Below are 70841 nucleotides of genomic sequence, written 5' to 3'. Positions count from 1 at the left end.
TTGGTTCCCATCATATACCACCCCCTCTTTCCCTGTCTATGTAACTCAGCAAGCCGTTGCCGCACACGCAGACACACACATATACACACATGCACACACAGCCCATTAGCTGGAGTAGCATCTGCTTTTAATTGAACCCATCTGAGCACTGGCATAGTCTCCACATCCATGAATCGGCCAGCGCTAATTGTGGCGCCGCATGTCCTTTTGATGCCTGCTGCCACGCTGAGGTATGATAAAGGAGAGAACTTTACAGTGTGACTTTGTGTTCGTCATTACCTCCCCTGCCCTGAAAACTTTGAGTTTATGGCCTAGCGATCATATATGCACATGTAGTCATTATTGACAATAAAAGGTTCATACGTCGTTTCAGTACTAATGCCTGAACTGAGTGTGCGTGAGTGAGCGTCTGAGAAGGGCAACTCGTGGCTCCAGAAGAGAATCGATGCATCATCCTAAAACATACTCCATCATTTGGTGCTGTAGTTATGATAATGGGGAGTGCTGGGTTGGAATTTGAACACCGTAGCATTCAGTGACCCCTTGTGCCCCTATGGATGAAGGCCAAAAGAGTCCTAGAAGAGACCCCTCCCATAAGGATGGAAATTTCGTCATAGGATGAAGGCGATCATTCAGGACAGCTTTGTATTGATTTGCAATGACCCTTCCATCTAACGGGACAAGTGGAGCTGAACCATGACAGCAAAAACACTGGATCCCCTTAGTGTACAGGTCAAATATTCAGACTTATATCTTTCCCAGGGTGTTTGCCACACATCTAGTCACCCATTTGTTGAAAATATCATGACCATATCCCTTGTTATGCACTGCAACCCTGCTATAATATCCTTTTCTCTGTTGTCAGACTGTTCTTGCTGACAGTCTGATTCCATCCTACACTGACAGAATTGTTCTTCTTCTACCGTGTCATCAAATGTGTGCTGTTGTCCACAATTTTCAACCCCATTTACTGATTTCTTCCCCTTCAAGCTGAGCGCAGATGTCACTTTAACCACTGTTCCTATTGACTGAAGCTCCTGCCATCTGTGCCCCAACACTGAGCCCTCTTTCAAACTCACTTAGAGCTTTTCCACTTGTCATCTTCATCCACAATCAGAATCAACTAGGTGTCCTCAGCATGCCTGAATGTTGCTGCATCTGCATTCATTGTGTTTCTCTGCTCATTTATCCAGGTTTTGTCTTTAATGTGTCATCCGTCTGTGTATTCCGTGTTGCAATGCGTGGTTATGATAGATATAGTTGGAGTTAAGCTGATCTCTCACCCTTATCTGAGGCTCTTCTGTCACTTGAACTCGGAAAATGTGATACTTTCCCATTTAAGGTTATTAATAAGATTTATCGGCTTTCTTGCATCTTTAAACAAAGTTTGCAATTTAAAAAAAATTATTGTTTAAATGCATGTTTCTCATAGTTCAAAAGTATTTTGCAAAGTTTTGTGGTTAATTTCTAATGAGTAATATATATTGAGTAATTAAGAATGAATCATCAGTTGTTGCATTAGTTGTAGAAAGAAAAAAATGTTTTAATGATGCAGAAATGCATGGAAAAAAGGCACTTCATTATGCACAAACACCACTGTGAGTCCATTTGTGCAGCATGCTTGAGTGTCTATGTGTGTTTTCATTATGAATAATAATCAGAATGAGACACAATTTTACAGGTTATTAGCCAGGCTCACCCTGGCCTGATATTTGCTGAGTGTAATTGTTTTTGATGTATTAAATTCAGCCGCTGCTCGCTTTTCTTTTGTTTTGCTCGCTGCCTTGTGAGCAAAGCAACGGAGAGGCAACATAAGGACTGGAGCTGAATCGACATAATGAAAGCAGGAAGTGGCTCCTCTGGGGGAAATATCCCGATGATCGACATCTCAACGACATCACGAGCGACATCATTATTCCAGATGGATGACGTTGGGCGTAAAGCAGTAGTTTGCTTGTGATGTGTGCAACACTGGAAGTTTCCAGCATTATTAGATTAGGTGATTAGAAACGTTAATGGTCCCTGTGGGGAAACTGGCCCGGGATAAGAATTAAACAGAAAGTACTGGAGATAATAGTACGTGCAATTTGTAAGAGAGAGCGTAATGGCTAACAGATGAGCTTGTAGCTAGTTCATTAAAAAGACTGGTGATGGGAGATAATAAAAAAAGTTGGGGTACTGCAGGAGGGCGCACCTGACGGGAGTTAAAGCTTAAATCTGCACCGGTCTGTACATTTTTACATAAGCAAAGGGTCACCCAAGTCTTTATTTCCACCATATCGACAAGTCGACCGAGAATTATCAGCCAGCTTTGCAGTTGGGCTCATTTCCTATAAAACCTTTTAATCTCTTTCAGTTCATTAATTTTGTTTTAAGGCCTCCGACTTTCCTGTTTAGTTCAGTCTCTTTGCTGCGTCTTCATTCAACAAAAAAGTAACTAATTACCAGCAGCAGCAGCAGCAGCAAGCAGCTGGTTTTAAAAGAAAAAAAGCTAATTGTGTTACAGCAAATGGCTCCTAGACAAAGTGAGACCCTAACTAAAGCAAAGCTGAAGCAAAAGAGTATGAAAATTGGGCTTATATTCATTAAATGGCCGGAAACATGAATCTAAATGAGCGCTAATGTTGTTGCTGGCTGTATCAATTAGGCAACTGTTACGAACATGTTGGTACAATTGGTAGGAATACATTATGAGATGGAACTTCTAGTTTGAAATAGATTTTCAAACTGCACACTGCATATATATGTCTCATGACGTAGCTGGAAATGATTCACTGCCATGCTGTTTCTGGATAAATGTGTTTTTTAATGCGACTTCTTTTCCTGTTGTTGCCATCGTTGTCGTGCTGACGTTAACTACAGGGAAGACGGTCGCTGCTGTTTTCAAGCATTAACGTTTCACCAGAGGAGCTGCTATCAGTTGCTAAATGACACATGCAGAGAGTGATTTCTCCAACTACTGTAAATGTAAGAATATGTTGGAGTCAGACATAAATAAACTGCCTGAGCTGCTTCATGCTGGTCCAGTCACAAAAGATGTGACTTTGTGTTGTAATCATGATTTCAGGGTTCACAATAAATACACTGATTACCGGCTAATAGTTTCTCCCACTAGGCTCAGGTATGTTTAGTATATATTACTTTGGACAAAAGCATCTCCTAAATGAAACTGTAGAACTTTTAGTGGACAATACAAATTTTCTAAAGCTACAGGGCATAACTGGGGGTAAGTTTTTCCAATTTTCTTGCATTTTTCAATGCGGCAGAAAATATTTTTTCTGTAACTCAACTAGAGCAGCTCTTTAAAATAGCTGACGAGGGTAACGAAGGCCATGAAACTTTATTTTGCCAGGAGAAGAGTTTGAGAAGACCTACTGGCTGTGCTTTACCAAACAGCAGCAGCCTCAAGCAAATTCATAACAGCTTTTATAAAATGCTAACAATTTATAGTCAAACTAAAGAACAAAATAAAGATTAACCAAAAAAGCCCAACAAAATATACAGCAACACGTCACAGACTGTGTGATCTGTACCTGAAAGTGCTTTTAAGGCAAAAATAAGTGGGATAAAAACCTGAGAAACTGATTCATCACTTAACCATTCTGTTTTAAAATCACCAATTCCTGCCTCCTGGTTATTTGTATTAGCATAGAATTTTTACTTTCTTCTGTTAAAATAAAAGTCAAAGCCCCTCACACCCTTCTGTCCTCAGAATTGAGTGCAACTCTGAAAAAAATACTTCTAAAATAAATGTCTGCCTTCTAAGCCAAACTTGGCAAAAGGTAATTATGTCTTTTTTTTTTTTGCAATTATAGATAACAGCAGTAAAAAAAAAAAATAGTCTCAGTGTGAAAGCTGCATACAGATTAACTTGATAGTTAAGACAGTCTGTGGGTTTCCTGTTTTTAAGGTTTAGTAAAAAGAAAATGAGGGCAAAATAAACAATGTTTCTCCAGAGTAAAACATGTGCATGCAGCCATTAAAAATGAACCAGGGGAGTGTTGTTTTGGATGTGTTTGTATTGCACGCTGGGACTGAGATATAAATGTAGAAAAATAAGACTGATTAGGCGAGTTGAGCAGCGCAGGATTAAACCAAAAGAGACTTTGCTTCAATTTCCATCTTCCAATCTTCAGCTTCTGTCCAGGTAAATCCCTAATGAGACCAGAATTACAAAAAAACAGAAATCACTCGTGAAGTGTCGATACCACCGTTTACATTCCTTACTGATAACTCTCATCAGACTGCTGAACAGCGAGGCTTAACCTCCAATAACCAGGCCTCCTTCCTCCGTCCATATCAGATGCCTCCAAAAGCCAACAGAGGAGCCAAGCCACCCTCCTCCTCTTAATTAACTTCTCTGATGGCATTCAGGCTGGGTGGGGAGCCCATTTTAGCCAACGCTCGCCTCGTTAGAATACTAAAAGCTTCATAATGTTGAATTTACGGCGTACAAGCATCCATCTCTCCCCCGCCTAACTCTCTGCCTTGAATTTAGCTCCTGGCAACTGCCCGTCCATCAGCGCGGTGGCATGGAAACTCAAGTGTTGCTGCAGAAAAGCAAGCATTCAGAAGGGGACTCATTAGAGGTGCGAAATCGGAGCGGTGGAGCCGGATGATGGGAGGAATAAACAAGGTGAACGAGATGGATGACCTGAGTCACACGTGTAACTGGTGGGTGGCAGCTCCTTTGACAGTCGTTCCTATTTTTACAATGTCCCTCCTTTAAGCAACGGCGGTGGAAATGCTGAGGACAAATGGAGGTGAAACTCAAACAGCAAATTGCGATGTTTGATCACGAGCAAGTAAATCAAGAACAGCTTCGAGGCTCACATTTTCCCTAATAAGGTGTAAAACTTAACCAAATATCATTAAAAAAAACGAGTCTAAAGGTTAAGATGCAGATGTCACCTGTGGCACCATCTTCATTTAGCGTGTTTTGGCATTTAGCTGGAAACACTAAGTCATCAGATTTGCTCATCAGCTAAAGTACACATTTAAAAGTTGGCCCACAGGATGAAAACTCAGGAGGTCCCAAAGGTGAGTAAAGCCAAATTTAGGAGAGAGAAAAGCCCAATAATAAAGCTGTCTGTTGTTTCAGCACCATGGACAGCGCCATCAATTCATCAGAACACAGTACAGTGAGGTTTAGGGACAGTTCTGAGCTGAAAATGGTCCAGAGAATCAAGCAGACTAAAGTATAAAAATGAAAAATAAGATAAAATAAAATAGTATCAAATAAAATACATGTATTAATTAACTGTAAACTGTAAAAAAAAATGCATAAAATCTGTATAAAACACTAAAAATGAGAGGGAATATGCATAAAACAGTGATTTTTAGTTCATTTAAACACAGTAAAACTAATTTGAAAACACTTTAAAAAGGGAAAAATTTCTATTAAAGTGCAAAAAGTATAAAAACGCTGAAAATAATTTAAAGTATTAAAAACCAATTGTTCTTAGTTTATTTATATACAGCAAAAACACTGAAAAATACACTTAAAAAGAACAAATTGCCACAAAATGCAGATTTTTTTTAACCTAAACATCATGTAGTTTTGCCTGTTTGTTTTTTTACAGCTGAAATGTAAATTAACACAGTCAAGAAAGGATTTTTTGGTGCCTCCGACATACTTTTTATTCTCAAATAACAGCAAAATATCTATAAAATAATTCAATTTTTTTTGCTAATTTAGATATATCCAGAAAAAATAGCGTCATTTTATAGTTAAACGTGAAAGAAGGAATTACAATTTGTAAAAATATAGATTTTTGACGCAAGGTTATTTACAGACATGTAAATTAATTAATTTTTCTGTGATACTAGTAGTGATATGCAATCTGTTCAAACTGAGAAAATCTATGAAAGAGCAGCAAATTGAGGTCAGATGTTCCACCGTCTTTATGAAAAGGAGTTATATAAGCGGCCCTCCACACAGTTCCAGCTGAAAGCTTAAAAAAATGTGAATTTGTGCATGTTGCATTTATCCTTGTGTGGTAATGCAGTTCCAGAGCTGGCAGGGTTAGAAAGGCTGCATTGCATTGTCCCTTCTAAATAATGTAACTCTAACAAAAATCACTGCAGGCTTCATGTTGTCTGTGATGGATTACACAACTGACAGAAACGAACGGAAAAGAATCACTGCCTGAAACAAGGGGGAAAGTAAAGTAAATGAGATTTGGGCTTATACATAAAATCTTCAGGTCGGTTGTTTTAGTACTACTGAAACAGCAATAGTCTGTCTTCTTGATAGTGCGTTTGAAATGGCTTTTTTTTTTTTATCTGTGAGGTAATTTGATGTAATAGTGTATTATTATGGCAGCAGGACAGCAGAGGACAGCTGGAAGTGTTGGTGTGAGCTGATTCCAACTGTAGTGAATCTGTGATGTAGAAAATGATGCCGAGGCAGTTTAAGCTCGTAAAGCAACAGGATCAAGTCACCTGCTGGAGACGTAAAGACCTGGCTGCTGACCAGACGAAGCCCCCAGCAGGAGTCAGTCACTGATCGCTGGTTTTACCGATGGAAAAATGATACACGGCATTACAGGATGCTTTTCTGCAGGTTTCAGGAGGTCATTGAAAGTACAGAGGATAATCATGCTGTTAGGAGGATCTTCAGGCTTTTAATACTAAAACTTAAAGTACTGCAGCAGGTGGAAGTGGAGGAATATGAGATACAGGAATCTCTGCTTGTATCTGTGATGTTAAGAAGAAGGGAGTGGGCAGCTTCTTGTGTGGTTTCTGGTATATAATAAGGTGCCGATTTTGCACTAACTGGAGCAAAAACAATGTTCAGTTAATCTGTAATTATTGCTGTACATATTAGACTTGTAATCTGTAGTTGTGTCATTTACTAAAAAGTGGTCTATTCTGTCATTTTTAGAGTAAATTCAATACCTGCATGCATAGATGATTGAAAATGGTTCATTTTGTCACAACTACATGCTATACTATAGCTTTTTCCTTCAGGAAGAAAGCTATCTCTGCATCAGTGTTTGACAGCACAGAGAAAAAAATCAGACTGAGACTTTCAAAGGCTTCTAATTTTCTCTCTGAGCGATCATTTTGCATTGAAATATTGCAGAATTTAGCACAGCAGTTGGTTTTCACTTCCGTATACGGTGAGTTTGTCAAAAATGTTATGTTTGTAAAACTACAGCTCTGACATTCCTGCTAGTTAGCATGTAGTTGAGCTGAGTTTTAGCCATTATTTTATACTCTTTCCTTTGTCTGATGATATAAATGTAAATCAGACCATCTTTTGGGGGAATTTGGCTGCATTAAATTTCCTTTATGTGAGCACAGGGTGTCGGAGAGAAGCAAAAACATGTAAACACCAGCTGAGTTTAGGTTGCATTGAGACACAACAAGAAAAATGAACAGCAACTTGCCTAGTCCTTGTTCATTGGCTTCAAAATGCTCCACCATCTTTGATTGTCCTACAACATTACAGTTATCACAAAATCTGAACTGAACGCACACAGTTAAAGCTAATAGTAATGTTAGCATGTTAGCCACATTAGCCGCATAATGCACTCTAGAGTTCCCTATTGTTGCAGTGATGTTAAAATAAAAGTTCCTCACTCTTGCAGCCAACAACAGAACATTTGACTTGCTTTGCTGATTGCTGAGACAGTTTTGTGTTAGCAGAAGCAGCTCTAAAAAGTAAATAAACTTGAATAGCTCACCTGAAAGCAGCCACAAAACACAATAAAAAACTTTAACAAATGAAGGTGCAGCCTTGTGACTAAATCTAAAAAACACAGTGGTCTGTCTTCTGATATTTAGCTGTGGCTCTCAGCTCCAAGTGTGTACCGAATATGTTGCCTTCTGAAATAGCTGGGCATTGTAGTCTTTTATTAAAAACAACTCAAACAGGAGAAAATACCGCACTTGTTGGAGACTATTTTGGGCCGCTATTAACACACGGTTATTGTGCCAGATAATATTTTCAGCAGCAGGACAGTGTACTGTATATAGGAGTGATTCAAACAGGGCCGGTGTTGGTGGTAAATAAAGAACATGTCACCCAGGGGAACCGTGCAGCTTATTTAGGAGTTGATAATAGTTTTTGGATAACAATTGAGCCTGATGGCACTGAGGAATAAGATATTTCAGGATATGACTGCAAAGCCAATACTTGTTAGCAGAACAAATGGGTGTAAGCGTCGCATTTTCCTAATGAAACTTCATTCTCCCTCAGAGCTCAGGGTTTTGTGATAACCAGGAGGGCTGGTACCGATTAAACACAACTTGATCTGACATGAGAGTAAATGAAAGCCTTCCGTTTGAATTCTATTATGTTCTCAGTGCAGAAAAGAGAGGAGAGAGAGGGGGAAGGCGTAGAAAATGCACTTATTCCCTGCGATGAAACCAACTATTGCCTCGCTTGTAACCAAGTTTCCCCAGCTAGGATATTTTTTTGGCCTAATTGCTGCCGGTGGCTAAATCCTATCCATTTGCATCGATCTCCTTTGAAGAGAGATGCAGATGAGGTTAACGAGTGCGCTAATTATGCTCGCTCGGAGTGGGGAGCCTGCTGCAAGTGCAACTTTGAGCGTGTGTGTGTGTGTGTGTGGCTATGGATATTTGAGATTTCAGACTTGTGCATGACTGTTTGTTTTGTGTGTGTGTGTGTAAAACGGACAAACCTGACATTAAGAAGCGTGGCTGTGTTCTGATTGCAACAACCTGCAACACCACCAACCAGACAGGAAAATGAACTATTTTGCCACGGAACAATATTTCCTGTGTTTGCATGGAATAGTGTTGTGAGTGTTTGTGTGTACCTGAGGCTGTTTCAGTCCAGGGTATATGTGTGTGTGTGTCACTCTGCCAGCCCGTGTAATGGCAGTGACTGGTGCTGTCTCCCCCAGCACACAATAGCCCGGACAACCAGACAAAATGTCACTCGACAGGCCTGTCTCTTCTATCTCTCTTAGCCTCCCCCTTCCTCCCCCCCCTCCATTCTTTCCTCTTTGCTGAAAGGGATGAAATGACATGGACGAGTGACAGAGCCAGAGCATGAAAAGCTGTGACACCGGGCCACAATATGGACATTTGCGAATGAACATCTTGCAGACATGAAAGCGCCCCAACAGATAGATAATTGGCCGCGGTTGCAGCGTCTCAAAGCGAACTGAAGACAGCGAAGGCCGGCAACCATCAAAACACATCAAGGTTAATGGAGAATTTCAGAAACGTTGGGTTCTTTCTAAATCTCCGTATTAGGGGTGGGGGTAGGGAGAAAGCACGCCACTCAGCAGGCGAAGCTTTCAGCTCCAAAAAAAAGAAGATTTCTTTGCTTGCAGGGGCAGCTGGGCTGTTTTTGAGAAACTCATGTGACAGTGGAGGATGACACTAGCGACATTTCAAACAGCATTATGACGCAGAGAGCATCATTCAGAGTTATTTCTTGGAATAATCTTTGGGGTCTCGCCTCCACCTGCAACCAGCAAAAACAAAGCAAGATATTTGTTTTTATGTTGACGAGACAGCCTGCCTTCCACTTCATTTGCCTTGAATTCTTTGGAGAGTAAAGATGCATTACCGCCAGATATATCTCGCTAACAAGAAACACAAAATTGGATTTTCAAAACAACCCACGGCAGTACATTAAGCTGAGTGGAACGAGAGATTCCAGGTGTTTTTAAATGTGGAAATGGATGGCACATTATTGTGGCAATTCTTGTTTTCTTTCTGGATGAAAGAATCCTTCTTTGTTATTGTCATGCAACTGCAAAAAAGGGTTGCACTACTGTCATCTAAATGTGTAGGCTGCATTTTGGAGTAAGTGGCCTCTCAGTTTCCCTGTAAAGCAAATAATGTTCTGCTTGACTGTTTGTGGTCGTTGTGAGGGCTGGATGTGTCCTCGAACAGGAGTTCCATCACGACAAGACAGCCCAGGGGCGACCAATCTAAGGAGATCAGACACATACATGCACACACTTCTGCTCAAACACTGCGAGGATTGGCGAAGACTGAAGCGGTCACCGGAGAGCAGAGGAGAGGACAGGCAGGCGGGTCGGCCGAAGTGAGATGGATGTTGGCTCTTGGAGGAACCTCACAGAGCCGTGCTGCTGGGACTTAGAGATAATTTGCTGCTTGTCTGCGGGAACAAGATGTAAAGCCATACTTTATTGTTGTCCTTGCCGCTCCTCCTACCACGGGCCAGAATGGAAATGACCTGTGTGTGATTGGATTGTGTGCAAAGTAAGCAAACATCCTTCCGCATACATGCAGGCGGCGCTGCAAATCATACCAACAGGAAGTCCAAGTGTGCATGAGCGTATGTGACGGATCGCGGAGGCCTGCACAGGTTCAGTTCACAGTTGATGATGACAGCTTTTGACTTGTAAGGTCTATTTTTAATTAGCTACATGGTCATTAAAATGTGTTAATTGTATGCATTGTGTTAATGCTGTGTCAAAGTCAGCTAAGGACGAGGCTCAGCGGAAACTGTGGTTTAGCGACTCCAGTAATGCAGTGTGACCCTGTGTAATTTCAAAATGATAATTGGAAGAAGTCCCCCTGCCCCCTCTGTGCGCACACACACACACACACACACACACACACACACACACACACACACACACATGCACACACTTCATCCATCCACAAACTTTGGCACATGAGAAAGCAATACAGCTCCCCCTTTTGGCGGGATCTCTACAGGGATTAGTGTGTTTTCATCAAAGGGTAACATCAGAATTAGTGCACAACACATTCATCAGGCAGGAAAACACATCAAACATAACGGGTAATTCTCCAAAGCGTGGAAATTCACCGGCGTTTCCAAAAATATGAAGATAAATTACAAAGCGCTGCACAGAAATGCACCCTCCGCACCCTTGAGGTTATCGTTCGGTGCAATGTGGCAGTTTGGTGATTCTGAAAAAGAGGCAGCATAAACTCCTCTCTAAAGCTAAGCAACCCCTCTGTGGAGAAAATTAATTATTCATATAAAAGCATCACAATAATATAACTCAGCCCTGCCTTGAATAATGCATTTTAGATGGGAGGTCCTCAACTAAGCAAGATGTAAAACATAAGAATGTTCAATTTTCTTTGCATTTTGCACAGTGAAGGTCAATGTGCATCAAGTATAGCTACAACAGGATCAGATTTAGCAACCAAAAAAACTGCTTTCAAATGTTTCCTCTTCAATTCTGCTCTGCAATTCTACGTAAAAGCTGTGAAAGTCAACAGTGGCCAGCAATAGGAGCATGAAATGCCTACGCTCACATGCACGACCTCAGACAGGAAACCTAAAGGCATAACAATGACTGCTCAAGTGTCATGTCAGTGTCAGATTTGTTTGGTGGAGTTCTGAAATTTGCCCCGTGGGGCTGAAACTGTGGCACGACAGTCGCCATTTTGGTTCAAGTCTCCCAAACGGATGTGCCCGGAACCTGGAAGCCCTGGAATGAACGGGGCTCCGTCATAAACTGTATATACTTTATATACATATAGACTTTATACATATATATATATATATATATATATATATATATATATATATATATATATATATATATATATATATATATATTCTCACAGTCTATGGGCTCCGTACAACCGAGGTGCGGCGTTCATGACCTCACAGGAATGTCGTAAATATAAGAACACACGGAGCTGTCACACATGTAGCCAAGAAGCGGGACTTTTGTCGAAACTCAAATTAATGCAAAGCGAAGTCGTCATATTAGTTTAATTAATTGTTTAATATCCTTTGTTAGCATGATAGAAAATGTGTTCTGTTTTAATCTTGTTGTTGTTACTTTATAATGCTGTGCTAACTCATAGGTAGCTAATAGTCCGTGACAAGCGATTTCAGCGCACCGAAGGTATAAAAAGACAGTGAATGCAACACACGGTTACGCGTCTTCCGGTTGTTTGGTAAACGCAGCTGCACAACATGAACGCTTCTGTTGTGGTCCGAAGGTTAGCGGCTCTGTCCGGGGCCTCGGCGGTGGCAGCTGGGGCGTACGGAGCTCACGGTAGGCACTAGCTTAATCTCCGTATCTTTCTAATTCAGCGAAATAGTGAAAGGAGTCAGGGAGAACTAGCAAGCTAGCACTTATCTTCTCCAGACTCCATATCAAAATATGGCGATTTAAAGTTCGGCTCCTTATCACGCGGCTCCATAAAGCTAAAATACCGACTCAGGACTGTTGCTAATCTTCAACAGGCTAATATTTAATTCGGCTTCCTAACTAACTAACAGGCATCGCGTTATTTCACTAAAATACACAATTTCGTAATGAAGGTGACCCGCCTCCTCAGAGTGTCATGATGGGTGAATGGGCAACATACAGATCTTGAAACGTTATTTCCATATTTCACTCTGATAAGTACAAAGGTACTAAATTAATCCAATACTAAGGTAATTCTACTTCCACATTAATATCACATTGTGTACTGTCTAGCTAGGCCAATAGTTTTCCAGTTGTTTGCTTTTTAATCAGTCTTATCAGTGTTGATTTACAGCTGTAATCATGTGTCTGTGTGTGATTTGGAAATTGAATTCTTCATACATGATCCGCCTTGTGGCAACAGCACTTGACAATCACTGAGCTACACTGGAGTCGCCAGTTTAGGCTACCAGCTGGATTGAGATCGGTGCATCGAATAAGTTTATGTGATGGTAATTTGGATGATCGACCATTTAAGTAGTAGAGTAGGAGACTAAAATGCCACAGTGCAATCCCTCAAATATACAATAAATTTGCTGTCTGTGTTGCTGATCAAGCAACACCAAAATCCCTCTTCATGTTTGGTCTAATGACAGCTTATCTACAAAGAGATAACTCTTTCCTCTGCATCCTCTATCTCATAGTTTTCATCTTTTTTCTATTTAAAAAAACTTAACATCCACGTCCTTCAAGCTTTGCCTTGAATTAGTCAGCCAGCTACCATCAGATGCCGACAATGATGAGCCCTGTAACGACTGAAAATGTTGGCGTGCCAAGTAGATGTGCTGCTTCAATAATGCACAGAAAAAACAAAATATAGGCTGTCAGTGATATCGTCTTGTTTTTAAAATTTACATAAGGTGAAAGAATCAGGACTGAATAAGAGCTGGGCCAATCTATTGCTATAATCTTGTAGAAGCATTATGCTGGTTTTCACAAGAACTACTGGACGCCTCGTGGCTTCAGAGGATTTATGATCCACAAAGAAATAATTATTAAAATGATGTGTGCAGCACTCATGGGAAGTCATTAAACTTATCATCACCCTGTGTCATGTTCAGTTCATATGTGATTATGTGTAACATTTCATTTCCATACTGCACCATTTCATTTTTTCTGTTCCATGTTTCTCATTTTAGGTTTCAAAAACAGTGACCCTGATGACTACCAGAGAGTGGTATGTAAATAGAACTGTTAAGAAATTCTGCTGAAAATTTTCTGATGCTGTTTCAATATTAAGAAACTCTTTGTACATTGATATCGGCTGTCTGACTCCCCAAACCATTTACATTAAATGTGGAGATAACTATAAAATGACTCCCCCAAAGTCTTGCAGGTTACATTTTAAGATGAACCTAGAAGAATATATTTACACAGGAAAGCATCGTTCTAGGTTTTGTGTCAGGTTGGTGACCCGAATACAACTAAAATTATGAAAGAATAAAAAAATTAAGAGAAATTAAATTAAAGTAAATACTGTGGAGATACATGTACGACTGCTGCTTTAGATTGTGTTTTGCTTTACCAGTTTGTTGTATGATTCTGGAAACTGTCGAAGGTTTAGCACCAAAGTGCTGCACATAAATGTATTTTTCAGGTTCGACAGCGTGCAGGAGTCTGTTTACAACTTTTGGCACATCGCTAAAAACACTTTCTGCTTGAGTGAACCCGCTGCTGATCATCATCTTGATTTACAGTCACTGTAGCAACACTTATTCACTCACAGCAAGCTAAAAAGTTGCCAAAAGATCATTTTTCCTCACTTGTTGAATTGCACTATTGATCTGAAAACTTTCTTGGCCTCAAAAACTGGTAAAAGGTTTCTTTTTCAGAGTAAGATCTGTCCCTTATGTGATTAGAGAACTTGCCCTAATTGATGAAAATGGTGTAATAGGTGTCTGATGGCAGCCCTTCTACATTAGTGGCTCATTACGTATCCTCTTATAATCCATTTACACTCCATAATACTAGCCCTTTTCAGGCCTTTCCAGAAAATGTTTGATTGACTGAACTGAAGACTGATTGGAGAGAGCTGGATACTTCTGAAAGCTCTGTCTTTTGTGTATGTGCCTTTCCAGCTATTTGAAACTGCCAACAAGTACCATTTTTACCACAGCCTGGCCCTGCTGGGAGCTGCCCACTCTGGCAAACCTGCTGTGGTGAGTATGGACGCCTGCTACCATCTCACAGGGATGGAGGTACTTAAGTATGCCTTGAAATGGAACCAGTGTGTTAGTGTCACTCTGGTCTTTTCTGTCTGTCTTCGCTTACAGAATCAGTATTCCTATGGACTGTAATTACAGAAGATGCTGTTTTGAATGAACTCTGCCTTATAAACAGCGATGGAAACTTTTAAAAACTTGCGCCTGTACCAGGAGTGCTTAAAACAAATGTTTAATGTTAAAAGAGACTGTCAAGGAGATTCTGTGTCATCCATAACTTTAGAATTCATCACTAAACGGAGTCGTAATCGAAATAGTCAGTGCGAGACTTTGGAAGGACTTGGATTTGTGCATGCCTTCTAGAAGTGGAGCCCAAACACAGTAGGGAAGTTCTAAATTCTCCAGAAATCCTCTGTAAGCCTGAAAAATAACCCGGTGTGTTTTTCTGTGCCCAGTGTGAGGAGCTATGTGGCTGAGGGGGCCCCACTGTAGTATAAAGAAAGTACCGTATGTCTGCTTATCAGCCTGAGCACATGGATGTAGGAAATCATGAATTGGCACAGAAGATCTGCAGGTCTTTCTGTCTTCTAATGCACTTGTCTAAATGAACTTTGAATGTAGCATTATTCCTATTTAACCTACCCTACAAAATGCATCGCGAGGCCAAGTTTGGAGCTGTGGGAAACCACGAAACAGACCACTGTTATCGGGTCACGATTACTTTATCTAGTTCTGTGTTTCTAGTGGACTTTCACACAACTCTGCTGTGAAGAATGAAGGATGCTGTAGTAAGACGACAAAAACAGAGAGTCTTTATTTCTCTTCTGTGGCAACAGACACAGCAACCCTATGAAACAGATCTAGAGATTGCTACTTTACACTCCACCTTCTGTATTTCCTAAGAAACCGCTATTCTCACATCCTCTGGCACATCTTAATTTGTATTTTCAGCCCCCATATTGGCACACCTCCCCTGTTTTCTACTGTTATTTTAGGCTGTCCAGTAGTAGGAGAAAATTGGATATGTGCAGAGATGGTGGAGTAGATTAATTTGAAATTTGTTACAGAGAAAAATCGATGCACAAATAGGGTTGTAAATTGGTGTAAGCCTGATGTCTATTATATTAAGTGATGAACATGACCTGTTGCAGTTGAAAATGTATGAAAGCTTGTTAGCAAGCAAGCAAAGAGATCAAAAAGGTCTGTTTTTAAAACAGCAGAAACAGAAGTGAATGGAGAACAGAGTGCTGGTAAATGGTTAAATTGCCCAGTTTCCTGACACGGCAAGCGGCAGCAGTTTGAATGTGAATTTCACCAAATGCACTGAAAACGTACTGGCAGTTTCAGAATCGCACCGTGCATGGACATTTTTTTAAACAGTGTTAAATAACATCCAATTTGAAATAATTTTCAAAAATCCTTGGAAAATGGCGAGAGGTGGCATTGAAGGTTCACTTCAGCTTTTCTGACAGCGCTGTGGAGGCTGAAAAGGTTGCCGTGCTCCAAAGTGAATGAAATATGGTGCATTGTCAGAGTTAAAAGGATGCTTTGAAACCAGAGTGGAGGCAAACATTTGGCCTTGACTGCTGGAAGGTTTGGACAGGCTGATTCACCATCCCCGGCTCACTTTGCATCTTTTCTGCGGCGTTGTGTGACTGGAGGCAGGCTGCATATTTTCACTTCACATCCACAGATTTATGTGTATGTCTTGATTTGGGGAACTTTTTTATGCACTTCCAACGCAAGTCTGAAAGCGTCTTTGTACAGATGTAACCTCACTGATTAAAAATGCTGTTTCCCAACAGGCCGGTACCATCCTGATCGCAGGCATGGGGATGTTCTGTGGCGCCTTGTACCACCAGGCTCTGACAGGGGACCCCGGCCTCCGCAAAGTGGCTCCCATGGGGGGCGTCGCTATGATCGCCGGCTGGCTGGCCATGATTCTCTGAACTGTGACAGCTCACGTCTTCTCCAAGGGGCCACTATGTGACACTAAACTGTCAGACTGCTAATGGATGAACTGGAGAGCTTGTAAGAGTTTGGCTGAGGGGCAGCGCTGAGTTGTAATGTCACCCGTCCAACCACCGCCTGCCTTGGGTTGTGGGTGTCACCAGGAGATAAGGTCACAACAGGATTATCACTTTTCGACCGTTGCTTTCTGTTTCTGACTGAGGCCCTTTGATGAGTTAAACTGGAGAAGAAGAAGAATTTATTGCTTAAAACGAAGAAATTGCTGTGGGATGTTTTTATCTAATCACCAATAAGCTAACATACATTTCAGTAATCAAGTCCAGTCTTGTAATTATTCTATTTTTACTGTGTTTCCCCCTACAGCAGTAAATACAGTGTAGGTGACTAAATAGAGTAAAAATATAAAAATGAATGTGAAGGCTTTAAATTCAAATAAATATTTTTCATTACACCAATTTTGTGCAGCTGATCATTGCAGCCGGAGGGTGAATCTTAGTGGGTTTACTATTTGCTTTACTTTAGCTTCAATGAGGTGAAAAGTTGTGGCTTTGTTATGAGACAACACAACAACTCCTGCATGAGTTGTCATACAATTTAGCACGTAATATTTATGGTCTACAGACCACAAATCCAATACTGATCCACCAGTGTTTCTGCTACTGGCACAGGAGGTTTTAATTTATCTAGTGCTTTCATTTGTGGCTACAAATTACAACTACTATTAGTCTTATCGGGTCATTTTTTGTGGAAAGATTTCATACTTGCGTCTTTTTCAAGTTTGTAATTTACTCTTACACCATGTAATCTTTTTTTTTTACATAAAATTATAGCTCTCTACTGTGTAGGCTAACAATTTGAATTCATTTCCAAACCTTTGGTAGCCATGAATCCCTTCTTAGAGTACAGGTTTTCAGTACTCTTTTTACCACTGCATATATGGATCAATGCAAGCTTGATGGAGTTACAGCTTGTTATAGTCCTCAAAGGCCAACTGATCACAATGGACTTCCACCAGTGCTACTTCAGCTGGCTTCCTCTGAGTGGTTTTCAGCAAAGGGTGGATAAATCCATAGGATTCACCACCTATGGCAGCTGAAGGAAGTCATCTCTCTTGCAGTGCTGAATGTCTTCATAGCCTCAAGCATTTGATTCTCTAAGTGGCTGAGCACAAAGGAGTTCATTACCAATGGCCTCCCCTCAGCCGGGACCATGTTCCAACCACTCCGCATTCAAATTGAAAGTGAAATCCATTGAAACACTAATTCTCCTTCCTGACTGTAGGCCCACGAATGGGGACCTTTAGAAAATAGCTGTATAAATCTCCGGGTCAATTTGCTGGGGTCGGCACATAAGCCGAGGCTCTGCTCAGAAGAGAAGGCACTATTGACCGAACACATTGCCAACGAGCTCTTGATCACGACTCATAAAGCCCTCATTAGAATTATGTAGCTGCTGGGAAGTCGTCTGCTGTTCCAGGACCAAGCAATCACACATAGAGAAAAGCTCTGACACCCAGTCACACATCCCCGACTCCCAGCTTTCACGTTTACAGAAGACACCTGACTGAAAGCTACAGGGTGTTCCACTCTGTTTGATGCATATTTGAAGCGCTGTCATCAAATTTTCAGTCACTTATTAAATACTTGAGTGGGAAGTCGCATGATTCTCTGACAAGATGTGAGCAGTCTTATTTTATTGCTACTTTTTTCTTCGTCTCTGTAGCTGACATTCATGTGTGGATCCTGTTGCTGCCAGCACAGCACCTCAGTGTTAAAATCCATTAACTGGATCACAGCGTTCTGCTCTGGCAGGCCACATTTAATGTGTGAGCGCATGAGAGGGCGAGAAATGGAAAGTGAGATAAAGAGAGACCCTTGTGTTTGGGCCTTAATCTCCTTTACCATAACTTCCAGCGTGATTCAGACAAAGCTGATTGGTTCTTTCACAGTGAATAAGAGGAGCGCTTGTCATTTCTTTACATTGTTTTTCTACAGCACTCAGCTTACAATGCCGTTGAATGAACACCCCATTCTTGAAATGTATCAGCAGGAGAAGAAAATGGATTTCTGCAAAGTGATGCACTTGATTACACATATTAAATACAGGTTTCCATACGTAAATCAGCATCTTAACTTTTATTCACCATCTACCCTCACGTGAATCACTTGATTTACCTAATTCTGGCCTCTCAAAAATCTGCACCACACATACAATATGTACTAAAATCATCACATTAGCATCAAGGTTCATTCTGGAAAAAGCTATTGACTTCTCCTTACAATAGATCCATTGCCATGACAACTCCACCAACTGGACTCCGTACACTTTGCTCACCAATTATTCCACTGTACGCTTATCGACCACAGCATTAAAACCACTGAGAGGTGAAGTGAATAACATTGATTATCTCGTTACACTGACACCTGTCAAGAGGTGGGCAAGTCGATGCGTTGGAAGTCAGAAAAATGGGATCTGAGGGCTGAATTGTAACGGATAGACGCCCGGGTCAGAGCATCTACAGAATGATAAGTCTTGTTGGGTGTTGCTGGTATGCAGTGGTTGGTACCTACCTTCAAGAAAGGTGACCTGGTGAACTGAAAATGGGCACCTAAGACTGAAGGCTGTCCAAAAAATGCTCAAAAACTTCACTGCTAGCTGTGATAGAAAGATATCAGAACAGTATCAGTGCATTGCAGTTAGCTGTTCCTGTACCTATAATGAGCATGCAAGCATTAGAACTGGACTATGGAGCAATGGAAGAAGGTGGCACAAGGGAAAAGATAGCAACAAGATGCATGAAGTGAAGGAGGCAAGCTAGTGGAGGTAGTGTGATGCTTTTGGCAATGTTCTGCTGGGTCAGCTTGAGTCCTGGCATTGGATTGGACGCCACTTTGACACCTACTAAGCATTAGGTGACTTTCAGCTGCAGGAACTTGGGGCATGAATGTTTACTAGAGCTGCCTTATAGTCGGTCCTTTCAGGCATTCTGTTTCCAGTGATTGCAAGTCAAGTTTAAAAAATGGTAGTTACTGGACCTAACTCCAGTTATATGAGGAAATAGAACAATGAAGGTGATGATGTTGGAGAAAACAGCATGAAGACGGTGCAAAATTGAACCGTGATGTCCTCTCTGAGTTTATCCAATCAGCTTTGAGACCCACACAGTAGAAGTGCATAGAGGCGGTACTTTTTTCTAGCCAAACATGATCATGGAAGATGTTCTACAGGGAAAACTCTTGTGGATTGGCGATGCACAAAAGTTGAGGCTGCCTTAAAGGTCTCAGCTCTCAAGTTCCTGCATCGGAAAACAGCCTGTTGTTGCAAAACCACATACACCACTTTATGGCAGCAGCATTCTGTTATGGCAGTCGATTTTCTTAGCAAGATAATGCGCCCTGGCAAACTGCAAAAATTGTACAGGAAAAAGTTTGAGGACCATGAGAAAGTGTTGAAGTGTTTTGCCTCCACAGTCCCCAGATCTCAATCCAACAAAGCATCTGTGGGACGTGCCATTGAAGCCCCACTGCACAAATTCATCCAATGTCTCCACACCTTTAGAATTCTGGTGGAGTCCACGCCTCAGGGCTATGTTGGATGACTGAGCGAGGACAATACAATATTAGGCAGGTGGTTGTAATGTTGTTTCTGAAATCAGTGTGAAACAGTTTCCTGTGCAGAAAAGCATTTTAGGTTTATGAGGCGACTCTAAGATCCCAATGCCAAATCAGAAAATTAAATTGCCTACAGCCTGTCTCTCGGTTTGGAGACACATGCATCGATCGTGCTGTTGTGAGACGGACACAGTTATTTAATAAAGTCAAAGAACAGCTTGAGACAGCGCCTGAATGTGGATGTTTCAAAGTGTGAGAGGGATGTGATTTGGATGTCAGGATGAAGAGCTCAGCTCTGCTGGGCACCGGCCCAGTTTAACTGCCGCTTACTCCTTGCATGGTCACTCAGTTTTACTGCACTTGCCAGATTCTTTCTGTGTCTGAAAGGAAAAGTTTGACATTTGGGGAAATATACTCATTAACTTTCTGGCAGAGAGTCGGATTAAAGATCAATACCATGTTCATGAAATAACAGCAAGTTTTTGAGCTAGCCTAACATAAAGACCAGAAACATTTTGGGAGAGCTAGCCTGGCACCGTCTAATGCTCCCAAATCAGCCTATCAGATCTTCTGAAGCTTATTAATTAGTAGGAATTAATTAACCGTATATTTAGTTTGTTTAATACGTACAAAAACTAAAGTGTAAAAATCACAATTCACCATTTCACGGGGATTTTGTGCCAGACTGTTTCTTGGCCAGACGCAGTAATCTCCTGGAGTCTCTGCTGGTCATCTGGCAACTGCTCAGAGCCAAGAAATACTTGGAAAGAGCCACGCTAGCTGTTTACCCATTTCCAGTCTTTATTCTAAGCTCATCAGCTGCTCGCTGGAGCTTCATATTTAACAGATATGACAGAGGTATCAAAGTTCTCATTGAACTCTGCCAGGAAAGTGAATAAGCATATTTCACGAACTGTCAAACTGCTCCGATGACTGATTCGACTGCTCCGCGTAGCAGGAAAAGCACAGTTGCTACTAATAGCATCATTGACAGCTCATTCAAGAGTCCCAGTCAGTCATGACGGTGTGACAGCGAACCAGCATGTACAACACCAGGACTCTGAAAATGAGGCAGCTTTTCCGACTGTGATGTATTAAAGTGTTTGTTTGTGGGTGCGTTTGGGATGATTTACATGCATCCTGCTAAAATGAGCGATCAGGAAAAAAAGACTTTAAATCGGCTGTGATTCAGAGCTGTGAAACAATAAAACATGAAAATTGGCAAGAATACTTTCTCTGGCATTGTGTGCTGCAATCCACAGACCTAAATAAGCAGGACGGTCTACACCCACTGATGGAAAGTCTGTCTGGTTTTTGCCTCAGTCTGTACTGTTGTGAGCATCAGAGAAAAAAGAAGCACAGACAGAAATGGTAGATATTGTTAATTATACCTCCAGGGACCCTCCCCTGCACTTCACAAGCGTTCCTCTGCTTTATTTCTCCACTAAAGAATATATTATTTAGTTAAAAAAAAACGCCCCCCTCTCCTTTCCCTGTCTCGCCCTTTTCTCGTCTTACCCTGCAGACGAATTTAATTACATCAGCTCCTTCTGTTTGGGGGAAAGGGCTCCTTGTTTCATTGATTTCATGCTCCTGTTTTGGTCAGAAATGAAGAGAGCGGTTGTGTGCGAGAGTCATCGGTCATGAATAGTAAGGTGATAGAGAGCTTAAAGGAGCTGATGTGGACGGATGTGCACTCTTCAGATCCTCAATCTAAAGACCTGAAAGAAACTCTTTGCCCAGGCCATCTTCCTTGATTACCCCGAGCTTCCTCTCTTTCATTCACAGGGACTGGTGGGACACACAGATACCTGACAACAGACACACACGGGCAATATATTAAAGTGCATGCTTTATAATACACACCACAGCGGTGCCAAATCCTCTCTCCAAGGCATCAATCAGGCTGAGGCGGATCGCACAGTGAAGCGGAATGACTGTAATGGCCATCCCACATCCCGCTTCCCCCCTCTGACCTTTTCAAGCCACTTAAATGATGGTCAGCGCTATCGCGCCCTCAGATGGATGACCGCCCTCACTTCAATGGACACCGAGGCCTCATCACTACAGCCCCCTTTTTCACGGCTTTAAACCCAATCATTTCACTTCAATCCGCAAGCACAGGTCTGACGGCGGTGCATCAGAGGAACTAAAGCGACGGCACCGGGGGGAGCAGTCATTGTTGCCGTATCGCCATAACCACAATCAAGCAGCAGTCGTCTAACAGAGTAATGGGAATTATTATTAGCCAGCTGGGAGATGCTATAGAGGGGGGATTATGTTGTGTAAATGATATTACATAAAGAGTCTTTTAATGACACTGTGAAGGTTTACAACTGGGAATAAATGTAATAAATAAGCGTTTCTCCTGCAAGTGATCATAACACGGCGGCGCAGTTATTAGACCACAGTTTTCTTAGTTTTGCCTAATGAAGTGAGGCAATCAAGACGTGATTTAAGTGGAGGCTTTCAGCTTTAATTCGAAGGGTTTAACAAAAATACTGCAGCAACCATTTAAGAATTATACAGCTCTCCATTTTCACAAACTTAACCAGACAATCAATTTAACGCTCAACTTGGTATTTCATGATTTATTAAGGAAATAAAAGTTCTTGAATGCAGGGAATTCTCAATATCAGGTCAAAAGAGGTGTCGATGAACTCTCACTGACCTGACAGTAGTAGTGCCTGGAGGGAAAAAAAATGAAATAAATGAATTTGTGTTTGGTTGCCTAGTTGATCCCTTCCTGTTTGGCAAACGACCATAGCTTAGGATCTGACTGTGAGCATAAAGATTGAAAATACAACCGTGCAATAAATAACCACAACAGGGAGCAGCCAGATGCTTCCAGATAAACATCCTCCCTGCACCGTCCACGCTTGGTTTATGTACATTTTGTAGGGGGCACATTTATACCACTTTTGCAATGATCTGTGAGAAAGTCCCTCAGGAAAGTCTGCAGACATTCAGGCTCCCGGAGAGGGCGCCTGGGGTCGAGAAGCCTGCATCAGAGCCCTCATGCATTAAATGGTTCTGACAGTGGGACAGCCCTGGAACGGGGAACTGGGAATGTGCCTCAGAGTGCTTGAGTGTGAAGATTGGGATTGAGCCAGAGAGATAGCAGAAACTAGGAGCGGCCAAATAAGCAATTTGGTATGTTCTTTAAGAGGAGGAATGGTCTGGTGAGCTCAGAAATACCAAAAACCCTCAGAGGATCTAGTAAAAAGTGGATGATTGCAGATTTTTTTCCTCGGTGAGGGGAGACAGTCACAACATCTCACCAGGTAAAGAACTACCTCGGGTTTATTTCAAGATGCAAACCACTGCTGAAACTGATTAGATTTTACAAGAAAGCATCTGCACATTTCTGGAAAAAGATTCTCAAACCAGTTGAACTTTTACCGGGGAAGTGAAGAGTGTGGACAAGGAGAGGAAGCGCATCAGATCATCTGTCAAACACAGAGACAGCACTATGGCATGGGCATGTATAGTTGCCAGTGAAAGTGGGTCACTGGTGTTTACTGATGATGTGACTGCCGATAGAAGTAGCAGAATAAATCCTGAAGTGTATGGAGCTGCACTTTCTGCTCAGACTCACTCAGATGCTTCAAAAACGAGGACGGAGCTTCACGGTGCAGACGGATAATGACCTAGAACATACAGGGAAGGCAGCTCAGACGGGCAAAGTAATGGAATGCTCTTAAGTGGCCGAGCCAGTCACCTGATCTGAACCCGACTGAGCTGCTTTTCACTGACTGAAGACAAATCTGAAGGCAGAAAGACCGAAAAACAAGCTGCAGCTGCATTAAACGTTTGCAAAGCATGTCAAGGGATGAAACGCAGTAGCTGGAGATGTCCATGGAATCCAAATATTACAAATAATTCTCAGATTTCTAACTGTATCAGCTTGTTCAAGTATTTTTGAGCCTCTGAAAATGGAAGGACTATGTAAAAAATGTAATTCTTAATCTTTCAATGCAAAAGTTTAGTTAAAGCCCTTGAATTATAGCTGACGGTCTGTCACATCGCGTTCCTCAAGTCAGAGCCAGTGTGGCGGCAGATAGAAGCAAAATGATAAAAAATGTCAACTTACAAAAGGCCTTTGGATCTGATGGTATTAGCTCATTAGCACTAATTGTCAGAAAAGACACTTTTTGTAAAATTTTGTGGCACTTTGCTCGACTATTTTCATTCTTACCTCCATGCATACGTGCCATTAGGACTTACTGTACTTCATACCACCACATGTATTTCACAAGTGCGTTTTACATAATGTAGATTTTACATAAAGGTTTCCATTTTTTTGGGCTCATAATCCCTTTGTGACCAAAAAAAAAAAAATACAATTCCTATTTCATTGCAGCTTGCTTCATCTTCCTGGCCCCATTTATCATATCACAGGTGTCAGATCTATTTAGTTTTCTGTTTTCTTTATTTGCATTTTACATACCAGCAAAACAGAAAACACACAACATGAAACACACAACACAAATCATCCCGTCAGTTTTCATATGACTTCAGATGACCTCAGAACCACTGAATTTGGGTTTTAGTTGAAAACACAATCAATATTATTATTGTTAATCTTATCATTATTAATATTATTGATCATTATAATAATGATAATGTAGAATATCTAGTAACAACATAATAAAAATCCTAATAAAAAATATAATGCATAATTCAAACACTGTCAAGGAAAGAAAGGAATGCTGGATTATCAAAGTTATTAATTGAAATAAAAACTTTATTTATATAGCATTTGTATTAGTGCTCAGTGAAACAAACGTTAGAAATAGATAACATGCAATGAATAAAACTAAAAGAGAAACACACCTGACGATAATTTTAAGTAGTTTACTCCACCTAGAACTTCAAATAACACAACAACATACAGACTGCGTCAGTATTAAAAATACTGTTAATGTTATGATAATATAGATTTTTTTCTGCTATATTACTGTGTTCACATGTGATCATTTAAATACATCCTCCAGTAATTTCAGCTGCAGAGATTGTACTTGTAACGGATTATTTTTTACATTGTTTCCGTTGTATTTTATAGGATATAAAAACCTCCAGCACTGACCTGATTAAAATGTCCGACAGTTGTTCACAGGGTTAAGCTTACTTGGAAAATGGAAACCTTTACCTTGGGATTACCTTGGAGAGCAAAACAATTTAACTTCATCTGTCTCAGTGTAGTCAAATTCAGTGTAGCGGTTATAACTCGTGACAGGAATCTAATAGGCTCTGTTAAATTTAAATCAAACAAAGCCAAAAACCTAATGGTTTTCAAAACACATATCAACAATTCAGGGACGTCTCAGGGTGAACTGGGCTGAACTGCAGGCTGTGTTTACACTGAGCAGACAGGAAGAGAGACTGAGAGGAAAATCAAACAACTTGATCGATAAAATAAATGTACCAAGGATGAAAAAGGGCATACAGTACAGCGAGCAGGTTGTCAGCAAAATGTTGGAAGATACATTCAGCAGATATCTTTCTAGAGTTCAAGAGCACAGTACCGTGAAAAACACCGAGTTTGTAGAGCTTGTAAAGATGTAAGTAAATCTCTGTGATCTGTGGAGACACTATGTTTACTACCTGCATTGGTTCTACATATTCATTCCAGGATTTATCAGCTTTTGTAACTTTATGTTTCAGTGAAAAATGAGCCCACAGTAAAGAAAGTATGATGTGTGAATGCTTATGATGACGGACACTGGTTGGAAGTCATTAATCGTCACAGGAGTCTCAGTCACGGTGTCCATTTGTTTGCTAAATTTGAACGCTTTTCACATCAACACAAACTGGAAACCACATATATATGAAATGAAACAAATATACAGGCAAGAAGAACACAAAACACAAGTAAAATTAAAAGGTTAGAACAAGGTAAATGTTCTGTTTAATTTGAATAACAATGTTTTTTGCATTTACAGTGACAAAAATAGCTGCAAATTCACTTTTTCACTTAAAAAAATAACATTTATTTTTTTCCCCGATCAACTAATAGCTGTCTAATTGTTTCAGCTTGACTTCTTGTGTTTCTAATCGAGAAATCATTAATTTCATTGGGTTTCATTTGTCCTTTAAAAAAGAAATCACTTAGTTTTTCTCTGAGAATCAGATGAATGTGAAGTCAAAGACGCATGTTTTGTCCATAAGTGTCAAAAGGTGTAAAAAGGTTTGGAAAAATGAGGTTTGGATTTTTATTTTCTTGAAAAATATCCCAATTCAAATACTAATTGATGGCTGATGAAACATTTATTAAAAGTTCATATGTCACTTATCTTGAATATGGACATTTTTCTTCTATTTTAAAACGCTAACATTAGCCAGCTTCAAAAATGGAGATCTATTTTGTCAGCTATTTATGTGCATGACATTTCCTTCCAGCAGCTCCTCTATCCTATTTCCCATTTCCCCTTTCCCTCCATAATGCCACTTTTCTGCCCTGCCTTTCACTCTTTTATCACTTTTGCTGAACAAGCACTGACTTGGTGCCAGACAGTGAATCTCTGAAAATCACACCAACACTTGACCTGAAACGTTGCCACCACATGACTGCAATTTCATCCTGATCTGACTTGCAAAGAGGAGTATTTTTAAGGTGCCGCCACCTCCAGACAGCGGTGATATATAGTGAGGTGTGAAGAGAGGTGGGCATGTTTCTCCGGTCCTTCGCTCCTGGGTTTAAGAAAAAGTCAAGGAAAGTTAAAAGCAGAGAGTTTAAGAGACATTTTTTGAAGTGTCTCACTCTGTCTGCTGAAGGCCAGGGATGTCTCTTACCCCTCATTTGGCAAATAGCTCGTGTCACCCCCTCCACTCGCTCATTAAGTGGTGTTTGACAGCATTATCTTGATAAATGTTCCACTTACGCCACGGGAAAGGCTGATGAATCCGACTCCGTACGGTCAGTCGGTGTGATTGCAGTCCACGAGGTTGGTAATGATCCATCGACAGGCTAAGAGAGAGGTCTGACAGGTTATTCCAGACGCCATCAATCCAGGGGAAATTTCGCAGTGATGCAGGAAATGAATAACTTGGGGTGCAATCAAGGAGGTTTATGCACACATATTAAACAGTAAATGCTTCCCAAAAGACAAAACTTTCATTATACAGAAAGAAATTTCAGCAGTGATATGATCAAAAAATGGAAAACAACACAAATTTTTTTAGTATTCATTTCCACCTAAACTGAAGATTTTTTTAAAAAAAGCTGAGATTTTGAGAAGTTTTTCCTTAAAAAAAAAAAAAACTATTTTACACACAAATATCAATTTTCCCACCATAAGAAGTAAAAAGTACTATTCACTCTGAGTCTTTGATGTAATCTATACAGATTTTTCTATTTTTTGATCTTGCTTGTGATCCAATAATTATTGATATCATCCTGTGAGTTAATAGTAATCAATATTTCACAAGAAAGATGAGGAGTTTGGAGAAAAGTTATAATTTGGTGTGTCTTGTGAGTCTCCTGAAGTTAGGAAAATGCTGGAAACTCCTTTCAAATTAAGATATTTTTGGTTCTCTGTGGATAAGATTAAATGAATATTTGATTAAAGTTATTTTTGTAGAGTTTGGTTGATTAGAAGGATTTTTTTGGGAATATGTCAACTGTAAATTTACAAACTATAGTCAAAGATATCCATACTGAGCGGACATTTGGATACAGCACTGGTTATATACATAGAATTTAGCGTAAACATATCTGAGTTGATCTAATGTAATCAAATCTAATATAATTTAAAAAAAAAATACCCAAGTACATTCGAATAAAAAATATGCATATGTTTAAACCCAAAGGAGAAAACTAATCACACACAAAATGAGCAAAAATGTCATCATATCCCATAAGTCTCATAAGTAAGGAGGCTTCTAAAGCACAAATTATTTCATTTTTCAACCTTTTTTCTTTAGATTTTAGTAACTTTTAATTAAATATTGTGATACTCCAACTTGGGCCCTCAGTGGAAGCTGGATTTCTGTATTTGTACTCACATTGTCTGAATACACAGAACAATAAGTTTAATTTATTCAATTCTCCTCGAATTTTTAACAGAGAAAACACATTTAGAACTTTGTTACACTGAATCATCACACATATTACATTTCTGTTTGTACATGAACATAATTGCAGTGTCTTCATGTAAAGCGTTTGCTATTAATCGAGCCACCACTTTCACTGAGATATGTAGAACTAGAACACAGACATAGGAAGCTCAAAATCAAATCTGATGAACGTATTTTAGTGTTACCAAACAATACCAAACACCAAAATTAAAAGATTTTACTTAAATCTGGAGGCATATCTAGTTCATTTTAGTTTATTTTGTATGACAAACACTGATTGCTCTCCTCTCTATTATCCTTCTGTTTCTGCATTATTTTACCTTTTATCCAGTTGTTTTTACCAGTTAAAATTACTTTTAAAGATCATTTTACGTCATATAATGCCGTTTTTCACCGGCCAAAAAGTGACTACAGCACTGACATGGTGACTGAATTGTTGACATAACTTGCTTTCATTATATTATTTGGTATAGAACCCACCAAAATGCTATTTACTGTCTAAACATGGATATTAAGTGGTCTGAATGTCAGAAATAATGCTTAAGTTCGTCTGATTGTGCCGTAAACTGCAGATTTTGTTTATTTTTTGTGAGTCTGATCAGTTTTTGACACTGGACATCAACTATCCAATAACAGTGCAATGCAAATATGTTTTTTGTGGCATTGATTTTTAATGTGTGCAATAAATCATCATGAATAAGCACTTAGGAGTATGCACTGACCACTAAAACCACTTCCAACACTGTATGCAAACGCTTCAACGGTTATTACTAACAGCATCACTCTATAATACATTGATTAATGCCAGATGTGATCATAAGTATGTAGTTTTCCCACCTCAGACCACAGGTATTACTCACACAGAGCCATGGGGAGGGGAGGATGTAGAATCAGAGCCCATTTCCAGCTGCAGCAGGCTGCTCCTCTGGTCTCTGCTGGACTTACATGGAGCTGCTGCTGCATCCAAACCCAGCCGCCCTGCTAGCCTACTACCAAACCCGAGCTCTGCTGTTTGTGTTTTTTTTTTTCTTTATCTCTTTAGTGAGGACACGGCCACAATTTTAATCATAAACCTGACCTCGCAAATCCGTCCGCGGCTCCGTGATGTGGCTTGTGCGTGCCACAAATACTACTAATCCCTGGATCCTCTGAGTAGGACCATGATTTCTGGGACGGTGTTGCCAGGGGGAAGGTGGTGCCCGGGACCTGTTGGAAATGACAGCTGAGGAAGGCGGATGGAAGCACGGGGATCACACAAACACTAAACGCAGAAGATAGCGAAGAAAGTCCCTCTCGTCGCCGCGTAAAGGGTGTGTGTTTGTGTATGTGTCCTGTGTTTGGCAGCTTTAGCCCCGGTGGCTAATCATTCCTCTGTGATCCGCTGCTCGTAAGCTAGCCGAGCTGAGTGCATGTGTGTTTGTGTGTGTATCTATTGATTTTTACTGTGTGCGTGTGTGTGTGTGTGTGTGTGGGTTTGTTTGTATGCGAGGATGTAGGGCGCCGCGCTCGTCTTCACCGACCCCATCTGTCACGTTAGCTAGCGAGCTATTTTGATGCGGCTAGTTGGCTAATATTAGCTAATAAAAGAAATTAGCTGAGTCTGGGCGAGGCACAGAGCCGACCTTGTTACCGCAAGTCTACCGAGATGGTGCTAACACAACAGCATGCTTCTCTTGTGAATCGACATGAGGGCTAATTTGTGGTCATTTATGAATTATCTAATTAGCTAGTGTTAACATATGAGACGGCAGGCTGGCTAATTTCCTCGGCTATTAGCTTAGTAGCTAGAAGCCGGGGAGCTGGTCGGCTAATTGACCCAGTTTGATGGGGCAGAGGCCATGTTGGCATTCCTCTCGACTGAGTTTTGTTTACATTACAACTTTTTGGCATGCTACTCCCAGAGCACGCTATTTTACACACAGTTCAACACGCTGAGCAAATATCCACTCGTTCTGTTGTGTATTTGTAGCTGTGTAGCTCACTACTAACTTACTAAGCCTTTGAAAAGTGTTTTCTTGCTATGCAAATGTTAGCACTGTAGCTACAGTACATGCTAACCTGTTGACTCCACCAGGATACAAGGTGGGATAGAAGTCTGTCATGTGACATAAAAAAAAAAACTAGCCTAAGTTGTTTTAAGCGACCTACATTGTTTGCAGGTTTATTTTTGAGACACATGGAGAAGTAGCTGTGGAAAAACTAACCTACTTTACTATAAGGAGTGTTTGCAACAGTAGTCATTACCACCTAAATGTCATCTCACAGTAATTTAATTATTTCCAAGGTAAAAATTAGGGAGCTTGGTCTTATGTCAAATTGGATCTAACAGTTTAGATGCAGTATATTGAAAATGCAGCCTAGAAAATCAGTGCAACAGCACCCAATAAACTTTGTTTTTGATGTCAAATTCAATCCTCCCCACCATTGATAACACCAACGTTGCACACATTTGGAGAGATGTTCTACCTTTCTTCAGAAAGCCTGTTTTTCTTTAGCTGCTCTTTGCTTGAGGTGTTGATTTGTTGTCTTTTTAAAACACCCCAAAGGTGTTCTATTGGATTCAAGTGAGGAGACACTCTTGGCCAGGTCATGGTTTTCGCTTTGTTTCCTCTTCAGACACTCTTGTGTGATTTTGGCAGTGTGTTTTGGATCGTTATCGTGCTGGAATACTCTTCTTCTGCCAAGCTACTGCAGGTTAGGAGTCATCTTGTCAGCCAGTGTTTTGGTATATCCACAGGCGTTCACTGTGCCATCTCGAAATGTCAAGTTCCCCAGCACCTTTTGCACTCGTTTAGCCATCGAGGCTGACATTATACAGTGTGTTTCTCACTGTGTGAGCTCTCACAGAAAGTCTGATTTCCGCTGATAATCCCTGCGCCAAGCCCAAAGCACTTGCAGGTCTGTTTTTAGAGCTAGATTGTGCAAGTAGCACAGCATCATTTTAGGACGACTGCTGCAGCTCTGATTAGTCATAATGTGGCTCATTCTGTACCTGCCGACTGCTGCATCTGTGTTTCCTCTGACGGTCTCTCCCATCTTTCTGTTTGCTTTTCCCTATTTGTGAAGCATCACGATCAGATTTTTCAGTTTATCTGACGGTTCTTTTTGAGCTGCGATGCAGACAAGTCTAAAACACAGCTCATTTAAAACCATGTTCATGCAGGTAGGCTGATTGAAAATGACATTCTTGCAAAATTTTCTTTCAGGGATCACTGATGTATTCACTTTAGCTGTATTGAAATTCTTTTTGGGCTTGCCTTATTAATATGGTCTCTCTGAAGTATTTGTTTTTGATCATACATAAGAGATAATACTCTGCTTATCAATTTAGAAGCAATGCAATTATTTAGAGGTGACTTCTGTTGTATATTGTATGTTATTCAAAGCATCAGTTTCTCTGCAAATGCTCCATAAAGTCTCATGTTTCATCACAAGGCTACTGAAAACAAGGCAGGCATTATTCAGGAGTGAAAACATGAAAGCTCAGCAGCAGCAAATCACTCTCTCAAGATACAGTCTGCCGGAAGACACATCCTGAAAACAGATCAAATGCAGCCCTGTATTTTCTGCTAGGGTGCTACAGGAGCCTTCAGAACCAATAAACATTACTGGCACTGTGACAGCATAATTCATCACTCAGGGGAGCCATTGCCACAGCCATGACAATAGGGCTGTTGTGTTATTACAACCCAGAACATAGACACGGGCCAACCTAAAGTAATTTCTCTTTCCGTTTCCTCGCTCCGCAGGGTTGTGGAGATGGAATCCCTGATGAGTGCGGTGGCTCCGCGCTCCCCGGCCCCCGCCAAGAAGCTGTCGGAGGTGGACTTCCGGTCAGGGGCCACCCTGGAGCAGCTGTCGGCACAGGTGTCCGAGCTGGTCGTCCTGGAGCAGGGCGAATTTGGAGACCAGACCGCCTTAGAGGTCCACACTGCCAAGGACTTCATTTTCAATATGCTCGGTAAAAACGCCATTTTATTAACCCCCAGTGTGAGGGCTGTTGGAGGAAGCGTGGGGAGAAAGTAGGATACTTATCACAGAAAAAGGGTTTGAATGTTTTTTACTTTACCCAGGCTTCACTTTGTGTTCTTATTCACAATAAAATGTTAGTGTGATAAAGAATGCAAAATGTGTATTTTGAGTGTTTGAAGCTAAATATATGTTGAAGTATATAATATTTTTCATTCTAATTTCAACTTGGCGGAAATTTTAATGCAACATGAGCCTCGGGGTGGTAATTATTTATTGCCTGGAGTTAAAGTTACTATGAATTAACTATTAATATACTTAAAGTGGTTGCACAGAAGGTGGAGTTGCATGATTTGAACTCTTGATAGGCAGCTTTACAAACACATTTTTGTTCACATTTTGCTACAAGCACGCAAGCAAGTCTACATGTTATTTTATTTACACAGGGCTTCATGACGGACAGTGCATTGAGCAATTTCTTTTTTTCCAGGAACGCCCTGCCCCACATTCGCATGCTATGAGACACATTGTCACCCGAACTCTGCCCAGTACAATCACAGTCTGATCTGTCGGCTTAGCATGCAGTGAGCTGTGCTGGCGCAACGTTTCATGTGACATGACGATTAAAGCCAGTTTCATACCGATGCTGGCGTATTTCTCTATTGTCATGCTGTTTGTATCAGCTATGTGATCAGTGGGGAGACTTCAGTGCACATTAGTTTATATCAGGAGGCCTTTGGAGGATAATGACACGAGTGAAATGTATGGAAGGAGATTGCTTGATGCACATAGATGCCAAAAGTGAGCCAACATTTGAAGCTGCAGATCTGAAATAGAAGACATCTTTTATGCGCATAACCTCCTCATGGATGCTTGCATCTGCTGTCTCTTTCCCTTTCCTTTTGCCCACACACGCTACATCAGTACAAATGGACATGTCGCAGGATGCTTTGCAAAAGTAGCATTGATTTTTCTTTTATTTCTTGTGTATTTTGCACAAGAGCAGCCTACGCACTTTGTCCGGAGTCACGATAAGTTGCAGCGTTTTGTTCGGCAAAGTTAGAGAATTACAAATATCTAAATTATTTATGCTGAAAAAAGTTGTTTTAGTTGGAGAAAGATTTTAATGTTTACCAATTTCAGAGGCGCACTGCTCTTTTTCATCTATCACCTCCAGCTTTTCCAAAAAACTTCAGGCGCTTTTCCTCACGGCGAAACCTCGTTCGTGCGGATACAGTCGGAGTGCTTTCAGATGCTGCAGCCATTTGGGGTCTGTCATTTTAGGTTTCATCCTACTCTTGAAACTTAATTCTGCAGCTTTGGAGAGGGCATTTTTAATTTGTCACTTCCTGTTAGTAGTGAAATTTAAATTAGGCCAAAGCACGAGATAAATGGGGTGGTTTAATTGGAATGGGACATGGTCGTCTTTTGCAGGGCCCCGTTTTATGACTCCGGTTGGGAGACGGTGACAAAAACAATTAACACTAAAGATGCAGGCTGCGCTGAAGTGATGGACCAGGGAGGAAACGTTTAATTTAATCCAGTAATAGGCACATTATCTCCAGAGATTGATGCTTTGTGACAGTTCATGTGCAGATTTGTTTCTAAATGACACATCGATGCTGTCTTTCGTCTATATGTACTGACTTCCTTGCACAAACTGATCAAATCTTGTTTATTATTGTAAGTTAAAAGTGAAGTTTGTTTGTTTGCCCAATAGGTGGCACTCTCCCCCCTCCCACTGTCCTCTGTCGTCCTCTCGTGTCACTCTCAGCTTGTCCCTGGAAAACGAGCATGCTTAGCCACTGTCTTGAAACCTTTAGGCTGTTCATTCGTCTGTCTTTCTCAATTGATATTTATAAATCTTTGGTTTGTCTTGGCCCTTTCTCTCCCAGAATATGGTACCACCAAGTTTTAGTATTCCTGTCAAATCAGTACCATTTCATTGGCTGACAGGCAGCTCCTCTGAGTTTCAAGGCTTCTCCTCTTCTGCTTTAGCTGAAATAGCTTCACCGAGGGAGAAATCACACAAATCAAAATGGAATCCGAGCCTTCTTCTCTCATTTTATCGTGCCACCACCACATACAGACAGATATTCTTTTCTCTGTCTGAATTTTTATTTTTTTTATAATGTAGCTATTTTTCTGCCTCTTCCTTTCTTCAGGTTTCATTTTTCATGATTCCGGCGCAGAGCCTTCTGCATTCCTCTCTGCTCCCACTCTCTCTTGGTTGAGAACCTCTCAGTAACTTTTTTTTTTTTTATTGAGGCTGCTTTTGCCTGCATAATCACCAATGGTTTGCTGGTATTTTCATACCCCGTGCCTCACCGCCTGCTGTGACAGCTCCAACTATGTGGAAAGGAGAAAAAAGTTTGGCACTTTTAACAGAGGGAGACAGTTTGTGTTCGAGGAATGTAAAGTTAAGTATGAGGTGGTAGCCATGTTAGCGGCTCTACGCCTCTCAAGGCCCTGCAGGCGGATGAAAGGCGGCACTGAAAAGCAAATGTCATCCACAGAGAGGCCTTGTTACAGCATGCTAGAATGCTGCTGCATAGGTGTAGCTGTGCATGTGTGTGGATGCTGAACACGAGTGCCAGCGCCTCTGTTTTTGCCAGGCTTTTATAAAGTTTGCAGAAGGATCCCCACTAGGCTACGCACGCTGTCAGGGAAAAAGGGAAGAGAAAAGAGATTAAACCCGCACCCAGTCCACCCAGTGATTTTCTTCACCGCCTGACAGATCTGAGAAGAGGCGCTTATTTACCCTGCGTTTGAGTAAACACTGTGGCTTGCCTTCAGGCGAGTGCAGTGGGGGCTACTGTATATGTCTTTTGAAAAACAAAAGTCTGATGAAGGCAGAAACGCGTCCACACTGCCGGTGCTTAGGCGTACCCTCAACCTAACTTTTTAGATCTTTAAAGTTTCTCAGACAGCTTGAGAGAGTTTAGTTCAGAGTTCATCTTCCCTCCTGATGCCAGTGAAAATAAATACTTTTGATCCGAGTCTTGAGTGTGCTTCTGCCTCGGCCCAGATTTTGACATTTTTATCAGAAAAAGAACCTGTTGCTCGCTGCGTTTTTTGAAGAATTGCACTACATTTGAGAAAATGAAAAGACGTCATACACCAAATCTTCACTTTTTCCTGCAGTGACCTTCGCTTCTTGCCTTTCCACGGGGCGCCGTTACATCAGCCTCCCTTGTTTGCGGCTATTTTTCACACTTAGATCACTTGACTGCGGGCGCATTTAGCCTTGAATGGTGATAAGTGGAGGTGGTTAGACGGAGAAGGGTGATCAGCACATGAGTTGGTTTTCTTCCACGTCAGAGGAAGAACGACTCAAAAGTTAGCCTTGGGGCTGTGATGAAAAGTGGATGAAATAATCCAAAAATAAATAAAAAGAGAGGAGCTTAATTTTACAGCACTCTCAGTGAGCATTAGCGAGGACACACAAACTTATGGGGCTTTCACAATATAGGCAAAGATGTTCTTCTATATGGAATAATTCTTCTATCTGTAATGTTTTTATTGGGATGCATGGATGACAAAAGGAGTATGTGTTGTCAATGATCTTTCTAAAGACTGTACATTTACATCATTTGAGGACCTTAAACAGCAATTTAATTTAGACGATAAAGGGGATTTCTGGAAGTATTTGCATCTCAGGAGTAGTGTGAAATAGATTTTTAAACCAGAAAGGATAGAGGTAGAGGAGAATGAGGTCCACAAATTTCTACTGACGGTTCTAAACTCATATCCATTTAATTCAATTTACTGCAAGCATCTACTCATATTTGACAATCTGAAACAATTGTATTTTTTATTTTGATGAGCATTATTATCTGACTAATATGCTGCCAGTAGACCAGTCAACAGATAATGCAGTAAACTACATGTCTGAATCATCAAGTTCCTTAATTGCACTCGTATAAAACCCTAAAGCAGCACTTATTGTTTTGGAACATTGCAGCAGTGTCCTGACACAGCCAGAGATATTAAAGCTATAGCTAACTTGGGATAAATGGTTTGAAAAAAATCAGTTTTCCATTGTCTCGTGGTTTGACCCAGTCGGTAAAGGGCTTGCAGTGATTAAGAAAATATGCCCCCTTTTGACCATTTTTCCGCTGTAATTATACAGGAATTACAATAAAAGTACACAAGCTTTGCAAGTGAAAATGCACAAAATTCTGCCATATTTTCTTATCTTTGCTTTTCCCTTTTCTACAGTCGGGCAGCAGCGTCAAAACATCCACAACTCAGTCAAAAAAGGGCATGTTTTTTTTTTTCCCTCTGTGCACTGCATGCTTTAATATCAGGTTCATTTATGTGGTAGTAAATTTCTCCTCCCACACTCATCCGACCTTCCTAAGGCTTCACAAACTTTCACATAATGTGATGCATATTTTGTTTTGGGAGGGAAAAATGAATCCCTCTTGGTTTAAATTCAACCGTCTGAATAGCAGCTTCATCCCCCTGGGAGAGCGTCTCACTCGGCCAGACTCGCTGGATCGATGCTGGGGCTGGCCGGCTTCTCGCTCCAGCCTGTTAACGCTGGTGGGCTTCTGTGTGTCTGAATCACAGCTGGATACTGTTTCCACTGCTGCGAGCTCCTGCCTTAGTGGAGTTCGATGCTCTGATGCTCCAGCTGCAGATTTTTTTTTTTTTTGCAGACGGCTCTGTCTGACTAATTCTCTGCTAATTCCATTTTGGATTTTGGAGCGCCGTCTTCGTCTGGCAGCCAGGCAAGAATCATGGCACTGCAGGCGCAGAGGATGAGTGAAATATTTGTATTTGATTAGTCCGCCTTTTGTTTCTGCTCAGTTTTCATCAGCTCACACACGTCGGAGCCAAACAGCACAGCGCTTTAACAGCCATAAATGATGGTCATTGTTGTTCGCTGACACCTTTTTTTTTTGACGCGGTGCAGCATTAAAATCTCAATAAAGGTGTCAGGGAAAGCGACATCAAAACACAATTCTTTTGATGTGACTTTACCGTAATTCTCAACCTCCGTCATCAGCCGTTTCCTGCCTGTGATTTGAACACGGTAGCGTGTCCTGTGCTGCAGACATCACATCGTATCACTCATTAGGCGTCTTTCATGATCTAATGTGACTTGTTGTGTTCGTCACGTTAACTAAAGAGTGTTTTGACATCGCATGACATTATCTGCCATCCTGCTCATTTTAATAACCCAGGCTGGCATTGTCATTTTTGCTTCCTCATAATCGTGCTTTAAAATATTCCTGAGGCAAAGAGGGAGGAATAATTTCAGTAATGGCTGACAGCTGATAACAATATCTTCTGAGCAGTGAGCAGCTTTCTGAGTAGTTGGAAATCTCTAAAAAGTGTATGTTTGCCTCGCTGTCATTCACAGACAGCACTTTTTAATGCTTACAATGTTGCTCAGAACATTAGAAAACACTGATAATTCTCTATTTATTTCCCATAATTGTGAGCATACTGTTCATATCATCCCCAGATTACTGCTTTCATTAATTTTTACCCTCATTAAAGATTCTGTGTGTATTTAGAAACGGCAGATGTTGCTAGAGCACCAGTATCTCAGACCAAATGGCTCATATTGTAATGTTATCCTTTCAAAGTCAGACATTCGGGCGTTTCCAAATACTGAACTGCATCATGGACAGAGTGGTGAAGTCTACATAAAAAATTCAGATACCATCTCCGTCAGTCAGTGGGTGCAAGATTGAGCAATGCACTGAACTCATTTAGTCCATACCTGTGACGACACGCCATCAGAGACTGCAGGAGGGTGTTAAACTCAAAAAGTATTACATAGAAATCCATGCAAATGTGATCCAAGTAGGCATGTCTGCGCTTTAACTTGATTTTGTGCTTGTTTTAAACTGTAAAATGTGTGTTAATAAGCTTGTAGTGTTCGATTCCTTCGTCTAAGTCAGGCGTGTGACTCTCATTTTAGTTCAGGGGCCACATCCAGCCCAATTTGATCTCAAGTGGACCGAATCAGTAGAATCACAGCATAATAGGCTATAAATAACCACAAATCCTAGTACTTCCTTTGTTTTTGTGCAAAAAAAGGTCAGTTCTGAAAATGTTTACATTTAAAGAATTATCTTTCTCCAAAATATCATGAACAACCTGACATTTCTTAAAGTTCAATTTCAGCAGCGTTATGATTCAGTTTATCATTTGCACATTACAACTTACAGATCACAGAGTGTCTACAAAGACACACAACGTTTAGTCACAACTATCTGGAACTGAATGCTGTAGCATCTTACTTTCTGATAAATATGACAAAAGAGACAAATACAAGACACAAAATGACAAAAAATTAGACACGAAACGACAAGAACTGCGAAAAATGACACTAAACAAAACAAAGAAGGAAGAAAATTAGACAAGTTGCAAAATGACAAAATAGAACAAAAAATTACACAAATGACACAATCAGGACAAAAAAGTAGACAAACAACCAAAACGATACATAAACGACCAATAAAGCAAAACGCAGAATGGCAAAAATAAGACAAGAAACCAAACAACAAAAACATGAGACAAATGACAAGTCAGACAAAAAATGCAACAAAAACAAGGCAAACTATAACAAAAATGAGATGCAAAATGACAAAAGAACAATGTGCAATCTAGTATTTTACTTTATGATCAAAACAACTTGTCATAGTCTCAGAATTATTTCAAATTTATAGTTTTACAAATTTAAAATCTGCCATTAGTGTCTTCTCTGTAATTTTTACACTTTGAGGGCTGGATTGGACCCTCTGGAGGGCCGGTTTTGGCCCGCCTTCCACATGTTTGGCATCTCTGCTGTAGGTATAGAAAAAGATGAGTTTTTGTGGAGATATGCTTGCAAGTTCTAGCTCCTGTGCTTCCCGATTGCTGATAACGGTGCATGTTGGAGACCAGTGCAAATGCAAGGTGATAAGTTAATTACTTATGTAATTAGTTAATGTGAGACTTAATTGATCTCTGCAGAGGATTTGTCACCTCTGTGGCCCCTCTTTAATAGCAATATCAGAAGTCGGGATCGGCTTTTTTTGTGGCTTCTCGAATGATTAGGCCGCCCCGCTGCCCTAAAATGTCGAGCTAAAACTGCAGTGACGCTTTTTTTCCTTCCAGTGATAATTGGCTGTCATTTAGCGGGACGCGGTATCACAGCGTCGCCGGCATCAAAGCAGCAACGAGGAGCTGGAAGACACTGACAGCCTCCCGCATCCCCTCTCTCTGCAGGTGGTTCAGACACACCATGTCTGTCATCACTCCCAGCCCTGTTTCTGGCATTAAACACATTCACACACACACACATGCACAAACACCTGGCTCAGTGATCTGAGACGTCCCCTCCAATCAGATTAAATTGGAACTTCTCCATTCCTCCTCTTCTAAAAGGCCTATTTTCGAGCTAATCTCCCGCCTTGATATGAATTCATAAACAGCGAGGCGGCGGAATGGCTCACCTTTCGGCAGCGGGGTTGTCTTGGATTAATCCTGCTATTAGCGGGCGAGGTGAGGCTGCGAGAAGAGCCGGTTGAAAAGCGCAGATAAGATCCGGTTGAGACTATATTAGTCAGGAGTCATGTGTAACAGATTGAATTGCTCCTTTTTGGAATGAGGCTGCTTTTGTGATTATTTGTATGTCATGCCCCGCTGTCGTATTACAGTTTTATTGTCTTAAAGAACAGAAAGAGGAGAGAGGAGGTGAGCAACAATGAATTTAAATCTCATTTTTACCCAAGGTTGCCTTAAACCTGGAGCACATCATGAAATTATGATTCTGTCACTGCTGCTCAGTCAAAAATCTTGACAATGGAGGATTTTAAAACCATGTTTCGGCAACAAAGGAGGCTAAGCAACACAACAGGGAAAGTAGTGCGTCACAAAGCATGGAGAGACTTGACGAAAAGCTGGGTGATTGTTTGTGAAATATCAAGTTAAAAACCATTTAACCTTGGCAGCTTTGAGGATGAATATGTTTGACTATTGTAATGATTTTTCAGATAAAGTTAGGAAAAGAATAGGTGAACATTTTAGCTCAGCAAAGATCTACAGCAGGAATAAAACTGCTACCAGAGACGCTATCAATAGAGAGACTTGTCTCTGAAATGAAATTGAATATAAATCTATAGGAGAATGATGTCAAAAATGATATGCATGCAAAGTAGAGGCATAACCTTTAAGAGGAAAGGCTTTTTAACCCATATTTTTAAGGAACTTTAGCAGTTTTTTGTATCAGATTTTGCTTGTGTTGCAATTTTTAGGTGACAGAGAGTATTTATCATATGGCTCTCTCCACATTTTGGTAAGTTCATGTCTTTTTATGCCCCAGTGTGGTCATTTTTCATCATTTTGTGGTTGTCTTGGGCCATACTTTGGTCATTTTATGTCTTTATGAGTCCATTTGGCTTTTCATTCTGTTTGTTTTGTATCCTTTTGTGACAGTTTAGCATCTTATTTTGTCATTTTGAGGTCTTTGTGTGACATTTTGATCATTGTACATCTTTTTGCGTCCCAGTTTGGTTGTTTTTCCTCATTTTGTGGTTGTTTTGTGCAGGACTTTGCACATTTTATGTCTTTTTGAGTTCATTTGGCATCACATTTTTGCAGTTTTATCTTCTTTTGTATTAGTTTGATGGCACATTTTGATTGTTTTGCATCATTTCATCTTAGATGTAGAATAACTCAATCTTTTTTCTTTAGGACATTTTTGCCTTTTTTAAAAAACTTTTTTACACAATACCACTACAGACAGACATGAAATTCAAGCAGAGAAAGCAGGGAATGACATACCGTGACTGACATTCAAACTGGAGACTGCTGATGTTATTTGCGTTTAGACTTGAACCACTCGTCTGTTGGGTCACCCTGTTAATTAGTGAGCTGTAGGGGTGCTGCTGGGCACAGAGCTAGGCTCGCTCTTTCTCACTGTTTTCAGACTTCATGCTAACTTGCTGCATGCTATAGCTTCGTATTTGTTGTAGTCGTGACAGACATTAGAGGGAGTATTGATCAACTCATTTATAACTCATGTATTCCCCCAAATATTAAACTAATCCTTTAAGTATTTAGTACATCGTTTAAGACGCAAGCTGCTTTATTGATAGCGTGATGCCGTATTTTGAAGGTTTCAGGGATGTATGCCATATTTCTACACCCAGCAGTTCTCTTTGAACATTCCCTCTTTGAACATGTCATTTTTCATAGCACTAGCAGTCAGTAAAGGTTGAAATAGTGGAGTCCTGCAGGCTATTTGCTCGGGGTGTTCATGCGTACAGACGTTCTGTGACGTTCATACCGACCTCATGCACCTTAAAACCAGCGGTTTCAAGCTGTGAAGATGAGAAACTGCACAGACGTGAGACAGTCAACTTTCTGCTGTTAAAAAAAGCTGTAAAAACTAAATGCATGAAGATGTTATTACTGGCTTTACCTACATCTGAGTTGTTGTTGCAGCCTAGTTTTTCAGAATAGAGTCTCAGTTTCAGACCCCCCCCCCCCCCCCACACACACACACACACACACACACACACACACACACACACCCCAACACCACATAGACTTCATCGGCTTATTTAGAGGAATCCCATTTTCCAGAGAGATTTACGCAGCTATTTTTGGAGTCTATCAAACCAGAGGTGTGTGGCAGAATGTTCTCAGTTTGTTGTGGCTGTGATGAGTGAGGACAACTTTCCCATGCTGCAGCTGTTCTGCTTCGGGGGGCTTTCTTAGCGGTGTCACTTTGTACCGTGGCTTCGTTTTGAAAGCAGGCATATCTGAATGTAAATGTGAGCATTCAGTGTAGACTACACTGTTGTAACTCATTGTAAAACCAACTTCTACACAAAGCGGTGATCAAACTTAAGCACTAAATCATCTCAAACCACACACTGAAATGCCCTGTTTAGTATGTGAGTCCATACTGCACTGATGCAATTCAATCACAGTATAATTTTATAACGTGCTGATGTGTTCAGTCGTTGACGAACTCCCATGATAGATGACAGTGACAAAATGGAGCTCTTGTATAAATAAATGATGTATTGATTTTGAAATCATAGTAAATTAGTTTTGAAAAAAATGACATTTTCATTATATTAATTCTTACTTGCAGGCAGCGGATTGACTAACATGGGGTGGCCTTGCCTGCTGATTATAACAGAGGAAAACCCTGCTACATGTGATATATATTTATATATGTATGTGTTTGGATAACATTTCACCTCAAGCTCTTCAATCATAGTTGAAGTGTGCTGCTGCTTTTCCACTTTTTTGCTTTTAATCTCAAGGATACTTGATAGTTTTGCTTCTCAAAAGCAAATATGTATGTTGGTAGAATAGCTTGTCCTTGAATCAGGCTGGAAGACCTATTGTATTGCGTGGGCATTATGATGTGCAAATGTCACATTGCCAGAAGTGTGATGTGCAATAAGGCAAAGTAAATCAAACATGTCCTCTTTCTACTTTATGCTGCTTTTTGCAAAAAGAGACGGTGCACAGTTCTTATTTTCAACAGCTAATCTGCACAAGAAGCCTGATAGAATGTAATTTACTGCAATGTAAAAAAAATTAGACAGTTGAAAAAAAATCTATTTATACAAATGTTTTTAATATGCTATATTCATCAAAAACATCTCATGTAGATGAAATCCCTTAATTTCAGCTCCCTTTTTCACTCGTTTTAAAGTAAATTTGGGTCCCACGCCTAGCTTCATCTCTGTTCTGCAGTAACTGAGTGGAGACTGGCGGCTTCTCTGCGTACGCCTGCTTAGCTAACTTCTACAGCATCCTGCTTTTGAGGTATTTGGGGAACATCAGTAAATTGTAGCAGATGTTCAAGTGAGGCATTTTGGGTACGTATTTATTTACAGTTGCGTTCATAAGTTTACATACCCTGGCAAAATTTGTGAAATACTGTCGGGGGTTTTTTTTGTTTTGTTTTTAGCAACACAGTGAAATTCCTGTAGTTTTCTGAAAGTTTAATGCAGAACAAAGTTGAGTGTGTTTGTGGTAATCATAGTTTTCTAGTCATTATGATGATTTATTGATGTTAAAATCAGACATTCATTTTTCTCTTTCTAAAGACTCTACCAACAGCATGATTGCTCTTTGATTGCACCACACACACATTTATTTTTTTCCAGAGGGCATGCATTTTTGTATTTATTTGACAGTGACAGTAGAGACAGACACAGCATGTGGGGAAAGCGAGCAGGGGAATGACATGAAGCACAGCAGACTTGCTGCTATTGGGATGCACGATTTTTAACCTTGAGCAGTCCTTTCATGATGTAACTGTGAGCAGGTAGCATCATGTGAAACCCTTATACGTATTTAATCTGATGCATAAAAGTAGAAGATTTGCCCATATGCACATGCCTTCTTCTAACCAATATCAGAATTAAAATAAGAATACAATGCATGCTAAGCCTTTATCTGTTAAATTGGAAGTACTGGAAGGAGGTAGGTATTCCTGTTGCCACATGCTGAGACAGATGGAGAAACCAATAGCCATCAAATGGTCGTTTCACAGACGGAGAACTGGGTCTAGTCTAGAAATAGCTCTCAACCAAAAAACTTCCCTCTAATGGAAATCTACATTCAAAGACATTTCTTATAGGATTAGGTTTAATCCGTGGCTGTGAAACCAGCCTAGACTGTCTCCATTCCAGCTCTATTCTCAGACTGTGTGCATCTATAGGCGCATGCGATGGAGTGTGTTCATGCGTGCCCTCACGTGCACGCTCGTGCTTGTTGGCGGATGCCCCACGAAGCAGCACGCAACTGTCGATTTGAGAGTTTGTATCAAAAGTAAATTGTGTTCTTTGGAACAACCTCAAACTTGGTGCAGCCGGTGTGGAGACTGAAGAGGCCTCGCTAATTGATCCAGTTTCTCCTCCGCGCTCCCCTCTCCAACTGAAACTAGAGAGATAAGATGCTCTTTATTCTCTTTTTCGTCACTCTCTTCCTCTTCCTCGCTTATTTGACTCAATTTATCAGTGGCAGATAAAACCAAACAACTCAGAGGAGACGAGGCTTCGAGCTCGCTGCCCTTTGGCTGGCATCTGATCTGCTCCTCCCACTGACACTGTCTTTTCCCCCTTTCCTTCCCTTTCATCTGCCCATTCACCATTTCCACCCTTTCTCCCTCTTTCCAGCTGAGCAGATTTTAAGTTGCGATAATCAGCTGGTCATGCTTGGTTACGCAAGTCGCATGCAGAAACACTCACTTCAGACAGAGGACATATGAGTTAAGTGTGATGCACTTCTTGCAACTTCTGAAGGCGCACCAAATCTGCCTGCAGTAAAGAAATCTGTCATGTTGAATTTCTTGAATTTTACATTTTATATTTACCAAAACAATTCATTATTTACAAATTAGGCTTGTTGGTTCTTTCACTTTACTTCACCGATGAAATTTGTTCTTTAATGACCTAATACACATACATTTACATACATTTCTATTCTATTAAGATCTTGCAGACCTTTTTTAATGAGGAAAGGCAGCAAGGACATGTAGCACTTTAAAAGTTAATATCAGAAATAGTAGTTTAGACTTTTAAAATGTTAAATCCAGTTCAGACATGACAGAAACAAAGAGTGACTGATAGATATGTAGGTAAAATAGACTGCATTCCAATTAAATGACTTGAAAATGCTGTAAGCCAGAGTATTAACATTGAATTCATATCAGGGCTAAAGGTTTGTTGAAAAGGGAGTTGTGAGGTTCTTCATAAGTCCAACTTTTTAAAAACATTTTCATCTACTGTGCCAGCCTTAAAAGCTCTATTTAGTTAAATTCATAGTGAGCTGAAAAACTGAATAAAACATGTATTCGTATCTCAAACCACAGAATTAACAAAGACATTATAATCGCTGCCTCATGTTTGATGTTCATTATTTTTATTCGCTTGATATATTGTTTTATTCCTAGGTCCTAACAAGTGCCACCAATCAGCAGGTTGCTCTCTGCTGCAGAAACTTTACACTGCTGTGAGCGTAATTGAATTCGACCTGGGCTGCTCAAGGACGGTCAGAGACTTGTCCTGAAGTTACTCAGGCATTGTGTTGGTTGTAAGCTTCAGATTATTGTCATGCTAAACAGGGAAAACTCTCTCAGGTCTCTGCACTCTGAATCAAGTTTTTCTGTTTGTCTGTCTTTGGATGGATTCATCTGACCTCCAGTTCTGACCAGTCTCTCTGTCCTTGCTGCTAAGAATCCCCCCCATAGCATGATGCTGCCGCCACCATGCCTCACCGTAGGGATGGCATTAGTCAGGTGATGAGCAATGGCTGCTGTTCACCAGACATAGTGCTTCTGCCAAGGTTGATTTTTGTCTCAACAGACCAGAAGATCTTTATTTTCATGTTCTGAGTCCTTCAAATGGGTTGACGTACGCCTGAGATGGTCATTTTTGGTCTTCAGGTAATGTTATTTTCTCACTGTGTCACATTATTTACAGCACATAAGACAGTTCTCATATTAGTTCAGATCTTCATTGAGTTATCCACCTAAAATGAGTATCATTTATGTAGAGAGTGAAACATTTCTTTAAATTTTGATGCTGGTGTTGGCAGGAACTCCTGCAGATGTCCTGGGAAGGCTGAGGGAGGCTGAAGATCCAGAGGAACAGCGGTGTTCTGGGTACAGGCCAATGGGAGCTCCAGTTTTTATGACTGAACTGCACCAGTCTAGTCAGAAAATGAATGGAGCTTGTAGACTGAGATGAACCCATTCTGCTGAGAAATGGGAAGATCCAAAGACGAGCTGTCACACGCTCCTGCCTTTCCTTCTTCTCACAGACGTCTCCCCCTGTGGTGGTGTCAAATGAGGCTTTTTCTTTTTAGTCCTTTTCAAAGCAAAACACCAGAGAGATCCTCGTCAGCACATTCGACTTTGACTTCCACTTTAGTTCATTTTCAATCTCTGGATGTTTTCCTTCCTGTTTCCCACCTACTTTTCTATATTTAATCTGTCTGCACTACCTTTTTCATGTGAAAATGTAACAAACAAAGGGGTGGGGTAGCTGCTGTATCACGGGTAATTTCTTATTTACTTGACATGGATTCTGTAGGTACTACTCGTGAAGATTAATATCGGTTTTATCACTTTTTAAAGAATCTGCTTCTGTTTATACCAGTTTGAATGAATGTTTTATTTTTCCATTTGTCTTTTTTCACACGCATGCCTCAACATTTGTTAATTTGTTTGTTGAAAGGATCCCCGTTAGCTGAATGCCATGGCAGCCAGCTAATCATCCTGAGGCCCAAACATGAAAACACCACATGGCATCCTGCCACCAAGGTTGTGTGTCCATGTAACAGGATGAGATGGATCATGTTAGGAGCTTTGTGCCCCCAGCCATAGCCTGCTGGCTTGGTCTGATGCCCCCGTTTCAGCTTTCTGCAGCCGCTTAGCTGCCCTGGGGGGATAAACAGTCAGGCTCAGGCTCTAACCGTCTCCCCTGTGAAGGGTTTTGAAGTGTCCATGCTGTACCTTTGACCTATAGTAGCTAGCAGTTAGCTCTGGTCCAGCAGAGGTTTGGCTGTAACATTAAAACCTTTCTCAGTTGCTCTTTTAAGCTGGCAAAACATAATTTACTTGACTCCAGGACTGCAGCTCCCCTGGGCCCAGAGTCTGCGAAGTATACAACACAGCTAAGCAGCCATAAAGGGATTTGGAGGCTCGAATTTCTCTCGTATAAACTGTTCAGATAGCAGAGTGAGGAATGCTTTTTAGCACTCTCGGACATGATGGTGCAGCCAGGCCAAAAATATGATGAGAATATAATAAGATAATCATTTGATTGCTCGCATTTCTTGCTTCGTCCAACTTCCTTTTAGAGATGTTCTCAAATCTTGGCGATAAACTAATCAAACTACTAAAACGTGGGCCAATTTCTATGTATCCTTGAAGCCATTTCATTCTGCTCGCTTCCCGTGGATGTGTAATAGGAGAATTCTGAATGTTAACGCAGTAGTTTGCTTTGTGTTTGTGCAGAGTGTAAGGTAACTGAATGGAGGCATCGGCTGAGCACACATGTAGCCGCTAAAATAAGCCCTGCTGTCTAGTATGGTGGTCACCGTGTGTGGGGAGCTGTTAATTTCACACTCTCTCTTTTGTCAATATTACTGCAGCTCACGCTCATAAATATATGCAGTACCTCTGGAGTCAGAAATTTTCCAGGCTCACTGACTTGTAGACCTGCTGTTTTCTGTTGCCAGAGCTGGTGTCCACACTCCAGCTTGTCTGTGCATCTGAATAGGAAATGCATTTTAATGTGCGTATGTATCTGAGCGAGAGAGAACCCCTTTCAGCTCATTGCTTCTCACATCAGTTCTGCTGGCAGAAACGCACTTCCACACATACAAATGACTGCGAATGTGAATTTTGCTGAGTGTGATTGATTTCATGCATTTCCCCTCATCCCTCAACCCTTTCCAGGCTTGGTCCAGAAGGTGGACCAGCGCCTCCCAGTGGCCAACGAGTACCTGCTGCTATCAGGCGGGGCCCGAGAGGGCGTCCTGGACCTCAACCCGGAGGACCTGGGGGACTACGCCAAAGGGGCCGACTTTGACCTGGACTTCACCCTGCTGGTGCCGGCGCTGAAGCTCCACGACCGCAACCAGCCGGTCACCCTGGATATGAGGCACTCACCGCCCTGTCACTCATGGCTCAGCCTTCGCCTCTGCGACTCCAACATCCTGTCCCGCTGGAGCATCTGCTGCCAGGAGGAGAACGGCCTTCCCGCTGAGGAAGACGAGGAGGAAGAGGGGGAAATGGGTGAGTGGGAAAAAGTCGGATAATTCCTGCAAGGACAGAGGAAGAGCAGGGAAGGAGGAATTGGTAATGAAGAAAAGGGGGGAACAAAAGGTGAATGGATGACGCAAGAGGGGAAATAAGAGCAGCAAGGATAGTGAGTAAAGTAAGGCAGGGATTGAAAGGTGGATGTGAATATACAATAGGAAGATGAAGTGAAGATGGAGGACGAGTGGAGTAAACAATGATGGAGGTAGTGTAGCGGTGCAGAGTGGAGGGAACGGGAGCTGATTGAATTTTGTCCATGTTTCACTCAGATAATTTGATGCATGATGTTTTGATGCAATTTTGCTTGGTGAGCTGCAGCCGATAGAACTCCTGAGATGGGCGAAGCGAGAAAAGCCTGCCAAGGAAATAAACACTGAAACATTTATGAGAATAGCTCGACAATCGAAAGTTCAACAGTACATGGCAGTTTCCAGGTCACACCGCGGCATCAATCTGCCACACGTTTAGTGTGAAACTTCAGAGATGAGGAAAAATAATGACACTTATTGATGTGAAACTCTTGATTCTGAGCAATTTGGGAAAGACATTGCCAGCATTTACCGGATATCACAACATTTCCCACAGGATGTTTTGGTGGCAGGACGGGGGCGGGGGGGGTTTAGTCAGACTTAGTTTATGGCATAGATCACAGCAAAACTCCACCAGAAGGTTAAAAAGAGGGCAAAGGCGACACAAGTTTGAACAGCATCTATTTTGTCTTTGGGAATAAAAAGCATACTAGATGGATTTTGACTGATGCTTCGAAGCATTGACTTTCATTGGGCAGCCCACCAGCATTCATGGATCGATCTGAGCACACTCCAAGCTACCGAGAAATGTGAAACAACATCCCAGTCAATTTTATGTTCTTTATAGTCATACCTGCATCAGATCGGCTTCTTCACCTGCACCTCACCATTGATTTCCACAGTTTTCAGTGTGGTTTTTAAGAAATTATTCATATAAAACTCGACTTAACCAGCGGAAAAAAAAAAAAATTCCTATATGTAAAATAAAAAAAATGTAAAGTTACATTGGAGACTTTTCAACCTTATTGTGCCTGGGGTGCTTTCTCTAAAAGTCACTTGGAGTATATGAATATGTGAGTATCATTTAAAGTTTTGTACCACAGATTCTCACAAGTAGAAAATACAGAATAATGGAGTATTCTCCCAGGTCTTGATTGTAGCATCTCTGCTCTCTGTGGCTGTGCAAAATCAAATAAATTGGCGTCAAGGGACGGATTCATGCTTTCTCTATGTGCCGTCCCTGCTCAGGTAAAGCCTCCATCCCCACCCTGAACTCCCCCCAGTCTCTGGACGGGTGCTACTTCTCTCCCTCCCTGGTGACGGACTGGTTCTGGGGGGTTGTTAGCGAGGCCGTGGAGGAGCTGAGACGCAGCCCCCAGAGAGGCATCCCCACCCCTGAGCGGCTGGAGAGGAACGGACCCCTCACCACCATCATCCTTCAGGTACAGATTAGGTGCTCCTTCCCGCGCTGTAGAGATGACAAACTGAAGCGAGCTCGACTCATTATGTCTGAATCAATAAAGAACATCAGGCTGCTTAACTTTGGAGCTGTGTTGGAAAATCGCTCATTTTAAGAGGACATTTGCGGTGTGGAATCAATATTGCAGGAGGTTGCAGTCAGATGTTAAAATAATTTCTCAAGCAATCTTCCCGCAGCACTGTCTGAAATGACGGACTGAGCCGGTGATATTCTAATATTCCTGCAGGCTGGCTCTAGCCGGGTGCTGTACGACCTGCTGCCTGTGGTGTCGTTTCGGGGCTGGCCTGCTGTGGCCCAAGGCTGGCTGACTGCCAACCACTTCTGGGATGGTAAAATCACAGAGGAGGAGGCCATATCTGGCTTCTATCTGCTGCCCTGCTGCTCTCCGCTGGGTGGTCGGCCAGACAGAGAATGGAGGCTGGCGTTCTCTCGCAGCGAGGTGAAGGGGGTTGTTACTGTAGTTTTTCTTTGGTCCGATGCAATTTTTCTGTCTTTCCGTGTCCCATGTGCTTTCTCTGTATCTTGAGTGTTTAGGTTAATCCACCTCCTGCTTAACTCATTAGTGTTTCTCCCCTTACCAGGTTCAGCTGAAGAAGTGCATCCCCTTCCCCATGGCTCAGGCTTTCCAAGCAGCCAAGGCGGTTCTGTCTCGCATCCTGGCTCGTCCCCGTACCGGCCTCAGCCTCTACCACCTGCGTACGCTTCTCTTCTGGGCCTGCGACCGCCTCCCTGCCGCCTACCTGTCCTGCCCCGACGCCGACACCCCCGGCCGCCTCCTCCTGGGTCTCCTGGATGACCTAGCCCATTGCATCTTGGGTAAAAACTGTCCAAATTACTTCCTTCCCCAGTGCAACATGTTGGAGCACCTGACCGACAGCCAGGCGCTGCTGGTCGCCAGGAAGCTGGCCCACGTGCGCTCTGATCCCAGCGAGCACCTCCGGGCGGCTCTGGACCAGGCGCAGCAGGCGGGCCAGCTGAAGAAGGAGCTGACGGCTGGCACTAACGGCCACAGCTCCCCCGGGCATCACCCAGCCAACGGCATCATCTCGCCTTCGGAGGACAAGCTGGCGCAGCGGCTGCAGCAGCTGGTCACAGAGAACCCTGGGAAATCCATATCCGTCTTCCTGAACCCCGACGATGTCACCAGGCCGCACTTCCGCATCGACGACAAGTTTTACTGACGCGCTGCAGAGACGATGCGGAAATGCGTTTTCGGCCGACAAGCACACTCTGAAAATGTTCTGAGACGTCACATCAGAGCATAGGGACACTAAGAATCAGGCGGGTGTTTTCCTGAAACTGCACACACTCCTCTTGTTGACCATCCTGAGGCTGAACGAGAACAATGCAATGAAGCCTTGCTGCTCAACCGACTCTCCAAACCAAAAAAAAACACCACGCGTTTCCTACTACTGACAAACGACGTCCAGTTTGTCGGACATCGCGTAACAGACATGATGTCACCAAGCTGTTGCCACGGAGACGGCCCTCTCCTTACGAGCTGGCCTTAACGAGACTCATCAGCTGGTGCTACAAGGGCCGGCTTTAGTCATGTAAAATATGTCACAGAGAGCGTGTGTGTGCGTGTGTGTATATTCGCCTAAGGGTTTCACACATTACTTACACTTCTAAAGACAGTGGGAGAAAAGCTCCTTGATTGCTGCATTTCTCCCCTCTTTATTTCAGATCAGAGTGGGCGATGGCTGAATTAGAAAGGAAAAACTAGGTGTGGCTGATGTAACTGAATGTAATGTTGTGAGGAGAACTGCCGAGTCTTTGAACAAAGAATCTCTTTTCTCTTTCAACTACATTTTAGTCCCCCCTCCTTTTTTTTTTTTCACACTCGCGCCTCGATTTATGGCGTCTTTTTCTCTTCTATTTTTTTAATCTTTCTCAGGTACGCACAACCTCTTCTGATGTATATGATTCCCTTTTAAAGTCTTTAACGACATTTCCCGTCGCTTACGTTTCATGGGGTATCGGAATGTACCAAAGAGCTGCGTCGGGGCAGGTTTGCAAAGAGAAAAAAATCAATTTTGCGCATCCCTCTGCATCTAATTTTCAACCAACTTTATGGATCTACTACTGAGTCACGATGACATTGTTAATTTACCTTTTTTTTCTTTAAAGGTCTCGGTCACACCAGCATGCAAAGTGGATGCATTTAGCTGCAAAATCCAACTGAATCAAGGTAATAAATGGATTTTAGCTTGAGGTGAAATAAATAGTGCAAAGCATATGTCAACTTTGTGAACTTTGAGAAGCTTTTGTAGCTCAAAAGCCGTGTTGCACCGTTTGATTTCACCCTCAGTTGGAGTGAAAACTGCACTTATGATTTAGGAGTCTTTGGCTAGCTGTTCTCAACATTTACCATCTGAGATTCAAATGTTTGATTTAACATTTTGATAACCAGAATTTTTATTCAAGATATTTATAAGGATATTCTGACAGGTCAAAATGACGACATCTCAGATATCATTATGGCTACTCTGAATTGTTTCTGTTAGAAACAGAAAGCATTTGAACAGTGTTAGGGGAAGCAATAGGTCTGAGTTTTGAACAGACAGATTTCCAGTTTGAGATATCTGCATCATTGTGACGAGCTTAAACTTAATTTAAGAAATCCTGATAAGGAAAATGTAGATATTTTGAATTTCAGAGAATTAAAGATATCTTTAGGTAGCATTTTGATGAGTCAGAATTAAATTGTACATATCTTAAACAGTCAGATTTCAGTAGCAGGTATCTGTAATGTGAACTGTAGATATCTGCATCAGAACTGGTTTTAATAACAAACCCTGTACACACAAGTGATGTCATTTTTCCAAGGAAGAATGACCATGAAAGTATCTGGAATGCTTTGAGGAGGACTTCAGTCATATCTGCAGTATGTATACACATATATACATCCAGTCTAGCTATTAAAAGTTAAAACTGCTTGCCGTAGGAATCGGTAGCTAAAATATTGAACAAACCGTGACCTTCTTAACTTCTTGGCAACCAACCCGTAGTGTGTGCCCAGAGCTGCAACAATTAGTCGATTCATTCATTTGTTTAATCAGAAAACTAAGTATCGACTGTATTTCATAAGCAACGGAATGCTTCAAACCCTTTTCAAACTAAAACTCATATTCTATTGTTGTGTTTTCTCAAAATACAAATGAACACAACTTTCTGGGTTTTAAGCAGCTGGTTGCATAAAACAACTTGAAGATGTCCCTTCAGGCTCTGATTTTTCACCTTTATAAAGAAAATACTGCATTTTAAACGAATAAATGACTATTAAACTTTCCCCGTTGATTAATTCCAATAAGTCAATAACTTTCTGTATTAGAACTTTTCTAAAAAGAAATGTTTAACTACTCAAATAAAGTCTTGTATATCTAAAAAACAGCTTTCTGCAACAGAAATCTGAACTTTGGATGAAGCCGGCTTCAAAATTTGATTTTATTGACATGTATGAGTCAAAGATTTTTCCAGATGGGATGTAGGACGTCTGTTTATCACTCCACGAATCAGAAAATACCATCAGCAGACGAAAAAGCTCAATTTTTTTGACATCTTTTTAGGAATGAAATGTTCTGTAAGTCAGGCTGTGATTGATATATGAACAAACCCCCTCAGCAAAAACCTTCAAAACAGTGACAGGAGAGAAAGTGGAAAGTTTATAAGTACTACTAAAGTGGAGGTTTCTGTTTCAGAGCAGGAGAAAAGCTCATTGTGAGAAAGGTCTTTTAAAATACGCATTCAAATTGAAATTTTCAGTCAGAAACAGACAAAGGGAAGTTATTGGTGTTTTTTTTGACTCATCTGAAAGAACTTATTAATTGTAGAAAATCTCAAAACTGGAAAACGAATTAAGAAAAGATTTTTCACCTGCAGTGTCTCACCTTAAAGACAGAATGATTAACTGATTGGTTAGTTGCAGTCCTATCTGAACATCTCTTATGTAGACATGGTTTTATTTTCCACTTTGCGGTGTGACCGAGCCTTAATGTTAGAAAGAGGCACGAGGAGGGTTAAAGAATTAAATCGGTTAATATTAAGAGGAAATAATGGTTTTCTGCTATATTGTTGGTGTTGTTACAGCCACTGAGAAACCTTTTTTTGATTTACGTTCAACCTACCTGAGCAGACATTTTGCTCCCTGATGTTTGGAGTGTTAGGATAGAAAACCAGTGTATGGAGTTACGTACGTGGCGTATCAGCTGCTCTAAGAGGTGTGGACTGAACTACAAAGCTGTACTCGGTAGCTCTAGTGCTACAAAACGACCCACAAAGCTCCGAGTACGTCTCCCTGCTTTGTTGCACATCGTCCAAGCACGTTTATTCACTTTCAGTTGGAGAAACTTACAGTTTATCGTCTCTCGTTCGATTTGTTTTTTTGCAGCTTCTGACTTGACTGATTCCGATAATTGTCCCCTGCCTCCTCTGCTTGGCTGGTCTTTTTTAATGAGCTTCATGTGCTTGTATATGCGCAGCAGGATGCACCTCCACACACAGATGCTGTCCATTGAATTACGCCCTCAGCGGGTTTATCGACAGGGGGACGCAGGGTTAGAGGGAGGATGGATGGAGGTAGACGAACACTCCTCTCATTCTTTGATTTCAGAAGATTTTTCTTTTAGTACCAGGGGCTCCAGAGCCAGAAAAAGCTCTCGGATCTCGGTACATTGTGTTTACACTGCTGATTTGATTACGAGCTGCACAGCCGGTAAAAACGCCGTCGCAGAAGCAACAAGACAAGCTGCAATTTTCTCACTTCCAGTTACGTTAATTTATCGCGAGCTCCTTCTCGTTTTACTTAAATGAATTTGACACTATCTGCGAACAAACTAATTGGTAAACTTAAATTAGTTTACCCAGTACTACAATGCTGCTTCCAATGTTGAGAAACAAAAGCACACGGTCAGGGTACAGGTGGAATGTTCGGACAGGTGTGTGAGCGCTTCGGGGTCTTGTGTTTTCATATCCGGGTCTACAGATATCATGTGCTTACTACTGAATGAGTTTTTTTACAGCGTCTGTCTGCCTTGCGTGCGTGTGTGTGTTTGTGTGTGTGAAGACTGAGGTAAACCAAAGTGTGTTGTTGAGGCGGTACAGAATGTCTAAGCAGGGTTGCGTATTCAGCTGCCAGGTGTAACAGGATTGTGTGTTTTCAGCACTTTTTTTCCCACCAAAATGGTCCCGATTCTTGCAACCTCAAGCAAGATTCCATAAAGAAAATCACAGCATTTATTTATTGAAGTCTAAGAGGTACTTTCTCGTCGCCCTCTTTCATGTTTGACTGAGTTGAAAATGTCTCACTTTGTACCTTAACAGGCCTAGGTAGAGATTACTAGACACCGGAAACAATCAGTGTTTTTCCCTGAATTGTACACATGAAATCTTTCATGGAGAGTTATCAGATCTTGTATTTTACGATAGTGTCTAGATATGCAATCAAGGCCCCCCCCCGTATGGAAAAGGCCTGTCGTCTAATTGTAATCCAGTGTAGATTTACTGTCGTGGTAAACGGGGGGGGGGGGGGATTGCATGAAGCACAGATGACACTCCCAAACATCAATTCTGTGCTTTTCTGTTTGTATTCAGTAATTTTTTTTAAATTTCAGTCACTTTTGATGCTTCTGTTGTGACTAAATATAATGAATGTATCCACCTTATCTCTCCAATCGTTCCCTACTTGAAAACACAGTCAAATCTGACGTTTCACTGCTATCTTCCCAGATGTACTCTGCTCTGCGCCGAGATAAACATCTGTACTGAATCACTCCACAGTTTTGAGAAATTGAGTTTCATATCTCTTTGATTACTTGAGTGCGAATTACTTTCTCTCTGCGACTACATACTTGATTTGCTGTATTTATTACTGTTTATTTTAAGGGGGTTTACACTGATCGATCTTCGAGCTTTAGCATGAAATAAATCACTCCATTTGAAACCCGGTTATGTGTCAAACGGCTTTCATTTCTTCTGAATCTGTGAATCCTGCCTGAGAGTGGCCGACAGGGAGGATTTAATTTCAGCTGCAACACAGGTTTAGGCCAACAGAGGGTGCTACAGGACAGGGTTTGCAGTCAGAGGGCTTCACCGGAAACTGATCTTCTCTGTCCAGCTGTTGGAGATGCACATGCTGTCAATATTAGTGCAACAATATAGGCAATCTGTGTTAAATGACGCTTAAAATGACTTTTTTTTTTAAATAAAATGTTGAACTTACATATAAACCTCAGATAAATCACTTCATTAACTCACTCTGTGGCTTCATAAACACAAATAATGGGATCAGGGTTAAGGTCTTCTCTTTTTATAATCTACAAAGGTCAAAAGGTCAGGTTTGGGGTCAAAGCTTAAAGTCACACTTTCAATGTTGATTTAATCTCTAAAATGCCATCTCTTTCTATCAAACTTATATATTTAGAAGTTTTTTTTCCATGCAAATATTTTCGACATTCCTTAAGATGTGCATCTTGAAAGCTGCTGCCTTTTTGTCCACTTATTTCTCTGAACTCGCTGCAGCTCAAGCACACAAAACTGATTGATTCTGACACACATGGTTCCTTTGGTTTGTTACGTTTGACACCTTGGATGTCTGACTCTTGGTTTTTGAAACTGTTGCTACAGATTTGCTCATGATGTGTCTCCCAGTACAAAAAAAACTCTACATGGTTATGTTAATGAGGTAAAACAATTTGGTTTTCAGAAGCAAAGACAGTACTGAAAGCCCATAAATCTGCATTCTCTCTAACAGCCAGCAGGGGGCGACTCCTCCAGCAGCAAAAAGAAGTCACATTTGTTAGAAATCTATGATAAATGACTTCACTTCTTTCTTGATCTGTTACCTCTGTAAACGTTTTCCTGATGAGATTATGGTCTTAGTTGCTAGTTTTATGAGTCGTTGTACAGCATCATGTTCATTTCGTAAATAATGGTCCCATTTATGGTAAAATAGATGATAAAGCAAGGCAGGGTTACTTTGACAGGATGCTACCCTCCTACTGTGGATGGTGTCTTCAATTATCAGTCAGATCAAGATGCTAATATCCAAATGTACTTCTTCCACTCTTTAAAAACACAAAACGTGTGCTTTTCAAGACATTTTACATCATCAAGGTTCAGTTAGCCAACATTACTACTTTGAATATACAGAGAATTAACTGTTAATATCAACTCTTCAAAGCTTGATTTTACTACTTTTTGCTAATTTGTCTCTTAAATCGTCAGTTTTAACATCCACAAAGTAAACTACAATGATGTTTCTCACCTAAAACTTTACAACCTTTCATATTTGTGTTATTTTTGACAATCACTTGGTATTTAGGCATGGCCAGCTGAGACAGGTTCAGCTGTTTTTTTTGAAGTCGAGGCCTTTTGCCTTTGCATAATGCTGGGAGATCAAACACTGTGGTCATTATTTGGAGATTTTAATAGCTGAAGATCCATAAAATAACTGAGGGAGCACTTCAGTTCTGCCTGACCTTAATGCACAGTTTGAGAAAGTTGAAGACGGGATGCACACACCTGAAGAGATTCAACATGAAGTGAATCATTTGAACAATAAAACCCAAAATGTTCCCATGATAGAACATCTCTGACCTCTCTTCAATTCCTCAGGCTGCCGTTGTGTCACAAGTTGTTGAGACATTGTTTTACAAGACAATTAATTCAGTTGTGTCTCGAGGCCACAGTTAAAAATTTTTTGCTCTGTTGGCCGCACAGATGTTTTTTTGGGATAAACACACATCACGCCATTTTTCCATTTATACTCCAGATCACACGCACTCACTGACAGCAGCAATCTGTTGATGTCTATTAAGCAGATTATGAAGCGAGGAACTCACTGGGTTGTGTGATTTACAGATGCTCTGACCTCATGAGTCGGTCAAACTATTGGACACAATGTGAACTATTTAACTGGAGTGCGGCCTCAGATTTGCTTTTCAGTTTTAATGTTTTTCATGCCCTCACTTTGATGACCTGCTACATGGCTCAGAAGAGTCTATCCCTGTTTATAAGTCATATTTGAATAAGAATAACTAGGACATCAACACATACCTTCTACAAAATCTAAATTACACCTAAACCACATTACAGGAGTCTTTGTGGAGTTGGTGGTGTCCCTGAACGTCTCCAAATAGCCCTATTGTGTCGTTGGCTTTTACTCAGGGAAAACAGACTGAAGCACGAGATTAGCTTCTTTTGTTGTGTACTTACAACTCCGTTTAAGAGGTAGCACTGTACATGGTGAATTAGCATGGCTCAAGTGCAATCAAACAACCACTGACTGCATATAAAGACCGATAAACCCTCTGTAACGTTACCCATAGGTTTCATTAACATCAGTACTATCTATTTTTCTGTTTGTTGTAATTCAGTTGTACAAAAAAAGCACATTTTATTTAAAAAAAAAAGATTCACCACATGTAAAAAAGCTCTAAAAGGAAGCTTTTACTCATCAACTAAAGTAAACAGTAATATTCTGAGCATAGGAACATGCTCCCAGTGACCAAAAAGGTGACAAAATGTGAAAACAAAATACAAAAAACGTAGATGTTTCAAAATGACCTCCACAAAAATGTATATTTGCGGGTGCCTCCGTCACATCCAGGTGTCCCTGTCCTCTACCTGCAGCTTTACCATGTCTTCACTGCTATCTCTTGCCAGGAACTGCGACCTAATCTTCCTTGTAAATAGGCCACGGTAACCTCAGCCCTCGGGCGGCCTGTTTGCGCAAATTTGTGGTTTATAAAGTCGTGTGTGTTTGAATGAGGCCAAGCTGCAACTCCATAGCGTTGAGGCGTCTGTCACCGAGCAACTGGGGCTGAACGAGGACATGTGTTCACCTGACACACACACACACACACACAACGGTAACGGTAGTGGGTCGCTGTAAACTCATCCTGTCCTGCTAGTTAACGTCCTGCATAAATGAAGAGCTTTTCTGAGGGTCGGTGTCTGTTTACTAGAAAATAAAGCACCAATTCTCAGTGGAGCTGCTAGAAAACCATCACCCTTGACCGAGAAGCATTTAAGCATTTACCACCTCCCTCACCTGATCTGTGTGAATAATGGTTGAATTGTATGTTTGTCTGGTTAGCACATCACTTTCATCCCCATTTCTTCCTGCTCTGGACACCATTGTTCTATATTCACATTCTCTCTCTCTCTCTCTCTCTCTCTCTTAAACTTGGTCCTGTGCCAGCGTGCATTAATCTCCATTATTGGCTCACGTGTATTAAGAGTTGCAGGGGGAAGAGAACGGGCGGACAAGCAGGAGAGAGCTCTGCATGCACCTTTTGCGTTGTTTCACATGGAGGGATTGTCCCCACCTTTTGCCCTTGTACTGTACAGCTTCCACTTCCAGCTCCTTGTTACGGGCTGTAAATCACACATCGTTACGCTGATCGTCCTCAGTTCTGACTGACTGACGCACAATAGAGGCAGTTGTAAAATTCTAGATTAATGCAGTCTTTTGACCATTTAACTGCGTGTGAAGTTACTGTTGCACAATGCATTCTCCTGCAGGTTTGCATTTGAATAGCTGTCTTTCAGATGAAGTTTCATTTGGAGCCACAGGTAAAGGAGAGAAAAACCACTTGAGCATTAGTTTAGCTGTAAAATGGTAGCATGCTTGAAACAGACGTGATTTTATGGGCGTCTCTCTCAGTTGACTCTGGCTGCAGGTCAGATGTGTGGTACCTTGGAAAATGAATGGTTGTTGATGGTATAAATTTATATTTAAAGAATAGGAGTTGAGTAATAGCTTTGCTGCACCTATGCCATCTGAAATTGGCAGTTCAACTTGTTTTGGAACAATATATGGATGCCAGTTGTCCATAAATACAGTTGTTTGTGTGATACATGAATAGAACAAGAAAAGCCCTCAGAATGCCCAGTACTCCATCAAGGCTGTTCATTCCCCCATATGACACTGTCAAAAATGTGGCATTTTTTTATTAGTTATTGACGATCAGAAATCACGGCACTATAGAATGTGTCCATTTGATATAGATGCACCCACAAACAAAATGACCTTGCACTGAGCACAGGCGTGTGTTGTGAATGTGTACGTGATGTACGGATACCGACTCGCATGACCTAAATATTTAGCGGATGGTGGGAATTGATGGGATTCGGAAACACCCCCACATTTAATCAGCTGTTTCTTGTATCATTTCAATTGGATAACTCTGCAATGGTTGGTTTGTAGTAGGATCACAATCATGGCATCGTCAGCAGGCAGTTGACGTAGTGTTCACTTGTTGTCATAGTTACAGTGACCCTGTGCCGCTATCTCGCAATAATACGGAAATCCTTAACAAATCCGTGGATCCAGACTATAAGCCACATCACTGTCAGAATCTAATGACCGTCATCCTCAGCCAACACCATGACACGTCCGTGCTGCAGCTCTGATTTAATGCTCTGAAATATCAGTGGCCGCCACATTTTCACTGATTCCGTGTGTTAAGCTAAAACTAACCTCCGTCATCGTGGAGGGTGAGAAAGCCTTATACAAATGAGGGAGCCCCTATGTTTGGCTCGAAGCGGGAGCAGAGATGCCAAAATGATTTTTCGTGCCCATCGATTTTTGACGCCGTAGTCAATACTGTTGACTTTGTGGCTTTGGCCAGAGAACATGAAGACTCCTGAATCAAGTTTTCTCATCTCCAGGCTCAGGAGAGGAGAAGAAGGACAAAAAAAAAAAAATCCTCTCGCTGAGTGTTTCCCCTGCTGGCCGTGACATAAGCACTTTTTCTGTTGGGGTTGCCATTAGTTTGGACCTGTCATCAAGTTTGCTGGGACTGGAAGATCTGCTGCATCTGTGCGTTTGTATTTTTGGTTGGAACAAGTGTTTGCAGGATTAATTGTCGTCACATCTGTGTACATTCATTAAATTGCCCAAGCATCTTGAGTGTGCATTTGTGTTTGCAGAAAACTCCTGCAGAAGGTGCTCGATGTGACGTCATGTCTTTTATTGATCTCTACTTCCTCCTCTTTCCAACTTTGCAGACATTGCTGTTGGCATCAGAAGCATAGGTGTGTTTTTTTATATGTGTGTGTGTGTGTGCTGGGGGAGAACAGGAAGGAGATATCACCTGCTGGAAATTGTTGCATGAGGCTGCAGGAAAGACTTTATTACTATATTACATATTTAATTCGAGGGTTCAGGGCTCCTCTAGTGACAAACTGCCAGGGGCTTTTTTATAGTTCTGTTGAGATTCCAGTCACTTCTTGAGCCTCACGCCAGCTCTGACTTACCCTCCAGTGTGCTCATGCATTAGAGATATGATTGCGCTCCATTTTTTTTTACTTGCAGCCACATCACTAACAAATATGCTGCTAACAGATGGTGCTGTTTCACACAATCAGACAATTTTAAAAGTACTATAAGAAATGTGCATTTAGCAAGCGATGGAAAAGGTGTTGATCCTCTTCCATGTAGACTTCCAGTGTGGCTGCCAGAGCACATGATGCACCCCTTAAAGCCCTCATTAGGGACTCCAAAATGACTACATTTCTTCATAAGCTTTTTGCAAGTATGGGTTTACTTTTGCATAATGTGGTTTCACCTGAAAGACAGACCACCTGCAACCACCCACCCTCTCTCCTCTCTCTCCAACGTTCCCCTCCATCCCTCATTAGCCCTTCATCAGTGCTGAATTATCCCGCCGTTTTATTATTCTCCAGAGGTGACCGGTGCTGACGCAGCACTCAGGAGTTGACTTGTGCCGTCTGCTCGCCTCCTTCGTTCCTGCAGCCCAGGAGAAAAAGGAAACGAGGGAGGAAGGAACAGGAGGTGAGGGAGGAGAGAGGAGAGTTGCCATCCCCAGAAAGACCAACGGAAAGGCTAACAAAGCCACATGTGATAAAGAGGCCGGCGGGACACATTAAACTTCCAGTAAGAAAACGATTAGACAGAAGGGACAGATGAAAGACTGACATAATATGGATCCACCAGAGATTACTGGCCTCGGCTCTGGCTCACATTTGTGATCTAAAATAACTCATTCTGCCTTCGCTCCCTCATTTCTCACTCGCTCTTCCTTCTTTTTTCTCCGTCTATTCCAAACATGCAGTTCAAAGACCCCCCTCCTGCTCCTCCCTTCCTGTTCCCACATTAATTAAATCCGTATGTAATTACTATCGTCAAGAAGGGAATCTGAGGAGAGCAAGGAAAATTGGTCACGGTCTCGGTATCTTTGAAGTAAAATTACTTGAGCAAAGATTCCTGCCAGAACATCATGACACTACGCTGTGAGCAGGAGAAAAGTGGGGGCTTAAATTCTTAAAGTCAAAAATGCAGATTCTGAAAGGAGTTACCTGGACTCACCTGTTGTGGACGCCTGAACCCACCGTGAGGACACAATCGAGCCACTGAGGGGTGACAGAAGAGATCATCCGCCCCCGCAGGGATCAATAAAGACTGTGTGATGATCTGTTTCTGTAGCAGCATTTCAAGGCTTCTTGTCCTCATTTCGTGACCTTACAGCAAATGTTTCCCTTTAGCATCTTTTATAGTTTATTTATGAAAACAGATCGTAATTATTCATTAGCTGCTCACAGGCACTGGAAGGCATCTATGTGAAGCTGTGACTTTGTTGTAAATAAAACCATGCAGACCGACTTAACATCAATTATTCCACATTTTATTGTTAATAACCCGTATAGTTAAAGCTGCTCTAATCGGTACTTTTGCATGCAGATGTAGCAACTTGTCACAGATGTTCTTCTTCAGTGTTTCTCAGCTCACTATCTTAACTGTATGGCTTTCAATTTTACTGTTTTGGTTTTCCACAAGCCAAATACAGCATTGAGCAAATATATATTCTGCTGTAGAGATGCCTTGTGTTGGAAAACATAAACAGTTATTCCCCTGTGGTAAAAACAAAACAGACAGAATATGATTTTATACCATAGCTAGTAAACAGTGGAGGTCAGGGTAGATGGTAGGGCAAACAGACCACTACTAATAGGGTCATTCCAGAATTGGAGGACATTTTCGGTCCCGTCCATCAAATTTCAAATATTCCATGTACAAAATACTAAAACATGCAGTTGTGTAAATTTACTTCCTGAGACCAAAACTAAAAAAAAAAAAAAAAAAAAAAAAACTGGGAGAAAAGAATGTTTGGATTTCCCCTAAAATACAATTTTTTCTTGTCCCATCCCCCAGACTACCAAATTGAATCTCAAATAAAACAGTTAAAATGAAGTTTAAATCTCCTTTTTGGTTTTATTTTTTCATTGATGCCTCTTGCAATTCTGGGAGCTTTTTTTTTTTAATCAGCATCATACATTAATTAGTGTACTTTTGCAGGTTCCTTAGTGTTGGTGACAGGGTTGTGCAAAGTATAGAAAACAACAAATAAAACATTTAATAAAAATTGTACCACTGATGTGTAAGCCGAGCCAGTAGTGTGTGAGTTACAGTAAGTGTGGATTTATGGCATGTCAACAGCTTTACTACAATATCTTCATAAATAACTTTCAGTTTCAATTTTACTCAGTTGTATATATACAATATTTTGAAGAATCTTTAAAATAAGCCATGTGGTGTTTGGTTATAAGCAGTCATGTTGATTTTAGGTCTGAAAACAGCAAAAATGTCAACTTTGATACAAAAGTCCCGCAATTATATTTTGACCTGGCCCTCTGCTCTGAGTATAAATACATTTTAGAGGTTGCAATAAATACTGACAAATTTCCTGGACGGATAAAGCTGCTGTGACAGTATTTGTGGACATCTGTTCCAGCTGAGCAGCTGTTTCCAGCAGCTGGACTACGGTGAACAAGTCACTCCATCATTATTGATGACTGTGGCTGACTATCAGTGAAGGAAATGGTTTAATATTTGCTTTATTAGTTTTTATCCACCTGTCTGCATGTACTTATTCAAATTTGTGCATATAAACCTTTGGGAAGCTCCAAAATAGAAGTATTTCAATGGCAGTGATGGCATACAGTGCACGATGCATGTGACCTGAAATGGAAACAAACAAACATGCAGTATTTCTGTCTTGTTTCCTGCATTTTTTGTCTCTGTTTTTGGTTTAACTGCTGCTCGTTCAATTGTGCCGTCTTCTTCTCCTTCTTCTCCACTGATCTAATGACACCCGACTGAGAAATTAGCCCCATCAGCTCTCTAATACAGCAATGAGCCAACTTCAATTATTCACATGGTGGGAGAGAATGAAAATAGACATAAATTTGCTTTTTTGTAAGGCAGAAAATAGAACCTTTTAACCTGCTGCTGACCTCTCTTACACCTCAGGTGTGTATTTGACATTCTCTGCTAAATATGTGAGTAGACAGTAGTATTAAGACTTAAATCATAAATGCATGCATGTGTGTGTGTTTTTTTAATGGGGTTTTTCCTCTGTTTTTCTCAAAAAACAAAAAATACTAAAATGCAACTGAAGCACTTTCACTCTAAAGTCATGTTAGCCAATAAGAAGTCAGATAAAAGCTATTACTCATTCTGGTAGGCTACCAACGATGGCTCACAGAGAAAAGGATGAATCATCACCAATTCTAGCACTGATATTCCTCAATATAGTGGGAGATTAGGACCAACACTTTACTGGCCAGTATCTGTAAACAAATGAGATAATGGTGCAGATTTATCTCAAGAATGCACATCAGCACTTCAACTAGAGTTTCTGATTATCTTCAGTATGGAAGTAGTTTTTAAAAAGGCTGTGTTTTCTGTGACCTAAAGCTGAATTTTCAAGTAAACAAAAGGCCCAAATATTTCATGTATGCGTCTAGACAAGTGTAGTCTGGATTTATGCTGCCATTTCATTGCGACTGAGTAAGACTGATTCCAAATTTAACCTTGTAAATTGAATGATATTCTGTCATCCCTGAAATTTTGGTTATGGTCCAAGAAAAAAAGCTAATATTTAAAGGACCAATCCACTCAGTTAGTGTTGCACTGTCTTAAAATTGGAGGGTTTACAAGATAAAAATGAGGAGCAAGGTCAACACTCCAACCTCAAGAAACCCTTGATTACATTAGAATTTTTGCATTCCTTCAAAAACATGCTACTCGCTGCATTGTGGGAAATGTTGGATCCAGTACCTTTAGACTATAGAGACCACAAATGACAGCATTTTTTTTAGCTTCAATATTAACTACCGTATTAGTTTCCTCCAATTTGACACTTGAAAGTACAACATTTGCTCCTTTAAATTCTACGTTTTGAGGAAGTTTTAAAGAAGGTGAGTAGATTCGCTTGAAGCTGCCGTTTCCTGATTATCCTCTTTAAGGGTGCATATATGGGCAGATGTGGTAACCACAGATGCATAGTTGTTCTTATTATATCACTTTCTCGTAAGCTTGGATGTACATACATGCACACTAGATTTAAGTCTATATATTCTATGCATGTCCATGACTGCTCTTGTAGTGCAGTGCCTGAACTACTCCATATAGAAAGCAGACCACTTTCCTTATTGTCTCATGAAGGTGGTTTCAGATGGAAACATCTCATTTCTTGGTAGGAAAATGTCTGTTTTCAAAATAAAATATCAATATCACTGCTAAAAATCCCATTACATCCAACTTTAAGTGTTTCCATTTCTTTGTTTTACAGCCACCCGCAGTTTTCCAGCACATAAAGCCACCACAGCCTGAGACCGAGCTAATAACCTTTGAGCTGTCAGTCATCCTCTTTCCCTCCAGGCCAGCCTACCTACTGCCATCATCTTCTCTTCATCCTACGATTCTGCTTCCTTCCTCCTCCAACATGGACCCGCTCAGACCAGAGGAGGACAGAAAACATGAATAATTCTACAACAGAGCTGTATTTATTCTTGCACTTAGTTATATAGGACTGTGAATAATACCTGTGTGTGTGTGTGTGTGTGTGTGTGTGTGTGCTCACTGGCATGAATGGAAATGTACCCCACTACCTCACAGTCCTGCATCACTCAATCATTTTTTCTCTCTCACACACAGATGCACAAACTTTGTCTGAAAGTGGATGGACTGAGCATCACATTAGAAATCCATTTCCCATGTGTCTTCTTTCATTCATATTCCGTGTGTGTGAACTTTTGAAAGAGTGTGTGTGTGTTTACCTTGAAGTATTCTGTGCAAATGTATAATTGATTTGTGTGTGTGTGCATGTCCATCTTCATCCATTTTACATTACCACAATCTAGTATGCCGTTTCTTTTTTGTTTTGTCGTGCATGTGCTTGCATGGGTGTGTGTGTGTGTGTGTGTGTGTGTGTGCGTGTTGTACCAGCTTTCATTGACACTGAGCTAAGTGAGGGACAAAAGGAGGGATGAATCAACTAGGAGGCCTGTGCACTTATAAAAAAATGTTTCTATTTTTGCCCCAAAACGCACAAGTCTTCCGTATATCTGTGTGTTCTTGTTCACAAAACCCCAACACACACACATTTGTGCACACACACATTGTCTCATTATAAAGTTCTCCTGCAGAGCCAGTGTTTGGGGCTCGAAGAAATACATTTCAGATATGATTTAAAAAGGCAGGTAATCCATTTCTGCATGCAGATTTTTTTCTCTTTTTTTTTCTCCCTCGGCTGTGTTGGGGTGGGAAGGATGGAAGGAAGAAAAAGGAGGTGAGAACAAGCTGATCGGAGGAGGAGAGGTGGAACACTCCAGGGAGAGATAATGGAAACAGATGAAAGAAGAAGAATATGGAGGCATGATATGGAGTAATACTCTGAACCTAATATTGCCTTTTATGTACAGGCACCGGTGAGAACTTACATTACAAAAATAGCACGGCAGCAGGTAGAGAGATAGTGTGTGTGTGCGTGTGTTGTTTTGTGTGGGGGTAATCCATCACTTTTAGAATCTGCACTCACAAGACAAAGCATTTCCACAACAAAAACATACACAGAAATTACAGTACACATAAATTCGCAACAGGACTGTAATTCATTCACACACACACACACACACTGCTGCCACCTCGTACCGTGTGTTCTTTGAATTACACACTTATGTTAACATGGGACAAACACACACTTTGCATCTACACAAACAGCATGTAAATGGAAGGACATTAACAGAGCTGGAACTTCTCTCCACTTTGTTGCTTCCAGTTTTTTAAGGGACAGTTATGGAAAAATGATTAGACCCAGAAATGATGAATTTAAGGTGGTACACTGTCACCCTTCAAGCCAGATCATGCACTTTGCATCCAAATCCACATCCAAATCAATTGCTGTTTAGACATTTATTGCAACAAGGTGTAGAAGACACCAAATTAAACTACATGACTTGACCTTTTCTGGCAATGCAGCTTCTTGTCTGTGCAACAAACAGCCATCTAAACATATCTCTATGATATGTTAATGTCATGTCTAAAGAAAGAGCAGAACTGGAGCTTTGTAATTATGGCCCATACATATCATCAAGTAACATATGCGCTCATTTCTTCAGCCATTTTCACTTTTGTGCTTCTTTTCCAATGACATGAGTTGTTTCTCTCTGCAATTTCTGCATCATCTCCAACACAAGGCTGACAAAACATCCAACTTTGTGTAATAACTTGTAGACAATGTAATGGATTTGTCAAAAGTTGTGGTCCAAAGTTGAGTGCAGGTCACCTCATAGGAGGTCTGATGGTGGTGTCAAGGCAAAAATGACCATTAGAGGACGCTTGGTTGGGTTTGGGGGACAAACATTTGCCTGATTTGTCACCTCTGCAAGCACTCTACTGTATGTTAACACCGAAGCAAATACAATACAGTGCAATAAATATTACAGCAAACCCTAAGGTAACAGTGTTAAATACTGCACCGCTGCATTGCCCTTTCATATATAATTAAAGATCAGAATATGTTCCCTTTATGGCACATAAACTGTGTCCTTTTCCACAGTGTAAGCTGATCTGTTCCAACCCTACAATGTTTGGAATAGCATCCCCATCTTCCAAACATGATATCCCAATTTTCATAATAACTGGATTTCTGAATGGGTGACTGGTTTTATTCCTTTGGGAATCAAGGGAAAGAATGACCTGACTGACTCTACGGGCAGCCCAATTTTAAAAAATATTTTCCAATATTAAAGACAAAAACAGTAAAAACATTAGAAAGATTGCTGCTAATTATCAGTGCCTCATATCCAGATCCTTCTGTAATGATTTCACAGACATAATCTACCATATGTCTCCGTCTCTGGCATCAGTCTCTGGAAGAACGTCTCTTTCTCAGTCAAATTTGACTTCAAGTGGACTGTGAAAGTAACAGGACTCTGGTCTCCTGTCGCTGCTACTGAGGCCTCCGGTGATGTGTACAGTAACAGTCAGCTTCAGCGAGGTGACATGAGGTGACTGTCAGATGGCTCCATCTGCATATATAACATGTGCTCCTTTGTCGCAGCCACTTACTCCTCCCGTCCATCAACATCTGCATGCGCAGGGAGCCGAGCCACGGATCGGTGCCTCACAGACGGAGGGAAGATGGAGGGGGGAGGGAGGAGATGTCAAGCAGCGAGGGAGTCCACGGGAAGGACGATGAGAGCGAGGGAGACTGGAAAGAGAAGATGGGATGAACATGGAGAGCAATTCATGTCTTTCACACCGTAGGATGAGTCATCTCGCTCGGCACTGCGCTGTGAATGAAACAGAATGGGGAGGGACACCTGCAGAGAGCGGCTGTAGACTGTGTGACAGTGGGCCAGAAAGCATTATACACTCAGCGAGGAGAGAAAAAAAAACTAACCACGATGTCTGCCTCACATTCTGTCAATGAAAGTGGGCGGAGGGAAGAGCGCCAGTCACAGACAAGGAGGGAGGGAGCAGAGTGTGAATAGAAGCTGCATGGACTTCTTGAGTGGATTTGTGTGATGATGCAGTTCTGCACAGTTGCAGCACTGATGCCAGGCGGGGAGAGATGACTAAATATCACAGACTAATTGAAACAGCTGTTCCTCTGCTGACACTTCACGCTGGTTTTAATTAAAGCTGCTCATTGCGTGCTTTTCTATGCCTAAAGTACGAGTCAAGAAATGTTTCCAGAAAGATCCTTTCATGACTCAGAAATGATACCTGACACAATGAAGCTGCAGAATAAGCTCAGTTTATTCTAGTAAAATAAAGACTCATTAATGTTTTTGTATCATCAATGGAAAATGTGTCTCTGAAGGTGGTGGAGACCAAAACAGAGCTAAAAGCACAATTAAAATGAAGTGTTTCTGGGGATCCAATATTCTATTTGCCGGTTTGAAATCAGAAAGCCCATATTGTCATTGTATGCCACAAACACACAACAAAATTCAGAGGGGAACTCCTTTGATGCTTAAAAACACCCACTCATGCATACATACATTCAGCAATGGTCGTCTTAAAAAGTGACAAATAAATAACTTATAATAGAATACAAAAAGGATCAGTCAAAAATGCAGTATTGCTCTAAAGTGATTTGTAATTAACAACAGTTAAAGAGGTAAAGTGTCTGAGAGTTTAGTAACAAGTGCCATAGCAGCTTAGGAAGGTGTTACATATGACTGATCTGTGTTTATGCCTTTGTTTTGTTTTGTTTTTAGTAAATTCCTAGAATAATTGCATTTGTGATTGCAGAAAGCTGCTGCAGCTTGCAGTTGTTTGAGCTTGTCATCAGCTTTTTTTTTAATGCTAACCCAGGTTATCTTGATAAAGCTTTGCGGATGCTTCCATAAAAGTGAGTCAGCTTCCTATTTGGCAGCACATTCTTACCATTTGCTTTCATTGCCAAACACTTCTGGCAATTGTATTGTTGTTTCTCCAATTCAAGAGGCACTTGACATTGCACGACCCATTTTTTTCTGTTGCCACCACATGAAACCCTGCTCTGCTTATCCCAAATTATTCATTGCCACAGTGTGGTACAGTGTGAAATGGACTTTTTACAGTTTACGAAAGGATAATGCAAGCAAAAGTCTTAACTGTTTAACATATACCTCCCAAAATATTGCGACTGAACCAGAATATGGTGAAGAATATAATCCGACACCTCAATGTAATGTGTAAACGCTGCATATGTCAGCTGCTTTATTTTGAACATGCATGAAGGCGTATGTAACATTCCTCACAGAGAGCTAAACTTGTTAAAGTGTTGGACTTAACAGTGGCAAAGTAGTTGTGTAGATGTCATCCTTTTTTCTCTTAAAACACCATTATTTTTAGCATTTTGCATTGTGTCAAGCTGATAACAGAGAGGAAAAGCTTCCCCAGTCTGCCAGACCTTTTGACAAACAGTACATTCCTGCAGTGTGCGTGAGGTTGCGGAAACTTTTATGTTCTGTTTTCAGTGGATTCCAAATAAAATATCTGCTGGTGCATTCCTTTACCTTCAGGCATTTAGACTCTCGGTATGTAACCAATTTCCATTGGAGGTCAATGACTTGATCAATCAATCAGTCCTGTTCACCAATCCATTGTAATATCATTGGTCACAGCTCACCACCTCTCATCCAGTGCCAAAGGGAAACCTGCCAACATGACTTCAGGAGACAGGGCAAAGAAAGGTCAAGGGAATATTGTGGTGCTGTTTTACATGCAAATAGATTAACGGAAAGTTGTTGATATCGCAGTGCCAGTGGAAGCATCTGGCAGACAAAAGACAAAACCACAAACAATGGAGAGGAGATCAATGAATGAAATTGAAATCTATTGCTGAGCTAGTGGGTGGGTTGACAACTTGAAGCTGGATTGAGATCTGTGGATCTGATTTTCTTTGAATGAGACCCACAAAACCACAGAACTGGAGATTAAGAACTGTTAAGAATCTGTCCACTCAGTGCTTCTTTTGTTTTCATGTCTTTATTGGGGAGTACCAGTTTAACAAAACATTTTCAAGTTCTATTTTCAACTTGCAGCAGATCTACATAAAATCTCAAAGCACTGACATCTCATTTTAAAAACATGGAAGTAGAGTGATGTGTGTTTTGTGACAAAGAATAGCTCCTTTTTGCCAGAACTTTGTTTCAACATCATACTCACCGATGTAGTTGATGAGATGTATACGGCAATATTGCAAAGTACATGAAGGGACTATCAGACAAAGGGCCCATAAAACTGTAAGAGGAGCAGCCACTCTCCCAGCATGCACTCTGAATGAAAATATCAACACTACAATAAAAGGATTGAGGTTGTTGTCAGGTCAAGGACTCCGATTGGGATCGGGAGCCAGCAAATGTGCTCAGGATAGCCCGATGATGATTAAGCCCTGAGACTTATTCTAGCCTTTTGTGGCCTTGCACCTTCTGTCTTTGTGCTGAACCTTTCCTGCCCTTGTTTCATGCTGTGAAATGTCATGTGTGGGCTCCTGACCAGGACTGGTTCCTGTGTTTTCTCTACATCCTGCCTGGAGCTTCAGTCCTGGCTTCTCATTCCTCTTTTCTGTCCCTGTGACTGATTGGACCGCTGCCCAATCCTGTGCTCCAATCAAGCTGCAGCGATCACCACACCTGATTTCAAAATGCACCTACTCTGTCTGTCATTGTGGATGGGATTTAATGGGAACAGCTCGTGTCTTGTGACAGTTGTTGTCTTTGTGCACTCTGTGCATCC

The 70841-nt window shown here is 41.1% G+C and overlaps 2 protein-coding genes across 3 annotated transcripts; both read left to right on the top strand.

The window, feature by feature from the left end:
- Positions 1–11859: 11859 nt before the first annotated feature.
- tmem256 (transmembrane protein 256) lies at positions 11860–16785 on the top strand. Its single transcript, XM_022204780.2, has 4 exons — positions 11860–12002; positions 13337–13374; positions 14276–14356; positions 16165–16785. Exons 1-4 carry the CDS (start codon positions 11921–11923, stop codon positions 16306–16308), a joined length of 345 nt encoding a protein of 114 aa, XP_022060472.1. The 5' UTR covers positions 11860–11920; the 3' UTR covers positions 16309–16785.
- A 12128-nt stretch (positions 16786–28913) lies between these two features.
- On the top strand, positions 28914–55245 carry tmem102 (transmembrane protein 102). Of its 2 annotated transcripts, none has more exons than XM_022204779.2 (6): positions 28914–29330; positions 31770–31981; positions 47429–47767; positions 49069–49262; positions 49527–49739; positions 49882–55245. In XM_022204779.2, exons 2-6 carry the CDS (start codon positions 31780–31782, stop codon positions 50479–50481), a joined length of 1548 nt encoding a protein of 515 aa, XP_022060471.1. In that variant the 5' UTR covers positions 28914–29330; positions 31770–31779; the 3' UTR covers positions 50482–55245. The 2 variants fall into 2 exon arrangements, with proteins under 2 accessions (XP_022060471.1, XP_051799850.1); XM_051943890.1 differs by lacking the exon at positions 28914–29330 and adding an exon at positions 29519–30714.
- Positions 55246–70841: the final 15596 nt, after the last annotated feature.

The sequence above is a fragment of the Acanthochromis polyacanthus genome, chromosome 23 (genome assembly GCF_021347895.1).
Source record: "Acanthochromis polyacanthus isolate Apoly-LR-REF ecotype Palm Island chromosome 23, KAUST_Apoly_ChrSc, whole genome shotgun sequence".
Classification (NCBI taxonomy): domain Eukaryota; kingdom Metazoa; phylum Chordata; class Actinopteri; family Pomacentridae; genus Acanthochromis; species Acanthochromis polyacanthus.
This window is presented reverse-complemented; position numbering and strand designations above follow the sequence as displayed.

Bases quoted from the DNA above. Each gene is read 5' to 3' on its own strand.
- tmem256 (XM_022204780.2), top strand. From the start codon at position 11,921: ATGAACGCTTCTGTTGTGGTCCGAAGGTTAGCGGCTCTGTCCGGGGCC. The intron at 12,003-13,336 runs GTAGGCACTAGC...TTCTCATTTTAG, and splicing joins TGGGGCGTACGGAGCTCACG to GTTTCAAAAACAGTGACCCT. The intron at 14,357-16,164 runs GTGAGTATGGAC...GTTTCCCAACAG, and splicing joins ACTCTGGCAAACCTGCTGTG to GCCGGTACCATCCTGATCGC.
- tmem102 (XM_022204779.2), top strand. From the start codon at position 31,780: ATGGAATCCCTGATGAGTGCGGTGGCTCCGCGCTCCCCGGCCCCCGCC. The intron at 31,982-47,428 runs GTAAAAACGCCA...AACCCTTTCCAG, and splicing joins CTTCATTTTCAATATGCTCG to GCTTGGTCCAGAAGGTGGAC. The intron at 49,263-49,526 runs GTACAGATTAGG...ATATTCCTGCAG, and splicing joins TCACCACCATCATCCTTCAG to GCTGGCTCTAGCCGGGTGCT.